The 72089-nt window shown below is 39.6% G+C and overlaps 5 protein-coding genes across 5 annotated transcripts in view; all 5 read left to right on the plus strand.

Moving 5' to 3' along the window:
• Window positions 1-1716: 1716 nt before the first annotated feature.
• Window positions 1717-38579, plus strand: LOC119719656 (SCO-spondin-like). The gene is made up of 29 exons (XM_038189155.1): window positions 1717-1775; window positions 3570-3713; window positions 5233-5363; window positions 6413-6487; window positions 7217-7297; window positions 7457-7625; window positions 8106-8245; window positions 9373-9852; window positions 10171-10296; window positions 10873-10981; window positions 11297-11563; window positions 13062-13281; window positions 14025-14415; window positions 15476-15606; window positions 16751-16860; window positions 17402-17448; window positions 18017-18244; window positions 19607-19672; window positions 20361-20621; window positions 21396-21697; window positions 22711-22867; window positions 23637-23877; window positions 25158-25210; window positions 28301-28464; window positions 30486-30665; window positions 31128-31263; window positions 31811-31846; window positions 36686-36706; window positions 38332-38579. Exons 1-29 carry the CDS (start codon window positions 1717-1719, stop codon window positions 38577-38579), a joined length of 4773 nt encoding a protein of 1590 aa, XP_038045083.1.
• Window positions 38580-51726: 13147 nt separating this feature from the next.
• On the plus strand, window positions 51727-54725 carry LOC119719657 (mucin-5AC-like). Its single transcript, XM_038189156.1, has 9 exons — window positions 51727-51754; window positions 51859-52047; window positions 52287-52481; window positions 52613-52783; window positions 53023-53217; window positions 53347-53535; window positions 53775-53969; window positions 54099-54287; window positions 54526-54725. Exons 1-9 carry the CDS (start codon window positions 51727-51729, stop codon window positions 54723-54725), a joined length of 1551 nt encoding a protein of 516 aa, XP_038045084.1.
• Window positions 54726-57181: 2456 nt separating this feature from the next.
• LOC119719658 (flocculation protein FLO11-like) lies at window positions 57182-60032 on the plus strand. The gene is made up of 8 exons (XM_038189157.1): window positions 57182-57275; window positions 57515-57709; window positions 57840-58028; window positions 58268-58462; window positions 58592-58780; window positions 59025-59219; window positions 59348-59536; window positions 59779-60032. The coding sequence occupies exons 1-8, from the start codon at window positions 57182-57184 to the stop codon at window positions 60030-60032; spliced, it is 1500 nt and encodes a 499-aa protein (XP_038045085.1).
• A 919-nt stretch (window positions 60033-60951) lies between these two features.
• On the plus strand, window positions 60952-70623 carry LOC119719660 (mucin-2-like). The gene is made up of 26 exons (XM_038189158.1): window positions 60952-61045; window positions 61283-61477; window positions 61607-61795; window positions 62041-62235; window positions 62365-62553; window positions 62799-62993; window positions 63123-63311; window positions 63556-63750; window positions 63880-64068; window positions 64313-64507; window positions 64637-64825; window positions 65071-65265; window positions 65395-65583; window positions 65828-66022; window positions 66152-66340; window positions 66585-66779; window positions 66909-67097; window positions 67343-67537; window positions 67667-67855; window positions 68100-68294; window positions 68424-68612; window positions 68858-69052; window positions 69182-69370; window positions 69616-69810; window positions 69940-70128; window positions 70373-70623. Exons 1-26 carry the CDS (start codon window positions 60952-60954, stop codon window positions 70621-70623), a joined length of 4953 nt encoding a protein of 1650 aa, XP_038045086.1.
• A 593-nt stretch (window positions 70624-71216) lies between these two features.
• Window positions 71217-72089, plus strand: part of LOC119719661 (mucin-5AC-like) — a 12125-nt gene continuing 11252 nt past the window's right edge. The window contains exons 1-3 of the mRNA XM_038189159.1: window positions 71217-71319; window positions 71449-71637; window positions 71876-72070. Coding sequence (XP_038045087.1) covers window positions 71250-71319; window positions 71449-71637; window positions 71876-72070 — 454 coding nt within the window. The 5' untranslated portion in view covers window positions 71217-71249. The remainder of the gene's footprint in view (window positions 71320-71448; window positions 71638-71875; window positions 72071-72089) is intronic.

Here is a 72089-nt window from a genome sequence, read left to right on the forward strand (position 1 = left end):
TATTCCAGCCCAATCGTTGGTTACGCCCCATTGCATCGCGTTCATAATGTCCAACAGGTCGTTCCGTCGGCGTCGATATAATGGCTACGATTTTACCGATCGTCTTTTATTAAATCCTATCATGAAATCAATGGCGGAGCTGTGGGAGTTAGTGGGTTGTCTTAACGCCCCCCCCCTGGCGATTTATTCCTAAATAACTGAACGCCCTCTACGAGACTTTTATGATACGTACGCAGGTATATATTACCAAGAATTTCCAGGATTTGCCGAGCAGTTCGATTGCTCAGTCGATATATGATCGTGATTTTGTACCCGAGGGATCCCCGCGATGTGGGTCCGTAACAGCATTTTACCCGATTTTTTCCCTTTCTTATCTGAGGCTTTGGAAGATTTTTTTGTAAAGGGAAATAAAGTCTTAATTTCATCACGTTCGAATTCATTTCTTTTTTTCTTCTAATTTTATATAATTATAGTTTTTCCCCATATTTTTAAGAGAAGTAAAGTCCAAAACATCACAGCGTACACCATATTATGCGGATGTCGTTGGGGAAAAACTTCGCCTCCGCCGTCGTGGGCCGAAAAATAACACCAACGTACACTGTCAATCATAGTGACAGACACGGCAAATTGGTTCTAATAATTAGAACCGAAGGTTTTTGTCACCTAATGGCGACTTAAGGGCGGATCTAAGGGGGTGGTCGGCTGTAGGCCTAACCACCACCGATTCCGACGGACATAATCGAAACAAAATCCCACTTCTTTCAGTTGTAGAATAACGAAGACACTCAATATTGGAATGTCAATTATACTCTCCGGCCTTTTATCGTGTTATGCTTTGACTTTAACAATTCTTGGACATCAACACTCAGCCATCCCCTTCAGAAAATCCTTGATCCGCCACTGTGACGTCCAGGTTTTATAGGGGTGGGGCTGTGGGTGGGCGGGGCTAGTTAGGAAGGGATGCTTTCAAATGGTGGTGGATAGAAAGCTAGAAGTTTCCAGTGTACCACCCCTTGAAACATTACCAAAGAACTTGAGTAAATAGAAACTTGAAGTGTTCTCATTAATTCAGGAGAAATTCACTGTACAGTCTCTCATACATTTTGTAGTTTTCATCAAGCACACAGTATGATTTCATAAGTTTCATATACATGTACTGAATACGCCCAGAAATTGATTTTGTCAGGGTGGGATATTTTGCATGTTGTTAATTAAATGTTCATGTCTTTATAATGCCGTTTTGCTTGCCAAAAATCGATCTTCTCTTTCGTATTACTATGTTTGTCGTTTTCTTACCAAATTTAATTAAACACCTGTCCCAAGTCAGAAGACCACCTGGCAAGCTTTAAATTTCAGGTCTCTGACAGCCCTCGAATTCCAGGTCTCGATTTTCATCAACTGCTAACTCAGCGACTTTAGGCCGGGCCAATCAGCTCGCTTCCTTAGATTTTGAAATTGTTTCGTCCAATTGGACCGCTTTATTTGAATACACAATGGGTTGGATCACCAATCAAAGCAGTCCCGTCAATTAATGTATGCATCTTTTCTGTATAAAGCCCGCTGGGGCTTGTTCGCACGCTTTACTGAAGGGTCTACCTGCTGTTGAAGCAGAGAGTTTCAGGTAGTGCCGACAGTTTTTGAATACCACAGTCTAGAGAATTGGAGACGGAATTCACGAGGAGAATTGAGGCTACAAGAAGAGGAGGCATTTTCGCGATGGCGCGCATCGCTAGCTGCTCTTCAGCGTTGATTCTTCTCATTACGTGGATCACAAGGTAAATGTCGGACTTTTAACACAATTTTGTTTCTTTTGGCGATAGAAACTCTGTTACATGTGCTTAACCTAAACCCAGAGGGTTCATTTGAGTTGTATGCAGAATCGTGTTGAATTGAGCGTGGTTAGTATTAAATGTTAAGCCCCAAATCGCCCGAGTTGTGCCGGTTTAAGCGACCGACATTTCTTTATTGCAGTTTAATAAGCGGACTTTATTTTATATAATAATTATTTAGGCCTCTGTGTATTTCTTCCTGGTGCTCTTTCTTAATAAATAATTTCTTATAAATTGTGTACCTTTAAGTGCACTTTTCAATTTAAATTTGTTTTCTTAACTTAGTAGGGCCTAATACGTACGTCCACCGACCAACGCTTTGAAGCATGTTCACCACCATGCCACAATGTGTCAATTTGAAGGGATTGTGCAAAGATCCTATACATAAATTATGTACTTTTTAGAAACAGGAGAATTTAGCTTTACACCGAGTAGCACCATGTTAGGTAAGAAGGCCAAAAATAACCATGTATATGTTTTGTATTAATTTCAACTGAAACTTTAAAAAAAAATCAGTCAGCATTGACATTAAATAACCAACCAAAGAAACAACAAAATAAAAATAAAAAGAAATTTTGCTGGTGTACGGCCCACAACAGGAATGGTACAAATGCATGTGCGAGATTAATGGGCTTATAATATTTTTTTACAAAAAAATGGCCCTAGAAAAAAGCTGACACCCCTTGCAAAAAGTCCTACATGGTATATTCTACAATTTCATGGGACATAAAGCGAAACATAGGGCTATATGTGGTAAAACATTTTTTTAAATCTCAAAGAATTGGAGATCAAATTAATCCCTTCCTGCTGCGGCAAGCCTGGGTCCAAGCCTGCAATTTAATACTTTTGCGTGATCCAAACATGGGTTGTTGTCTCTCAATCGTTGATCCATGTTTTCAACTCTCAGAAAACTGTTTAATTTCGATAGGGCTCAAGCCGGCGGTGGGGCTACTCAGGCCGGCGGTTAGACTGCCCAGGCTAGCGATGGGGCTGGCACCGCCGGCATTATAGGGCTGCGGTGAGCAGTGTTTGTGTAGCGCGCACTCTTTTGTAAGAAATTGTTGCATGACGATAGAATACGGAGTGTCCGTCATACTGCAAATTCCTTAAATTATATTACGTTCATTCTTCGGCGGTTCCTGTCAATTTTCTAGAGTTTCGTGTCAAATACCATGGCAAAATATAACAGGAAATTTCACTGCAATACAATGTGTTTATATTGAGTTCCAGTTTTCACAATAACTGTGTTAACATCTCGAACGGCCAGACGTCGGAGGGCGGTTCGGTGAGCAGTGTTTGTGTAGCGCGCCCTCTTTTGTAAGAAATTGTTGCATGACGATAAAATACGGAGTGTCCTTCATACTGCAATTCCTTATATATTACATTCATTCTTCGGCGGTTCCTGTCAATTTTCTAGAGTTTCGTGTCAAATACCATGGGAAACATGTAAAATCTGTCGGAGGGACATATTTACCGAGTCGCGACCCGGGGGACAAATAGAGGAGGCGGGGCGGGGGGGGGGGGGAGAACAGAATTACAGTCCACACCGGCCCATGAGAAAACTAGGCCTGCCCGCCACGAGTCAGTCAACCTACCGGTGGCTTAGAGAGAAAGAGTAAAATAAAAGGCTGCCTAAAATTCCCGTTACAATACCTGTCATGCGTAGGGATAGCAGTGGGGCTGTGATAGACATCAGTCAGTGTGTCACTTATCAATTCCCGTCACTTATTTCTCATCCAGATGCAACGCAGTGCCACATTATTATGGGGCTACCTGCCACTACGTGGAGAAGATCAATTACGACACACAGATAGACGAACCGTACCTGACTAACACTTTTGACGATGGAAGCATCATAGAGCATCAGGAGCCGTTCATCAGGAGGTGAGCAGCACATTAATTATTTCAAGTGGATTCATGATAAACGACAGGGTCCTAACACCGTGGAAAAAGTCTGAGTGGACTTAACACTGATAATTTTGAGGGCCATGTGTACTTTTAGAAAATAATACTAATAAATAATAATAGTGGGCATAATAATAATCGTGTATGTCACTTTGTGCTGAGTAGGTTCATGAGATTTTCATCAGTAGTGGTCTTCTCCTGGAAGCATGCAATGAAAATAAACATGGGCCCTATCCTGCATCCCAATTAGCCTTTATGCAGGGGACATACAGCGTGTCCCAGTCAACCTTGTGCATGAAGAAATCGCTGATTTTCTCAACAGTTGGTCAGACTAGCTAATCAAATTTTATAGCATTTTCAAGCCTATGGTCTTGTTTATAATTGTGAAAAAAAAATCATATATATTTGCAGGAGGGTTTGTTGTGATGAGAAAGAAGAATCCAACTTTTGTGGAAAACGTAAGTAATTCATATTAAAGGGCAGTAATTGAACAACGTGCTTGGTTCCCTCTTAAATAACAAAAATGGAAAGAAGACATTAATGGAAAGGTCCAGCCCCAAAGGCAATAGGCCTACATTACAATCCCATGAATAGTAGCAAAAATAGATGGCTACCATTGTACACTTGCTGATCATTATCAACTGTGTCTTCAGTGTATCTAAAGGGTGCAGACCTGTAAATAGGCCCGAAATTGCCTACGCCGTCCAAATCACGATTTTCATGCCCTAAAATTCTCCAGTATTGGAGGATTGTGAGGGCCGTGAACTTGAGGATTCTTTAAAAAAAGGTGGAAGCCGTGCAGAGGACTGCGAGCTCGTATTTCTGTGAAATGTGGATGACATCGGGCCCTAAAATTGCTCTTTTTTGCAATGGAGCGAAGACGTCCATTTTCAAAATGGCGATGGACTTCAGGACCGTTTTTCTAGATTATCATCTTGGATGGAATTTTCTTCCAAAAGGCGTTGGCTAATCCCCCAAAAATTGAACGGAAAATAAAAGATGATGACATAAGCATTTGATTTGTGTCTCGAACAACTTGGAGCGTTATGAGTATTTTAATTGATTTTGGGAAGTGCGCGTTTATTTTCACTGAGGTCTATGACAGTCATTTTACCAGTATGCAACCTTACATAAGGTCACTTCAATGAGGTCACTTAAATAGCTCAACCTTGCAAAAAATATTTAATATCTGTACATAAATGGTGGCTCTTTTGCTTGAAGTCGTCAATCTCAACTTAGCCTCAGGCCGGGAAGCGTCTCTGATTTTTATTAGGTTTTAATTATTTGGTGTAAGCGTTGGTTTCCGTCAAAGATGACCAGCAAAGACTACACGCATCTTTACGTATTGCCTCGCATTATGGTAGGTTAAGTGATCTTTGATTTAATTAATTAAGTTTGAAGTCCAAAGCCCAAATCCAAAGCTAAGTCTGCTTGCTGGTCATGGTGCTTTATACCTCCAGCGAACATTGGTGGCATTTAAGTTGTTTATCCGGCTTAGATGTTCTAGTGTACTAAACGCTTACCACCTGTTTTTTGTAGCTCACTGCATCCCAAAGTGCCTTGAGGATACAGGTGAATGCAGCCTTGCCGACAAAGCTTGCATAATGACAACAGACGCATCATTGGGGGGTAAGTATTTATGCAACACATGATCCAGGCACAGGACTAGTCTTTTAAAAAGCTTTAACTCACATTGTTTTTCCTTTAAACAGTATGGAAAGGTGTCGGTTAATGAAACAGAAAGATTTAAACTGTCTCATGTTGTCGGTACAGCATTAACCAATATGGTAGCTTCTCAGTAAATCCTTTCCACAAAAAAAAAAAAAATTGGGCCTTGCGCGTAACTTTGTACAAACCTGTGAAAGTATGAACCCAAGTTCTTTCCACTGACTATCCCTATTGCCGAGTATAATATGTCTGTATCTTTAATAAATAGTTGTCATGCTCATTCAAAAGCATATTCCTGGAAAGGTGGCAATCTCCTTGCTACCGAGATGTCGGATTTAACGTTTGGTATATACCGTGAGTTAAATCTAGGTTAGGTAAACTTTAGGTTTACTCCGATCTTAACGAGAACCAAGCTAACGATCATTTAATAATAAAAAGTACATGACACTTTGAGACCACTTTCGAAAACCCCAGTGGGACACATTGGATGTACCGCAAGGTTCATGCAATGCAATTAATTGATTAGAGAAGTATCAAATATCACACTGTTCACATGGAATCTGCGATATAAGCGATATTAAAAAATGGATCTTAGGCCAAAAAAAAAAGTCTCCGGTTTCTGGTATGCGCGCGCGTCGCCGTAGCCATGCGCGCCGGCAAAATGAAAAAGGTTTTTTTTCAATACAAGATGATGTCTCAAAACCGCCAAACTCACTGGTTTGACTGGAATCCTGCTGCTGCACAATTTTAACGTGTTTTTAGATGGGGTTATGATCGAGAATAAGCTTTATGTGGCCTCTCTGGACTCCCATATATTTGCACTAAGTTTAGTCGGGCACCATTTGCAGTCATCAGCCGACATTTGAAGCCAAAAAAAAAAAAACCCAGGTAAAAAAAAAAAAAAAAAGCCGCGTCGCCGCATCACTTTTGGGGCAAGCTCCATACCAGAAACCGGAGACTTTTTTTTTGACTTTTTTTTTTGCCTTAACTGTTTTTTTCTTCATATTTAGATGATGAAAACCAAAAGACAGCACAAGCACCACAAGAGCTGCGGTATCGGGAGCCTGTTAAAGAAAAACCCGACGGTAGGTGAAACGATAATCAGGTTTTTGTGATAAGCATTTCAATTCCGTGGTAACTTTTTGATGTTTAAGATAAAAACTGTGAAAACACTTCGAGATAGAGTCTTATGGGATGGTAACAGGTTTCAGCCCGAATGCAAATTCCGGAATGAAATGCCTATGTTGAATTTGACGACAGTAATAACACGCTTGAGGGCGTCCTCACCAGTTAGGAACTTCCGGTAAGTGACTGCTGGGTAATTGTCTTGACAGATAGAACCCAGAGAAGCCCACACAAACAAAGGGATATTTGTATAATATTTTCTGGAATACTTATAAGCAATTATTTAATTGAAAATTCCGATGGCCAGTCAGAAGGGACATCCCTGAAGAATCTTTGACAAATGAAGCATTGACAGTAAAATAGATTAAAACTTTGAAGAACAAAATGAGCGCAAAATGAAGCACTCATATATTTATATCACAGTCTTGGTTCCTTTGCCAAAATTCTACAGTAGTCCTGAGTTTGTTTTCATTTGTTTTAAAGCCATCCAGGATCATGTAAATACATGTACTTGAAAAAGTATCTGCCGATTTTTATGACAGAAAGCTTCCTCGAGGTAAAGATGGGACTGATAATACCATGCAAGATTATTTCACATTTGAAAAGGTTTACCAGAAGCAAACAATCATTGGAGATACTTTTAGAAAAGGCTATTTTTCTTCTAGAAAACTACTTTTCTTCTTATTTAGATGTTGAAAACCAAAAGAAACCATTACAGCAGCTTAAAGAAACGCCCTCTCTGGAGCCTGTTGTTGAAGGACGACCCGACGGTAGGTGAAAACGATAATACCATCAAGGTGGTTGTGATAATTCCGTGGAAAAAAATCGAGAAAATATTCCTACTTAATTTCCGAAGTGAAAATGCCCATATTCTACAGATGAATGTGACTTCTTTCTGTTAACAAGTCAGCTGTATTTCTGCCTTCCAGGCCATTGCCATGTTTTCTGCGGCACGTCAGTGAGGACCTTCGACGGCCTGACTTACAGCTTCCCACTACGGTGTCGACATTTCTTGGCGAGCCTACCCTTGTACAACGTGGATTTCGTTACCGACTTCCCCTGCGGAAACAAGACGTGCAAGAGTACCGTGTCTATATCGTGAGTACACCTGTTGATATTGTAACGGACAGTTTATTCAGCACTTTTGTTGTCATTGCTTTCTTGTGCTAGCTAGGGCTTCGGCGGAGGGGCTCCGGCGGCGCGCGCCCGACCTGGTTTTGGGTCTGGAGGGCGTGCCCTCCGGAAATAGGCTCTATAAAATAGGTGAACATTAAAGGAGCGGCTCCACGAAAGGATTATAATCGTAATCGTAAGGTAATCCGCCAATCGTCACAATTAATCTTCCATATGAAGGACAAGTTATTAGTATTGTCGGATCTGGTGTCCCTGGTGAGAACCCCAATCCCGCCAAAAATAACAATACTAGTCCAGCGGACACTTTAAATCCTGCATGCTGGCCTTTTGCCGCCTATAACTGAGTAATGTGAATGTAAAGGTAATAAGTAGAAAGGTAAATTTGTGATTATATTTGCAATACGGCAAAATCACCATTCACATACATTTTGTCGCTACATGAAGATACTCGACAGCGACTGTGGATTTGCTACCAGATGGCATCGTACATGTGAACAAAAGAAGGGTCAACCTGCCATTTGTGACAGCAAATGGTATCACTATCTTCAAGGAAGGAGTGTACGTGGTCTGCCGTGCGATTGACGGTAAGGGGAATATAGACGATTTTAAAGAACAGAATAATATAAAGTAGCAACAACGCTATGTTAATGTCCAACTTCACGACTGACATCAAAATGGTGGCGTACGTAGGCGTACTATCAAATCACAGAATACCTCGTGCATTATTCGGGCGATTCAAAATGCAGTGCGCCACCAAGAGTTTGCCATTAAGAGTCAATTTTTCCAAGTTTAGGTCGACAAAACATGGCCCGTTAAAAAAATGTCAGTGGACAATTTTTGCTTTTTTGTTTAATAAAGATTTGGGCATAGCGTTCTACTGCCTTACAAAAAACACCATATTGATAAAAATCAAAGAAAGGGGCAAACAGATACTCGAAACATAAGCTTACGAAAATACTGACCGGAAAAACGAACAATTTCAAATGTCCCGCACTGCAAATTTGTCGACCATCTCCCACAATGCACTGGGAAAAACTCTCCAAGGCCAACTCTTGGTGGCGCACTACATAGTGAATCGCCCGAATTGCTATCAAATGAAGCGAGCAGGAGGGAGGGGTTGTTTGTTAATTATTCCTGGTTTGCAAACCATTTCCATTTTGACCTTCTGCCTAGACAGAGAGTGCCATCAAAGCTTAGATTCTTTGGTAGAACTTTATGGACCCTTTCGTTTTGAGTTAAAAGTGAGGCTGCAATGGCAAGCTTTGAATTTTTGAAAATTTGGAAAGCTTCAGATAAGGCACTGGTGTTTATTTTGACACAATATAGAGATCTGGTGCGATGATCTCTATTCCTGGCATAACACTACTGAGCCAAGTAAATAAACTGTTGTAATGTACGTGCAAGCTTAAGCATCAGCAAGCATGCCCTTGCCGAGAGAAATGGTTCTACGTCCATTCTACAGTGCTATGGAAATGACTCCTTGATAACACATTTACACCTATACACCAGTCGGGTGCATACCTATTATCCCCAATACCTTTGTTCCCCAATACATAAGTTACCTAACCCTAACCCTATAACCCCAACCCTCACCCTAACCCTGGCCCTAACCCTAAGAATTTCGGGGAACATAGGTATTGGGGAACGTAGGTATTGGGGAACATCGGGTAGACCCCCTCATAACCATTGTTTCTTGTCCATAATTATGCAGGTACTAAAGTGTCATTTGATGGTATCAGCGGTGTCGTCGTCGCTGTCAACAAACTTCATGAGTCAGCATGGGAAGCAACCGATGCCTACAGCCTGTGTGGTACCTACGACAACGATCCCACAAATGACCTCCGTGGCCACTCTGTCAAAGAATTTGCTGACGAAATCCTGGTTCCAGAAGACGGAGTTGTTTGCACAAAGCCAGGAGCAAGCCTCCTTAATCCGTTTGATAACCTCAACGCAGTTAACAAGGGTAGAGTCCTGAGGGCCTGTGACGAGTTTGCCACCGACCAGCTATTCCAGCATTGCCGGTCCCTGCACAACGTGCAGCCATTCTACAATTCCTGCTGGTTCACTCTGTCACTCGCTCTGCTGGAGGGCTCAAGCTTTGATCAAAGCCTGTGTGATGTCTTTGTCGAATACTCATCGTCATGCTCGCGGTATGGCGTACCTGTGGAGTGGAGGTCAACTAACTTCTGTCGTAAGCGTATTTCATTACTTTAAATTGCAAAATCAACTAAGTTGATCTTGAAATTTGATGTGAGTCCAAATATCCGTTCATAGGCTATTTGATCTTAAAGTTTCCTTAGGAAATGCATTTGAAAGGAAGGATTCGGTAGAAATAGTTCACATGATCGAGGTACTGTGCCAAGACTTTGGTAACAGCATGCTGCAGTAGCCACATCACATAACAGGTCTGGACAGCGCAAATATTAATGTACTTTTAAATCTATAAGTACTCACCTCCCTTGGATTTATTTATTAATTGTACCCGTTTGTTCTCTTTCTATCATCCCAGCTGTTGCTTGTGATCATGGCATGGTAAACACGGAGTGTGGATCCGCTTGCCCTCAGACCTGCGAGACACTTTTCTTTCATTCTAAGTGTGGGAATGAGTGCATTCCAGGCTGTCAGTGTCCACCAGGTAACTTCCCAAATAGGCCACATTGTAAGCAAATGAGGGTGCTGTGTAGTCTGAGTATCACCCGTTGTCCACGGAGCCCAGTCTCCTGTCTAACGTCTAATACAACTATGAAGCATGCAGATTCATGCGATCCCGCACCTCAGCCAATCGGAGTCGACTTTACTAAATCAGGACTAAATGTTTGATTGGTCAATTCGAATGCAGTGTTTTTATTATACAACAATAGCCGGGCGCGTATCGCATAATACAGAGCGCGTGACCATATCCTTTGATGCTGTGTCTATGGTATTTTTTTTTATCCATGTCTATGACGCGACAACGGGTGAATGACCGAAGCCCTGATAAAGAAAGCGCCCGCTGATTGGTCAAAATCTAGAGGTCATGATGCGGTTGTCTTGCATACTTAATCAGCGAATCAGTTCAAACATTCCGCCATGGTCTTTTACATAGACTAGGTGCTCCGTGTTGTGTGGAGATTAATATAAATTGCGAGATGATTTGTAGTTTGACAAGGTAAAAGATTCTCTTTCTGTTGTCACACTTGCCCCATTTTGTTTTTGCTTCGACATAAACCAGACACCTACTTTGATGGCGACGCCTGCGTTGCTAAGGAAAGTTGCCCATGTCCTCAAGCTGGTGAGAGTTATCCTTCCGGTGCCTTTATGAGGGACGGATGCCGAGATTGGTTAGTACTTTGAGATTTGTAATTTCTGCTGCAATGTGTTGTGCCTATGCAAATACATGTACTTTCGAAAAGAATAGTCGCTTCCTCGTACTGTTTTTCACAATCAAATCGTTTGAGCATGTCATTAACCAAATGACTATAGAAAATGAACACAACTGGGGAAAACATTCTTTGTTTCCACTGTCCAGGCGATAAACTATACTTTCTTGTTTGTTTGTAATGTAGTTCCTTTGCAACGCATTGAAGCTTGTTAAACATAAGTTTTCGATCTTTTGCCATTTTGGATCGTGATTCTTTCAACTCCCTCTCTTGAAGTGTTTGTTTCGAGGGGAAGCTCCAGAAATGCACGACACACGCCTGTCCTGCCACCTGCACCATCTTGGGAGGCCGCCATTTTAGCACGTTTGACGGCAAAAGCTACGAGTACCACAGCAACTGCAAGCACGTGCTCATCCAAAACGCGCCCGTCGACAGCCCGGCCTTTGGCATCTTCATGGCTAAGACGAAGTGTAGCGACGAGGAGTGGCAATGCAATGACGTTCCGGAAATCATCATCACAACTCCGGATGGTACTCAATATGAGTGAGTTCATTCCGAATCTTGCCATCGATAGCGATGAACATTTGAAGCTCATCATATCCATTTACTGATATAATTTGTTTTGGACTGATGCTCAAACTTAAGTTGGTTCGAGCAGTTAACTTTTGGAAGTTGAAACGTCTTTTAGCAGTGAAGCAGTCGAGTTCACGTTTGTAAGAAGATTATATTCTCGCACAAAAGTCCACAAAAGTCCATCACGAGTCCTCCTATCTCAAGTCAGTCACAAACTATTCAAATGAACTGTTACAAAGGCATACCTTGTTGTCATCCCCTATTACTTGTGACTGGACTTGCGATTCACTTTTGACTGGACTTGTGATATATACGCACAACAAAAAATAGGTAATGTTACATCAAAGGTGAGAATATTATGAGAATATTTTCTGAAACTTCAAAAATAAGAGCAAATGCGGTACATGTGCCATTTTTCTACAATGCAACAGGGTGAACATATTTTGTAAAAATGAAGACCACACACCAGTGTTGTAGTCGAGTACTTTTTCCGAGTACCGAGTACTGCCGTGTACTTAGGTTGCCGAGTACGAGTACTTGTACCTACGAGTACAAGTACTTGTATTTTCGAATACGGCCATACGGCAAATGGTTCATTGTGCCTAATTGGCCCAGGCCCAGCCAAACCGATATACAGACTCACTCACTGCTAGCTGTTTATAAAGGAAAGCAGGAAACTGTGATTTCTCCACAAGCCAATCAACCATTTCAAACTGAAAGTATCGATAAAGTAAGGCCGAGGTAAGTCAAGCTACACCATTTTCCCCCGAGTACTGCTATTAGAGTACGAGTACTTTGATAATCGAGTACAATTTCGACATGTCGAGTACGAGTACTTTGCTGCCCGAGTACGAGTGCCATCATTGCGAGTACGAGTACTTTGACATTGGAGTACGAGTACGAGAACAAGTACTCCAAAAAAGTACTCGAGTAGTACCCGAGTACGAGTACCGAGAACGAGTACTACAACGCTGCCACATGCATTGTCAAATGTAGGCTTATTTGGCTTGTGCCATTGAGGATGTCCAACCTGCATAAGGCCCCCCCCCCCCAAAAAAAATCGGTCTCTGGTCAGACCAAAGTTCCGGAATTGACGCGGGGACGCGGCTTTTTTTTTTTTTTTTTTTTTTCTTCAAGCTTGGATTGTACAGACAAGGTGGGGTACTATTTAGCTTTTTGGTGTCCTCATGTACATTGGTGTCCTCCATAATTTGCCTTGGCGCTCTCGATCATTTGCCTTGGTGCAATTTCCCATTCCTTGGTGCTCTTTGATAAAAAAAAAATGAGGAGGTGCGGCAATAGAGGGCGCTGTTGGAACTACCGCGGAACATTTTTGATGTCCCAAATGAAGGTATAACCATAACCCTGTTTTCCAGGGTTCAATACGCAAAATGACAAGTTCAACGCACATGATCTGTGCACTTTTTGAAGTAAATGTTGAAAACCTACATCTGTTCATGCCTGACAGACTTTTGGAAGCTGATACGGTGACAGTAACTGCCCATAACGCTGCAGCAGCCCAAGAGCTGAAGTTGCCATATTCTCGGACAGCCGACAACAGTACAATCACCATCACCCGTCTGTCGTCTGTTTTTACACGGGCGTCCATGCCAGTGCTTGGTATAGAACTGATGTTGGGAAGTGACAACCGCATCTATCTCTCAGTAACTGAGAATTTGTTTGGCAAGGTAAAATATCGTTGAAAAACGTGATTTAATAACCCGGAATTTTAGAGTTAATTACTAAACAGTCGCTCTTAACTTTTAGTTTTAGAAAGCAAAGAGACAGGCTGAAAGGACAAAGATTGTAAGAACTTTGAGTGGAAACAAATCTACGTATCCAATGAGAAAAACCTTGCTCAATGTGACTGGTAACCAGACCAAATTAGTGTTCTTTAAGAGCGTGCCCAAGAAGATTGGGATCTTCATCGTTACATACACTAACCGACTGAATGAGAATTATGTCCGAGGTGTTTAAAATATGAGAGAACATCCATTGAATCAGAGGCACAAGACCCAAAAATGTTGCACAGTTTTTCTCTGTTTCTGACAGTGTATATTACACAGTGAGTTGGGTAGTAGTCCTACACTTCACTTGAGATATTGAACAATATTTTGTTGCTTTACTGAGAAAAAACACCGACAAACAGCCAATGATCCAGTATAATAAGCATCTGAGTACTTGGGTTCTGTAACTCTATATTAATGATATATTTTGGAAGTATTTGAAAACAAAACGAGAAGGCTTAAGAAGGTTTAAAACCGGCTCAGGGGCCTGATCAGCGTCCTGGCCCCTGAGTACTACTAAAATAGTACATTCATGAAATAAAACACAATTAGTGGCTGAGCATGGCTTCTGTTTGAGTCAACCACTGTACTTTGTTCACATTGTAAAGTAGTCGAAATAACGATAGGAGCTTCTCTTCCCAAAGGTGGAAGGCCTTTGCGGAACCTACAACAGAATAACTGCCGACGATTTCCAATTACCCAACGGAGTTGTTGCGAGGGTATCGCACCTCTTTGCTCCCAGATGGAAGTCAAACTCCCAATGCAAAAACACCCGATTCGAGGAGATTTTGGACTACTGTGAAAAGAAAAACAGCCGCAGAGACGAAGCTGAAAACACCTGCAGTCAATTGACAACAGAGCCGTTCAAAGACTGTGGCCTTAAGGTCGACCCCAAGGCCTACCTGGAGATGTGCAGGGACGTCCGTTGCAAGGCCCCTTACTATAAAGGGACTGAGTGCCTGGCCTTTGCTGCTTACGCTCTGGAGTGTGCTAAAATGGGTGTTGTTATTGACTGGACAAGCCAGGATCTCTGCCGTAAGTTGCTATGACTGAGATCACAGAAAATTCAAGTATAGGTTCACTGCAAAAGCTGTTGTAAACAAACGCTATTTGGTATATAGGACCGCACATGGGTTGTTTCAGTACACGCGTGTTGTGAAAAGAAAATTTGTATAGTTTTATATTATTTTATATATTTTATATGTACACTATAATGGCACTGGAGTAAGAGGCATTCGGGTCATAGTTTTTTTCAGGTATCTTTTCTTTACTCCAGGCATGTGCCACTAATTTGTTTTATTGAATGTTGTTGGTATTGTCTGCATTTTATTGTATTGTTATACCGAATAAATAATAATAATAATAATAATAAAAGTATCTAAATAGGACCGTGTTGATACAGAGTGTTCCCCAAAAAACACGCAACATTCAGAAAACAAATAAATACAACTGTTTAATGTTTTTCTTCAATGAAATTATATATTACATTAAAGCCTGACTATTTCTCAATCCACTCCTTTTTACCCCATTCCATCTGGGTCTCTAGATCCAGAAATACACTCAGTTAAGTAAAAGGGTGTACATTTTACTTGGGCCACTCTCACCTGGACATGCTGAATCTGGGCTAAGCATTGAATAGGCATTGAGTAGGCACTGAAGTGACATCACAGGTGAGAGTGGCCCAGGTACAATTTACACCCTTTCACTTAATATTGCTTAAACGTTATATACGTCTCGTATAGATACACAGGTTCTCTATAGACACACACTTTCTATCCAGTTCCTATATCAATACAATGTCGTAACATCCCAGTTTTGGGGATACTGATAGTCGATATTTTGCGTTTCATTGCCTCAATAGTTTTTATCACAGCCTATAATAATAAAAAAGGTAACAAGGACACAAATAGTTGGAAGCGGGACCTTTAAAAAAATAGACATCCCTAATTAACTTTCGAACGTAACCCTTTTTCTTTCTTAGCTGTTACATGTGAAAAAAGGTAACAAGGGCACAATTGAACCTAATTGGAAGCGTGGCCTTTAAAAAATAGGCTACCCTGATTAACTTTCGAACGTAACCCTTTTTCTTTCACAGCTGTTACGTGTAAGGGTGGAAAGGTGTACAAGGAGTGTGGCTCCGTGTGCAAGGTGTCTTGTCGAGATCTGGGGAATAGAGATGACTGCCAAGAACAGTGTGTCCAGGGATGCCAATGCCCCAATGATATGGTATGAAACCCATCTATGATTAGCAAATTTGTATACAGCAGTATACGTTCTGAGGCTCAAAGACATGAACTTCTTTTCATGTAAGAAAAACGTGATTAGTTGATCTTGCATATTCCTCAAAGTATCACATTTTTTTTCGGACCAGCTGTTTTATCTGTCATGGTTTTTTGGTAATTCCAGTTCAGTTACAAAAAATGCAAAAAAGATGTGCGCCTCCTATACAGCTGTAATAAATGAAAAACTCGAACTAAATTTCTTGGGTAGACTACTTTATCGGGACGCATCCTTGGCCCCATGATTTTGAATGGATGTGTTTGATAGTTTAGATGCAGTGGAATTTCAGAGGTGAGTTTTAACTTTGCAGCGTGATAATACAACAGATGCAGCTGCATAGACGCAGTTTTATGCGGAAAAATGGGCGTACAAGCACGTACGTGCGCATTGTTTGCGTAAAGCAAAATGGGACACTCATTAACTGATTAACAATCTACTTACCAGTTTTGAACACAAATAGAGATGTACGAATAGCCGTACAAAGGCCGTACGAAACGTTTATCTTTTCAATAAGGTTGTGCCCAGAAGGCTACAGCATGCACAGAGTAACAGCTGCCATAGTAATTTAATATGTAGCTCTATATATGACCCCTTTGCTTCTCCATGAAGTCGGCCATGCAAACTGTCTAAACTGGTAGTTCCTTTAATTTAATTTTCCAGGTCAGACTTTGTAATCTTAACACCAATTTCATGCTGCTTATTTGAAAAGTTTGAATGCATCTCAACGACAGTTTGACACATATTGCCTATGACGTCAATCATGCTTTGTCGTTCTGCCAACACTTAAAAAATTGGCAAACAAATAGCTAATATGTCAGTTGCATAACCCTTTTTTTAATCAAAGCATTTTTTGTTGCAGATGTAAATTTGACTTCAAGAGATATTCACAAAGAAATGGTTAAACTAAATATGTAGATTCACAGTACGAGTATTTTCTGTCACAAATTCACTTTTTGCATTCATTTTGTGCGTGACGTGCGAACCAGTCTGCAGGAGTAATGCACATTTTGCTATTGTTGTAGTTTGGTTGACATCTGATATTTGCGTAGTTATCTAAAGATCCTTTCATTTTTGTATGCTCTCACCAAAGGTATTCAGCGAACGATTAGACAAGTGTGTTCCTGTACCAGAATGCCCATGTCATTTCAATGGACGTGTTCATGCGCCTGGGACATCATGGAATAATATTTGCAACAAATGGTGTGTACATTTCAAACAGAAAAGTCTTGTCAAGTTCCATTTTTTCCACTTTAGCCAATTTCTCAGGTTTAAACCACAAAGGGAACATAAGTAGGTGCAGATCTTAATTTTAAAAAGTTGAACAAAGAAATTGAGCGGAGTGGGGCTTGAACCTCAATATCTTTGTTCAACTTAAAAAAAGTCGAATACATGTAAATCAGAAAAGAAAGAAAGAAATGGCTCATATGATTATGCCATCTGCGTGTCTTATGGACTAAATGATGCAACCCTGTATTTTGAAAAACCGTCCTCAGACATTCAGTGAGCAAAGTATCTCGGTCTAATTCCTTACATCTTTAAGTTTAATACAAAAAAAAATAAGAATGAAAGCATTAAATGACAAAAAGAGAACCCGAAAGATCTTCGGAGATACCAGAAAGGAACAATAGTGACATGGAAACTGTGCAGCTAGGGGAAGGGAATCAGCTTTTATCGTGGAAACTATTTGAATGCTATTTTCCAGGTTGATATGTAAATTGGCTCTGTACACTTTTTTTTTCAGCTCCTGCAAAAATGGTGTTGTTCAGTGTACCGATAAAATCTGCACTGGTAAGTAAATCTGTGGTAAATCGGCGACCAAAAATCTTCATCCAGCAAATTATTCATTCAAGCAAATAAGATTCATGACTTAGTGGAAATGACCAAATAGTGAACACTTCGTGAATATTTTAGATTTCATTGCTATGATTTAACAGGATTAATAGATTACAGAACGTGAAATAATTACATATATTAGTTATAGTATCATTATGAAGGATGTCTATTACAAGGCTCTAAGAGGGCCACTCTATAAATTTCGTCGTATTATCGTACCGCTTGAATAGAAGCTGACATTTTTGCTGTTGACAAGAGTGCGCGTATACCCTGCTAGTGCTGCGCGCTGCGTCCAGCGAAAATGCCCGGATGACTGCAATATCAATATTATTGCAGTCATTCAGGTACTCTATTGACATAATATAGCAGTCATCCGGGTACTTTTTACGAAAGCATACAATACGCTGATTAATTTTTACCAGTGGAAGCCTGATACAAATAATGAGGTGCCATAGTTCTTGAATATCAAACTATCTCAGCAATCAGAAAGTGACTTACATTTATTCCAACATAATAATTGTAGCCGCAGGTGAGGAATGCACGGGAAGCCAGGAGAACATTGAGTGCGTTGAGTGCCAGCGTGAATGCCAAAGCCTGCACCTGACCTGCAGTGAGACCGATTGCACCCCAGGCTGTGGCTGCCCAACTGGTACCGTCCGCACCGCCGACGACCAGTGTATGCCAGAGAGTGACTGCCCCTGCTACTTTGATGGGCGAAGCTACGAGGATCTTGAACCTTTCCGTGTCGACTGTAGGAGCTGGTAACAACATTTACATTTTACACTTCCAAGTTATTTGCCAAGTTGTTTACTCTAAAGTACAAAATCGTCTAGATTTTGTTGGGGTCCATACGGTTGAAGACCTGTTATAAGTTGTTCCGTACGTCCAGGTTCAATCTGCTGAAAACAGTTGGAAACCAAAAGTGTATAATTTACACAGCACTGTATGAATTCAACTGCCTTCCAGAAAATATTGTTTTGTATATATTGCTGTGATGCTTGATAGGCATTTACCTTCATATTGTTAAATATAAATATCATGTGTGAAGGCTCCCCTGAATGCTAGTAAACTTAGCTTTTAATGTTTAATGTATTATTTTGGTGGGGGAAAGCACAATTATATAAAAGTACAGGCCTATAATTTCAAATGTTAATTGTTTCTTATGAAATCATAACCATAGGTGTTGTCGCTGTTACCTTGACACGATGATGTTGCAATGATGATAACCTATTTGTAACAGACATGCCTGAGTTGACCAGTCCTTGGTTTGTTTCAACGTCACGTTTTACGACAAGCCCAGCTGTGAACTATAAACATTTCAAAATAGCCAGAACTTTAAAATGCTGCATGCCATCTTTTAACAAAAGCAACCATCAATAAACTTGCAGAAGTGATCACCATGCAGTTGCCGATGTCGTCACCAGTTTTGTTGAAAAGCAATCGTAGATAAAAAAAGAAAAGAAACAGAAGAAGCTCAAAACCACCTTGGCTAGATCCAAAACAAAGTGACAGTTAAGACAATAATAATAACGGGTACTTTTATAGCGGTGTTAAGATCAAGGCACTTCACATTATTCTTACCACTTGACAATACTTTATTACAGTGTTTAATCTATTCTGGAGAATGTAGACTCAACTACGGAATCTCCCGTGCCTAATTCACCTGTAATTTTCTTTTTCTTAGTGTATGTCTCTTCGGTCGAATAATATGCAGCGCCGAAGTATGCCCAGGTTAGTAATGAATACTTCAATGGTCAAAATGTAAAAGGCACCCGAAATAAGCTGTTGCTGTTATATGACTCCCCTTTCGTTTGTAATCTATAGTTCGCCGCGAAGCAATGGTTGGTGGTACAGTCCAGATGCATTACTGTCGTATTCCAACTAGCAATACTGTTGTCGAAATGCTGGAATTCTATATCTAACTTATAAGCACCTTATTTTTTAGGATATGTGCATTGTTTCAATAGGCTCTCTTACCCATGAAAAAACGCCAAACTCTTATTATTTTCTATTGGCCAACGGGGAGTATTCGCTTTTGGTATTAGCTGATCAATAAGACAGGGCCGTATTCTGTCAAATTTTAAATTTTTCTTGTTATCTTTTTTTCACTCAGCAACATGTCGAGGATACGGAGAACCCCATTACATGACATATGATGATCGGCATTACGAGTTTCAGGGTAAGCGTCAATTATACTAGCTTCTGATTAGGGTATCTTGACGGTGGATAATTGACAAAAGTCAAAAACATACGAGGCAGTTGGAGTGGAAACTATACATTTCGCCTTTTTTACGCTTTTTTAAAAACTTTTTCTTGCCGTTTGTAATATTTGTCCAAAAGAGCAATTTGACCCAGTGTCAAAGTGAAATATTATCTACTTTCTTAAATTTCGCAGTTAGACATTTGACAAAATCATGCATTCCAAGGTTTTGTCGTTTTTACAAAGGGCAACATATTTTGTCTCCTCTTCCAAACGCGCGTTTAATGTTCTCACACAGTGACAAAAAAACCAAATCACGTTGTTAGCAGGGATCATGTAGAATAAATAGATCGGCAGCGCGTGCACATGCACCATTCGCTGTACGCCATTTTTGTCGTTTATCACGGAGGAGCATAAAGGTCATGTGCTGGAGGCCACTGCAAAACTAGAGGGTGCGTTCGAGCGTGTTACTCTTGCCACTCCCAAAGTGCCCTGTCACGCACTAAACGAACGAATAAAAGGAACAGCCATTAATAGGAACCGCCATGGATTTCACTCACGTAATATCATGAGTAAAACTGAATGATTTATCAAAACGTAAAGAAAATGATGTGCTTCCTTCTGCACGTGGGATCCTTTCACATAATGGTTTTGTATGGTTTCCTAGGTGATTGTAACTACGTCTTTACAACGGACGAATGTGGCATTGCTGGTAGAAAAAGTATCTTCAGTGTAGTCGTGGAGAATGTTCCCTGTGGTGCAGGCCAGGTGGCCTGCACCAAGTCCGTCCTGTTCACCCTGCTTGATTTGCAAATATCCATGGTGAGGGGCTCAGATATTGTCATCACCCCTGCACCACCTGCACCAACAGAAGCCAAGTACAGCATATTGCACTCCGGCATCTTTTTCATCATCAATACCAAGCACGGTGAGTGCTATCTAATACCTACTTCTACGTGGTTTCAACCAACTTTTCCTCAAAGACCAATTCATTATGGGCACACTCATAATTTGGGATTGGTGGCCAGGGCTAACACATTATTTTAGTTTTGACTGGCCACAACGTATTAAGAAAACAGGGAGGGGGTTGGACCTAATTTGACCACTGGGTCCAAGTTCATGGCTCTGCGTACCGTTAGCGAAAAATCCCTCCTTACTGTACCAAAACAATCCGTGCTTACGGTATGCATATTTAACGGGCTAGCGAGGAATTCTGACTTCTGCACATGCGTACATCTTGTTACAAGGATTCTGTGCCTACTATAGGTTAGCGCAGATGTTCTTTCCTGCTAGCGCTGAAGGCATATAATGGTGCTCGTAAGCGCGTGTGGTAAGCAGAGCCATGAAATTGGGCGCCGGGAAATAGAAGATTGGGGGGGGGGGGGGGAGGCCATTGCTTCTTTCATGGCGCGAAAACTAAACCGTATAAAGTGTCATCTCAAATCACTTGATACATTTCAATCACGTGATAAGTTTCACGCAGGTGTTCCATGGTAAGTCACTATCAGTTGGAAAACAAAAAAAACACTCGGGTGCGTTTTAGACCCCGTTCTATTGGTAGTAACAGACGGACACACTGCAATATACCTCATCTAATGAAGGAATGATTCTCAGAAGGAACAATACAATAACCTCACGTAGTGACAGTTTAACGGTATGTCCAGTTTAATGGTATTAGGTGTTGCTATCATTCCTCCTGCAGGGATCACAGTGGTATGGGATTTTGGCATGTCAGTCTACGTCACATTGGACGGCACCTTCAAAGGCCAAGTCTGCGGCCTGTGCGGCGATTTTGACAAAAATGCTCAGAACGACTTCCGTACCCGGACTGGCGAGTTGGAGGCCACGGCTAACGCCTTTGGCCACAGCTGGAAGACTATCGAGAGCTGCCCTCTACCCCCGGCTCCAGTCCACCCTTGTGATTTGAACCCCGAGCGACGTGAATGGGCGGAGAGTGCTTGCAGCATCATCACCGAATCTGGCTTTGCGTCCTGCCATGATTATGTATGTCACATGCAGTCACCATACCGTAAAGTTATTTTCAGAGCCCCTCAGTATTTTTTGAAAACACAACTTACAGGCTTTAGAACTGTATAAGGAACATACAGCATGGAAAATGTTTTGTTAATAATTTTCAGCTATGGAAGATAGGGGCCTACAAGCTGGTGTGATCTTACTGAAATCGACGGAGGGAAGTAAATCTTGTATTTATTTTTGTTGTTTGAGAATGTATGAATATAATACAAACTCCCCTTGTCTAAATCTTTGTTTGAATCCTCTTTAGTACAAATGCAATACGGAGACAAATATTAATGTGTTGTAGTTAGTGCGAACTATTTTTGTCTGTTTCGGCAACCGGCCAAAACAGCCTTTGTTTCGTTAAAGTTTAAAACGTCGGGTGCCTGGAAGAAGGTCGTACGGGCGAAAAATTTGTCAAAAGGTCAAATTTGGATTTTTCGGGTAACCGATAGAGCTTGGAAATAGCTTTCATTGGATGTACATTTTGTCTCAAGAGGCTACGTCATTCTGACGTAGTTAACAGTAAACAAAGGTCTTCAGGTTTTTCCATTATTTATGTAATTCTAATGTAACAAAAACATATTCCAGGCGCGCTACGTCCCACTCAAGTGGGTACGCAAAGCCAATTTTGTTCCCGGCAAAAGGTCGTAAGGATTTAACATGCCGCTTAAGCTTACGTTTAAGGCTTGGGAAGTTCCCGGTAAAAGGTCGTTACCATAACAATTGAAATAACTTCACAATTAAGTAATATTGTAACATAAAAATGCACAACATTATTTTAATTAGTAACGAATTTCATCAGCCAAAATTTCAACCTCATGTGATTTATAATTTAGAACTGGGAGCACAAAACCTTCCAACTCGATTATCTCCAAAAGTGCCTTCCGCGTGCCTGGGCTGCGTACGTACGACCTTTTCCTTGTCACACGATAAAGTTGCCCAAACAGCCCTGTGTTTTTCCACAAACATAAGTCTAGTTCTCTTTGTTACTACTAAAGGCTGACCCTAAACCCTTCTACGACAACTGTGTCTTCGATAGCTGTGGCTGTAACCGTGGGGGTGATTGCGAATGTATGTGTACTGCCGTCAGTAATTACGCAGCTGTTTGCGCCATCTTGAATGCACCAGTGCCATGGCGATCCGATGGCAACTGTGGTAAGTTTTGTTCGGGCCATAATCCGCGACCAAGCCCCTAGTCAATAAGTCAAAACGATTTTAAAATACACAAATTTCCAAAGATTTTGTTCAACGATTCGACTTTTTTTTTAAACGTCACGGCTATCGTTACGGCAGCCGTAACGCGATTTTCAACTGTCATCCTGACGGTATTGCAAAATCACCATTGCGAATCTATTTCACATTTATCACGAACATTTGACACCCAAAATGCTGATTCACGTGCCAATTTTAAAGCACTGACGTCATTTGAGAGCGATCTATTTATGAATGTTGGATAAAGTGCACTTGACATTGAACTTTCTGAAATTCATTATCCTAGTTTGCTTGATCAGTAGTTGAAATCCAGTGATGAAACTGCAACCGTTTGATGCAGGTTGTACATTGAAACGGAACATGGAACTCTATTAAATACCGGGTACTAATACAATTTCTCACATATTTTGTAGGAAATCGAACTTGGTGAGACCATTCAGAGGTGGAAGTCACAATATAAGCAACATACTGATTTTGAAATTCACAATCCATCCATTTTTAATATCCGATGAAATATCACAAGGTTTGACAAGATCAGTGATTTTGTGTTATTTTGGTGGAATTGTAATGTGCACTTTTGAATAAATGCATGCATGACTTCTTTAGAAAACAAAGGGGCTAAGACAGCGGATGTGTATTTAGCGTGTATGTCCGCATTGAATACAATATTGACAGTCTTTTCTTCTTTGCAATACATGTACACACAAAAAAGGATTGCAGTGTGACAATGGCATGGAGTACCAAGCCTGCGGGAAGGTATGTCCTGATAAATGCTACGAAACCCCCCAGGAGGAAGATAATGGTTGTGAAATGCATTGCGTGGAGGGCTGCCACTGCCCCGAAGGCACCAAGCTGTGGAAGGGCGAGTGTGTGGATGACATCCAGTGCCCATGCATGTACAACAACCAAGAGGTAGAGCCAGGATTCGTTATCATCGAGGACTGTAGGAGATGGTAAGTTTTCACTTGGTCGGTCTTCCAAAGGCCCTGTGCCCGCTTGTCTATTCCACACAATCTTGTAAACTTTTCAAGTTTACGGTCGACAAAACCTGGCCCATTTGAATGAGTGTCAGTAGACAACTTGGGCTAACTTGTTATAGATTGCGGCATAGCGTTCTGCCGCCTTACCAAAAATCAACATATTGATAAAAAGAAAAGAAAAGGGCAAACATTTACTCGAATCGTACGCTTACGAAACTACTGAACGGATAAACGAACAATTTCAAATGTCCCGCGCTCCGAATTTGTCGACCATCTCCCACAATGCACTGGGAAAAATGAACTCTCCATGGCAAGCTCTTGGTGGCGCACTGCACTGTAAATCGCCCGAATTGGCTCGTGACAGACTTCAATACACACTCCATTGGCAAATTCTTTGTACTGGGACTTACAAAAGGCAATAATGCTAGTTTGTATTTGAATGTGTATGTAAAGAGAATGAGATGTCTTTTCAGGACGAATATGTCCGTTTGTTCAGTTGTTCGCGACAACTGATTTTGACAAAATAATGACGGCTGATTATATCCGACCCATTGTGCCCTACAGCCAATTATGTCCAGTGCCTGATTATGTCGAGCGCACGATTGTGAGCACCAGAACATTAAAGTAACTTTGCCATTTCATTTAAATATCGGCCATTTAACAAAATTGCCATTTCATTTAAATGTTGGTCGTCGGATTAATGGACATTATCTGCCGTCGGACATAATGAGTCGTGCATCATCGACCATCGGACACAACGGGTCGGACATAATCGGCTGTCATCGGTCAAAATCCTCTGTCGGACAAAATGGAGAAAAAACGGGCGTAAACGGCCTGGGTAGACGTCATCCAACGTTAACATCAGAATTGAGAGTTGACGTGTGTTCGGGAACTGTTGCAAATTCGCGGTGCATATATATTATATAGGCCTACCAGCCATGACGTCACGAATTCATATTCATATTTACGTCGAACACCGGTCTTGAAGTAAACGATGGCTGAGCTGAGATGTATCCTTCTTTATCCTCTAAACCTCTAAAATCCGCCAAAGAAATCTCAGTCTAATTTTTAAAAACAAATGATGGAATGATAGCCGTAAAGAAAAATAGCTGTGAAGATAAGCGGTGAATCAATGGCAATCTCAAGTTATAGTCACAAAGGTTGAGCGCAGCTTCAACTGCTGTGATTGGGAAATAAAAAAAATAATGAATATTACTGATACCTGTTCGCTTTATTTGTGTGGTATTTCTCAGCGAATGCATTGGGGGCAACATAACATGCAGCGGCTCTTCATGCACAACTCCACGTGAGTCTCCTAGCTATTTTGATATTTTTGACGTATATGAAAGTTAATTGCCACTTATTTTGAAATAGGTAGCTTGTTGGCGTTAGAGTTCTTAATCGAGAGGCGAATTGGAGTACGCACAGGACATTCACAGTTATTTGTCATTTATCTCGAATATAAGTCAACTCTTTGTATTCACATTTAATCAGTGCCGTAGCCAGGAATTGTTCAGTGGGGGGGGGGGGGGGGGGGGGGGGGGGGGGGGGGGGGGGGCGCTGGAACATTTCATGGAGGGCGTCATGTAGATCAATGATAATTTTTTTAGAAACTCAAAATCTCAGTGGGGGGGGGGGGGGCGACTGGGGGGGGGGACAAGGTTTCATGGGGGGCGGTCGCCCCCCACGCCCCATCGTGGCTACGCCACTGCATTTAATTGCCTGACAGTCACACCTAGAACAGGTTAAAAAAACCCGTCAAAGTACAGTACAGGGTGGTTCACAAAAAAAGGACACCCACTTTTGACAGCACTTTTCACCTACCTAATGAACGTATTTTAAATATTTTTTTCACATAGTAGTAAAGTATAGGCCTTTAATCATGCATGGTGAAAAAAGCTCAGTAAAAGTCGCAAAAATAGTGATATTATGCTAATTTGAAAATAAGTCACCAAAATCAGTCTTGTCCACGGGTTATTCTATGTAAATTGGACGTTTTTGTAAGTTCATGAAAATTAAAAAACCTTCCCACTAAAATTTGTTTTGCACTGGTAACTTTTATTGAAGCTGTCCAATTATTCATGTTAGTGTTAAGATCGTCTTCTCAATGAGCTGTCGGCTTAAGTTCATTGTTGCATAACTTTACATAACAATCAAATGTCATGCCCTTCCAAATGTTAAGATGGGCTTCATTGTTAGCGCGTTTTTTTCAAATGATAATGTTCAAGCATTCTTTGGTGCATTTCGTGTTGAGAGAACATGTATATCTCCGTGGACAGACAGGTTTCGCACATGAAATGTTCAAATTAGCATAGCTCAACGACAAAATGTGTAAATGCGACGATTTTTTTCGCCACATTTGCTTAAAGGCCAGGACTTTAATAGCTGCTAATTGACAGTTAATTTTTTTTTAAAACAGGTGAAAATTGCTGTCAAATGTGGGTGTCCTTTTTTTGTAACCACCCTGTACAGATCTGTGTTTGTACTGATACAATAACTCAACCCTCATCAGGACAGTGCAAACAACGACTACAAGGGAGGGAGTAGTTACTAGATTTAAGCTTTTATAGACAGTTGCTGAATTAAAAAGGTATTCTTTATGAGACCAAGTTATCAACAATTTTAAATCTTTGTGTGTGTTTATTTTTTCCAATAACTCGACCCACATCAACGCAAACAGCAATTACAACTACCGAAGCGGTAACCAAGGTCACCACTACAACGGCTGAGCCGACAAGTACCACTAAAGGTATGCTGGTTCATAAAATATTGGTTGTCAATGTTTATAAAACAACAACACAAACACATTTTTAACCCCTTTTTTTCCTCGACGCCCAACACATTCATGCTACACTGTGGAAATCAATGTAAAACATTAAAACAATTCCATAAAGTAAAACATTTGTATGTACATTTTTATCTTGAATTGAAAGAAAGATATACGTTCATGTTATTTCATTGGTCTAGAACGGCCATTATGTAGCGTATAAATTACCTCATAACTGCGTTGCATACCGGTATATACAATACCACTGCCTAGGCCTTACGCGTTGAGCGCGTGTGTGTATAGGGCCGACCCGCGCGCCTCACGACTGATAATTGCAACCGCTTAGTTTACACATCCGGCAGGAATGCCTGAAGTTATCAAAGGCCACAACGCAGTGATTTACTATATATCTAACTGTGATCTGTTTCACGGTGCCCTGTGGAAACATGTGCACAATACGGAACAAAAGATTGTATACGTCTCCACAGGGCAATTTCTACAGGTGAATCGTCTCCACAAGGTTATCATAAAATAGATTTATGGATTTTACTCAAAAACTAGGAAAATCCAAGGTGTGTTGATCCGTTGCAAATTGAAGTATTTTATGTAAGGGATATTAAGTCCGAATTTCAGCCCAGGAAATTAATTCTGGTTAATAAAGGAGCATTTTGAAAGTATAATTTCAAACTCGAAAACTTTAGTACACGAGAACAAAGAAATGATTCCACAAGGATACAAATTGCAGTATGTGTGATGTCAGATATGTTATTTTGTAACCCCCTCGGGTGCAAAGCGCCCCGTGCATCACCACAGGTGCTATGTGCTCCTCGGGTGTTTACCCCTTAAGGACGGGGTGTAATGGGGACATTCCTCCATACATAAGGCAAGTGACCCGAATGACTGCACAGCCTTTGTGTGATAGCGGGACTGCACAAAAGCAGCAGCTGGAGAACTACCCATTGGCCGCTTGTCACGGCATACCACAGCTGGCAACTGCATTCCAGTGAGGATTAGCAGCCGCGGCTATAGCCGCTCCCCGTCTCTGAGGGGTTCAAAACGCATATCCCACAATACATCAGTCAACATTCCTTGTTCAATGGCACATGCGAATCCAACTTACCTAATGGATATGAACATAACTTCTTTCCGGTATTTCTTACATGAAATGGGATATTTATTTGACTGAAAAGATACTCTATTTTGAAAATGTGTGCCATGTCGTATTCTTTAACAGAGCTTACTGCAACAGCTGCCCCGCCTACACCTGGACCCACAACGGCTTTACCATGTATGTACTATTGTAACCTTCAATTGCATCCATTACATGAAAACAGGACCAAAAGGACCCCTTTGACATAAGAGCGGCTGCATTTACATAGCCCACGTAGTCATATGATTTTGAAGAAAAATATGAAATGACCACTGAAGTTTTCTTTTTATGTTCGTGTTATAATTGCCAACTTCTTGTTTTTCATACTTTCTATTTTTTTTTCTATTTGCTTAACATTCAAAAGTAATGGCAGCGTAGATTAGGTTGATTCTGTGAATTGCAACCCTAAACTTTACAGAGATCAAAATACATCGGAAACTTCATTGTCGTTGCAATTTTTTTTATTTTTTTTATTGAAGTTTGCCAGTATCCATTCCTGACGGATCCAGACGGGCAGACTGCACGAAATATTTCATTCTTGAAGGAGCTTAAACCAGAGCTGGTTTGGGTCAACAATGACACATCACTAGGGTTACTCAATGGAAAACCGTATAACTTTACTGCAGACATTGGTGTAGTTCAAGTGAGTATATCTTTACTGCTGGAGAAGGTTTTACATCCATTTATCAGTCAAACAATATTGTCAACAGATATTCTTTTGTACAGCTCAAACTCGTCGTCTCTGTTGATTTGGTATGACTGACTAAGTGGTTGTGGGGGGGGGGGGGGGGGCTCGCTGGGGATGTATGGGTGACCAGATGGACTTTTGTTTTCTCTGTTTCTGTACGTCCCAAGCAGACGTCCCTGTTGATACTATGAGCGTTCAACTTATTACAGGTTTGAGTGTCTCGACAAGTTGACCTACATGGGAGCTTGCCCTTTTCCCTTACCATATTTATAAAATGGCACCCTCGGCATTGCCTTGGGGGTGTCGTTTACCCCCTAGGGTGAGCAAAACACCATAGACCATGTGACAGCAGGCAACAATAATGTATATTATATAACCGACATACAGATCCTTGTCATTTGATTGGTGGAACTGACATCACCTGACATTCGTTATTACTCCCATTCACGCCGTGGCTCAAAAAGTCCCATTCACCCATGGGGAATGGGAAAAACTATAGACCGCTTGCAGACGCGTTCGATAATTGACGCGCTAAGGAGAGCGACGCCATGTTATGGGACAAAATGTGCGTGAATTGATATGCCTGTCCCACAACATGGCGTCGCGCGCCTTCGCGCGTCGATTATCGAACGCGTCTGCAAGCGGTCTATTGAACAGTTAGGATCGATGCTTGTTCCATGACGCGGTATTTGTGTACAAATGCATGCTGGTGTACGCGTTCAGCGTTGCGCGTAGCGCGCATTGTTCCAAAGAGCCAGCGCTACAGAGTTGGGTTCAAACATTTTCGTGAAGTGGTGTTTTGGAAGAGAGAAACACATTTTCCACCAATTTTGTATTGAAATAAAAGATCAAGTATATCAAATGACAAGGATTTACATGTCAGTTATATAAAACAAATATTGAGTGGCTTTAAATAGTGAAATGGTAAGAATATTATCGCTCGGTAAAATCTGGCCTTTTCCAGTTCACGAGGCAAAGGAAAAGTCCAGATTTTACCTTGCGATAATATTCCTCCTAATTCACTCTGAGCCACTCAATATTTGTATACCACATACCACTCGGCCTGGGGCCTCATGGCATATGGGACACAGACGCACTACAATTATTGTTGCCTGCTGAGTCCATGGTGTTTTGCACAGCCAAGGGGACAAATGGCACCCGAGGCGAAACCCATGGACCCCGTCACATCACAGCAGGCAACAATTTGTTGTTATGTTATACCACGGTTACCGTAATATTAAACGTCAGAAACCATGGGCCTCTTTCTGTTGCGGTACAGAATTGGCGAACTTTTCGCACAGAGTTGTTTGGTATTTTTTTCGTGCTGATGCTGTCCTGTTCAAAAATCGAATTTCTGATCTCGTCTTTGGAACGAAAGAGAAACCTCTTTTTTTAATTGGAGGCGACCTGTTGTCATCTACAGACATTATTACGGTGAAATTACGGTGAATTACAGTGAAATTACGGCGAAATTTGAGCCGTTTAAAAAGCAGACGAACAGTGACAAACGATGTAAACAACAATGGCGGTCATAGCAGAAATATTGCTTCACTGTCCCCCATGGCATATCTCGTAAAACATACATTGATTTACGTAGTGACAGCGTAGCTACAACCTCGTACCCGAGGTCACACAAATATAATATAACGCGGTTGAGACGACATTTTCAACAGCGGGAAAGACAAAGGTAATGTACCCCGTGGATAACATCACTCATGCACCACGCGCGCGCGGCGTACAACGCTGTTCATGCGTGTTTGTGGCATGACACGTGGTCGATGATGGACCAATAAAAATGCACAATCTATTACTGTGATATAACAATATTCCGTGTTCCACTCCCTCTTGCGGGATAACTTATAACATAAATATAAAAAGAAGAAGAAAAAAAGATGATATAGGTCCTCTTCGCTGCAATGTCTGTCCACAGGATCTTAGGAAACCAACATTGCTGCTGTATATGTTAACTCCCACAGGTGCAGTTTAATGAGCTTCGTAGAGTGACAGCTATAACTGTTTATGGAGATGAACAACCAGAGGACACCGAGTCAGCGGGTAGCAATGTAGATGAACAACCAGAGAACTCAGCGATAGTAGTGTACAGAAATACTGTCTCTAATGAAGACATAATTGTGACGCCCTCGAGTGGAGCTGAGGTACGGTGTCACATTAAATTTGGACTCCTGTGCAATCTGATCACTTTTACAATGTACAAACTCTCATTAATATGAATGTCTGTATTGTATAAGTTCTCATTTTTCTGTGCACCGAGACATACACAAAGGTTTTTCAAAATTCCAAAGTACAACACTCCATTCATGTTGAGTGTTTCATTATGGTCAGCGACATGGTGCTTTGTTCTTTACTATGAGATGCTTGATGTTCTTAATTCATATTGAGTTTTTGTAAGACAGTCCTCCCCGGTTAGAATTATCGCCATTCATTCATTCATTTAAGGAGACAGCACAGTATCAAAACATTCATTTCGTGGAATGGCGCCTGGCATTATTAAATGAACAGGAAAGAAAGCAACAACATTTATGATTTTAAATACAATGTAAACAAGCGAATGAGATATGAAAAAGAAACCATAAGTTGGTTACTTTGTTTTCTAAAAGAGGTTTACAGTGGATTGGGAGGCACCAACAGTTCAAAAGTTCAAAGACAGTGTGGTTGCGGATGAAATACGTTTGATTATCTATGACTACGGACGTGGCATTCCCTACCGCGTTGAAGTTTATGGATGCCCGCTCAGTAAGTAACCTATTTTGACCTACGTAGGCCTATGTACAAATATAAACGCAAATTACAACTGGGAACATACAAATATAAAAAGGAAATTTACACGTCATCTACTAAAAGGTAGACGTCATAAAGAGATATCCCAGAGGCATTATTTGTATTGCTAAGGCAGTATAACCTACATTTATTTAGTTCGCTTTGTGATAAAATGTTACTCATGTTTCGAATTGGCTAGGGATTGTTCTCAATTCGACACTCGTTCTAAATCATATGAAATTCACAGGGGCCACTTCATGACGTTGCTGAGCGCAGACTGGTTTACGCAAGATCAAAATGAGCAAAAAACAGTTCACCAGCAAAAATCTCCAGTGATGTGCAACGTAACAACGGTGTATTTATTGTCTGTATTTTGCTTTCAAAACAAAATACAAACAATAAATACTCCTTTGTTACGATGGACATCATTGGAGATTATTTGTGTGTTGCTCCCAAAGCAAAGTAATATTTAAATTAATGCAAATCATTCATTTTAAAATAATCTTGTTTTTTTCCCCTACAGTCCCTTCAACAACAGTAGCCGTGACAACAACTGCAGGTAAGAACACAACTTAAGATTCAGTTAGCAAGAAAATAACGCAGGACGTTTTGTGTTTATTATGAGGAACAAAATGTCCCTCATTATGATAGGCCTACGTATCAAAATTATTGTGTGTTTATGTGTATAATACATAACATGTATATTTCAAATGTATATAATACATATATCAAAGGTAAATGTATCTTTATTTGCCATGCAGATTTGTAATAAGTAGAAACAAACAAATTGCAGCTGAAAAAGTATTACTTTTTAACACCAACAGGAAACAACACATTACAGATTGAAAAATCAGGAATGAACATTTAGGAACATTGATAATTAAAGAGCGGTAATTAACTAAAAGCTAAGGCAGATTCTTAACGTGGTGAAGGTTTACCAAAGATCAAAATGAGCAAAAACAGGGCACCAGCCAAAATTCTAGTGATGTGTAATGTAGGAAAGGACAATTTACTGTTTTAATTTTGCTCTCAAAACAAACTAATATTTAATTTGAAGCAAATCATTAAAACTGGAAATAATCTTGGTATTTTTTCTCCCACTGTCCCTCCAACAGCAGCAACAACGACAAAAAAAGGAGGTAGGAACTGAAATTAAGATTCATTTAATATAAAATAATGGAGGACGTTTCGTATATATTATGTGGTACAAAATGTCCCTCATTATGGTACTATTAACAGTAGTGTATTTGTATGTATTTGATTACGTTAAAAGTATATATCAAATGCAGAATTGTTGTAATGAGAAACAAACAAATGGAATGCAGCTGGAAAGGTATTACTTTTAATACCAAAATGAAACAACACAAAGATCAGGAAAAATAATTGTATAGGAACATTGATAATTAAAGAGTGGTAATTCACTAAAAATCCAGGCGAATTGTTAACCAAGAACTGATTATCCAAAACCCCAAATAGCTCGGGTTATTCTAATAACGGGTTATTTTATGTAAATTGGACGTTTTTGTAAGTTCATGAAAATTAAAAAACCTTCCCACCAAAATTTGTTTTGCACTGGTAACTTTTATTGAAGCTGTCCAATTATTCATGTTAGTGTTAAGATCGTCTTCTCAATGAGCTGTCGGCTTAAGTTCATTGTTGCATAACATTACATAACAATCAAATGTCATGCCCTTCTAAATGTTAAGATGGGCTTCATTGTTAGCGCGTTTTTTCAAATGATAATGTTCAAGCATTCTTTGGTGCATCTTGTGTTGAGAGAACATGTATATCGATCTCCGTGGACAGACAGGTTTCGCACATGAAATGTTCAAATTAGCATAGCTCAACGACAAAATGTGCAAATGCAACGACTTTTTCGCCACATTTGCTTAAAGGCCAGGACTTTAAAAGCTGCTAATTGACAGTTAAAAACAATTTTTTAAAAAAGGTGAAAATTGCTGTCAAATGTGGGTGTTTTTTTTTTGTAACCACCCTGTACAGATCTGTGTTTGTACTGATAAAATAACTCAACCCTCATCAGGACAGTGCAAACAACGACTACAAGGGAGGGAGTAGTTACTAGATTTAAGCTTTTAAAGACAGTTGCTGAAATAAAAAGGTATTCTTTATAAGACCAAGTTATCAACAATTTTAAATCTTTGTGTGTGTTTATTTTTTTCAATAACTCGACCCACATCAACGCAAACAGCAATTACAACTACCGAAGCGGTAACCAAGGTCACCACTACAACGGCTGAGCCGACAAGTACCACTAAAGGTATGCTGGTTCATAAAATATTGGTTGTCAATGTTTATAAAACAACAACACAAACACATTTTTAACCCCTTTTTTTCCTCGACGCCCAACACATTCATGCTACACTGTGGAAATCAATGTAAAACATTAAAACAATTCCATAAAGTAAAACATTTGTATGTACATTTTTATCTTGAATTGAAAGAAAGATATACGTTCATGTTATTTCATTGGTCTAGAACGGCCATTATGTAGCGTATAAATTACCTCATAACTGCGTTGCATACCGGTATATACAATACCACTGCCTAGGCCTTACGCGTTGAGCACGTGTGTGTATAGGGCCGACCCGCGCGCCTCACGACTGATAATTGCAACCGCTTAGTGTACACATCCGGCAGGAATGCCTGAAGTTATCAAAGGCCACACCGCAGTGATTTACTATATATCTAACTGTGATCTGTTTCACGGTGCCCTGTGGAGACATGTGCACAATACGGACCAAAAGATTGTATACGTCTCCACAGGGCAATTTCTACAGGTGAATCGTCTCCAAAAGGTTATCATAAAATAGATTTATGGATTTTACTCAAAAACTAGGAATTTCCAAGGTGTGTTGATCCGTTGCAAATTGAAGTATTTTATGTAAGGGAACAAAATGTCCCTCATTATGATACGTATCAAAATTATTGTGTGTTTATGTGTATAATACATAACATGTATATATCAAATGTATATAATACATATCAAAGGTAAATGTATCTTTATTTGCCATGCAGATTTGTAATAAGTTGAAACAAAAAAAATTGCAGCTGAAAAGGTATTACTTTTTAACACCAGAAGGAAACAACACATTACAGATTGAAAAATCAGGAATGATTATTTAGGAACATTGATAATGTGGTGAAGGTGTACCAAAGATCAAAATGAGCAAAAACAGGGCACCAGCCAAAATCTCTAGTGATGTGTAATGTAGGAAAGGACAATTTACTGTTTTAATTTTGCTCTCAAAACAAACTAATTTTTAATTTGAAGCAAATCAGCTGGTTTTATTGACTGTTTAAGGCCTGAGGGATACCAGGGGTTAATAATCTGGGGTGAATGGTGGACGTTGAGGGCCGGGTAGCTCAAATTACATTGTGTCATGGAATTATTCCCAGCAGCCGTCTAAAATCACAGTGCCAAAAATTAGCACGCGAAGGGTTAAAACTTGAAATAATCTTGGTATGTTTTCTCCCACTGTCCCTCCAACAGCAGCAACAACGACAAAAAAAGGAGGTAGGAACTGAAATTAAGATTCATTTGATATAAAATAATGGAGGACGTTTTGTATATATTATGTGGTACAAAATGTCCCTCATTATGGTACGATTAACATTAGTGTATTTGTATGTATATGATTACGTTAAAAGTATATATCAAATGTAAATGATTTACATAAATGTATCTACATTTGCAATGCAGAATTGTTGTAATTAGAAACAAACAAATGGAATGCAGCTGGAAAGGTATTACTTTTAATACCAAAAAGGAAACAACACAAAGATCAGGAATAATAATTGTATATGAACATTGATAATTAAAGAGTGGTAATTCACTAAAAATCCAGGCGAATTGTTAACCAAGAACTGATTATCCAAAACCCCACATAGCTCTAATTCATTATAAATGGAGGGCTAATTATATGGGGATGCTTCCGACGGAAGCCGTTGAAATAAATGCAAACGTCGTAAGTTCCACCAGCAACCTCATGTGTGTTTGCATATTCTAGCAAACGTGGAAGTATTTGAGAGTATAAGACTTGAAATCAAGTCGGTATTAAATTGTCCGGGTATACTCCGCCTGCGCCGCCTTGTACATGTACAAAACCTTTTGTACCAAGGTTGACGCCCCGTGGACGCAACTCGTTTCCATGGGTGCAATCTTGATGCGCCATGTTGGCTCCGTATAATTTAATAGTGCCAAATAGTGGCACATTTAAACTAGGACTGCAGTCGATGTATCTAACGCGCGACGCAGTACGTGCTTAAAATTTTGAAAGTTTGTTTTTGTAGAATATTGGAGGTCTCTTTTGACAAAACATGAGTGCCTATCCATATATCACTACGTCAAATATGATGTCACAACATACGAAAATACTTTTCATGGCACAAAGATTTTAGTTTTTGAGACTTGGGTCATGAAAAACGTGGCATTTACAATTTGGTAAATCTTATTGATATCCACAGGTAGGCTATGGTTTCACAAAGATCATTACCTCTCAAAAGGTCACCAGAGGTTAAATATGAAATGGCCTATACATGCATATGCAAATTCTTTTCATTTAGACATGAAACGTAAAAAAGATAGGGTTTAAAGAATACATTTTACAAAAAGCTATAAACAGGTTTACAAAACTCATTGACCTCTCAAAGGTCACCAGAGGTGAGATATGAATTGTTCCCATATCTGATCATTATTTTCATAGTATAAATACCTAAGACGTAGACTTTGGTCATAGGAAAGTGAAGTTTTGAAGAACAAAAGTTATGAATAGATTGTGTAAATTTCATTGACCTTTCAAACGTCACCAGAGGTCAACAAATATGCTTTTATCACAAATTGCACACTCCTTTGACATTTTGGGGCTTTGCCGCACCACTAAGCCACTTAATTGCGAATATCCTATACCCTTTGCGAGTTACGTTTGAATAACATCTAGATACTGACTTGCTCATAATGCTTGGGACGTGTTTTACTTCAAATTTTCCAGACCAAAGACACTGTTTCTGTATCGCATGATTCGGGCCAATCTCTTGCATAGGTACGTAAGAAACACTCAGCATCAATATGCCTACATTGCTCGCAGTGGTTGAGAATGGCACAAAGACACCAGATCATTCCAGAGCTAGGGTTGCTGGCGTAAGGCTCGCCCCGAATCACGTTAAATAGCAACTGCCGCTTTGGTCTGGATAATTCCAATTACAATCTGCCAAGCATGCGAACAAGACAGGGTACCAGATATTACTCGAATTTAATCGCAAAAATTGGGAAATATAGTACTTTGGTGTTCAGGCGTGTTTTATTTAGCTACAGATCTGCTACTGGATAATGTACTGAATTTGATTTTTTTCATCATATTATCTTTGGGCTTTTCTGTAGAGCCACCATCTGCCCCACAAGGTAAGTGACTCGGTGTTATCATATTTTGTTTCACAATATTTGCTAAGGGGCTTCGCCTTGGGGCTTCGCGATGCTTCTCAGGTGGGTCGCTATAGCTTGATAGGCAAAGACAGCCACTCTACATTTGTTTCCCTTCTTTCGTTTTCCTTTGTGCCAATTGAAATCTGAAACTCCATGGCGTGCGTTTCTCTTATTCATTCATTGGGTAGATTGAGTTTCTATATTGAGTATATATTCTAGATTGAGTATATTGTCCTATTGTGTTTTCTTCCCAATAAGGATCCACGTTTATTTACACGAACACACACACACACACACACCCACCCACACACACACACACACCCACACACACATGTTTGCTTTTGGTGTCAATCGAGGATTTTCTGGTGCTCCTTTTCCCTTTTTCTTTGTTTGTACTCTTACTTTCTTGCAACAGCTCTCATTGGTTTGTACACGTTTTCTGATCGAGGTGATCCTCGTTCTGGCTGCTGTTCTCAATTCCTCGATGCTGTTGACAGTAGTAACGATCCAAAATGGCTTCTATTATACCCTAAAGTTGAGCGCATTCACCATGTCTGCTGATATTATCAAGTAGTCTTGCCAAACCCGAGCTTCCAATTCACCAAGTTGCTTACTGGCACGGTTGCCCTATTGAAACTTTAAATAATTTTTTTGAACAATGATAACATTGTGATATTTAGCCCAGAAAACAAGAACGGGGAAAATTGAGGTGTCGGTAAATTGGGTAAACAAGTAGGTGAAGGGTTGCCTAACATGGGAGACTTTGAAAATGTTCAAGGATATTCCCAAAATTATGAGTAAGAAAAGGTTTCGCGACGTAGACATAACTATTGTAAACAACAATTATCGCTTATATTGGGGGATTCCTTGAACTTGTTTAAGTCCCCTACGTTAGGCAACCCTTCGCCTAGTCTTTAGCCCAATTTACGGACACCTCATCTTCCCCCTTTTCTTTCAGGCTAAAAATCAAGATGATATTGTTCACATGATTTCCCATTTATAGGATAACTGTGCCAGTAAGTAACTTTGTTCATTTGAAGCTCATCAATACTGAAGTTTTGCAAGTAAATGTAAATGCGCGCAACTGTAGGGTATAACGGTAGCCATTTGGGATCTTAATTATGTCATAATAATCATCAAATCCCTGATATATGCTTCTAAAAATGTTATTTAAGTAAGGATATGTAAGTTTTTTTTCAAAAAACAAAAACAAAATTATACCCACATATGGGAATAAACATAGTACATGGCAGGTGCTAATGATTTATGCAAATGAGGCACCCTTCCAAAAATAATTTAAGGTGTTACACCTTCTAAATATCTTTTTTGGGGCAATAATAATCTCTCTGCCAAGTTTGGTGCTGCGGACCAGTCGGTCACGATTCCGACCACATGCCGACTGATTGCGTAGCACAAAGAGATGACACTTGGTTTACGTGTGCGCCGTCCTAAGGAGGCAGGTGGGGTCAATAGTGGCTGGCGTCCCCACCTGGCTTCTCTGTCTAAGATCTATCTCGTTATGTCTTAGATCTATTGTAAGCCCTAATTACACAAGAGGAATTTTACTCTTAAATCCTTCTCCGCCCTTGTCTTTATATTGGCAGCTTGTCCTCTTGGCCTTGAGCTAGTTGCTGAATGCAAGGATTGTCGAGATCGAGTATGTCATGATGGCAACTGCTACGAAGTTGTAATAGCGAAACCACTGGAGAAATGCTGCGAGTGCTCTCATGGAGCAGTGTTTAATGGGTCCGAATGTGTTCATCCGAAGCATTGTCAGTGTGTCGACGCAAGCGGTAAACTCAGACAGGTAGGAGAGTTGACTATTGTGACCAGTTCCTACCAAATGAGTTAACACAAATGGAGTACCTTTTTATTCACTTTAACATTTTCATGTACTTCTTAAAGGGCACAGTAAGCAAAGCTAATAGCACGTTTACCTCGGAGAAAAAAATCGCTGAATCATTGACGTTACAACAGATATCTCCACGCGCACGCAACCATTAGCAGTGGCGTATGGTATGAAGGCGGCTAACAGTTCATTTGAACTGTAAGGCCTAGGCTAAACGCCGTGCTACTGCCATGCCGAACTTAATTGAAATGAGTTCAGCACTAGCGCGGCAATAGCACGGCGTTGCACTTAACGCCGTTCTTCATTGGGGTTGCGACAGTCGAGTGCAAAATACTCAACAACATGTCGCAGCAAGATCATACCCACGGGGAACGAGGTTGTGGCCGACAGGACCCGGGAGCAGGACCTTGCGATGTTGAACTTAATTTGTCGAGTCGAATTGGTTCTAAACGCCGTGCCATTGCCACGCCAAACTTATAACAATCAAATTATTTGAGTTGGACACGGCAGAAGCATAGCGTAGGCCTTAACAGCGCCATGAATTTGGCCCTTGTTGTCGTCAGCCGTGCATTTGAATACACCTACGAGTGGTCTCTCCTCATAACTCATCCTTTGTAACTGACAGAGAGGTATTTTTGCACGTGTTTCATGCTTCAGCCTACAATCATCACCTTATTTTTGTTTTCACTATGACAGCCTGATGAAGAATGGGATCAGCATGGCAGAGAGTGTTTCACATGTATATGTTCATCGAACGAGATCAAATGTTACCCAGACACCACTTCCCCAGGGTGCAAGCCGACATCCCCAGCACCATCAACAACAAGTAAGAGCATTGTTACATTCAATGTTGGAGCTTTTCTAAATATAAAAATGCCAAAGCCATGGAAGGATCAAAGCTAGTTCAGTTATTGTTCTGATGAAAACACAAACAAAAATCCCCAAAATTGCAATTATTACATCCCTGGTTTACTCTTGTTGACTTCAAAGATTTTAAGCACATACACAATTGTATCTACATGACTTAAAGTTGTTATCATGTTTGAACAGCTATAGTGACCAACACTCTTTCAACCACGGAAGGCAACGTAATCTCAACTGCTCTGCATACCAGTGTGTGTCAGTTGTTGGTTTACACTTGAAAATTATAAACAAGTAGTTTTGCAGGAGTCGGAAAAATACATGGCAAACAAACATGTGACGTTCACGGGTCAGAACAATTGAAATGATGAACACATTTAAATTCACCTTCATTTATTCATTTCGCTCAACCCCGTGGTAGTGTAGAACCTGTAGTGATGGATACAATATTCTTACTTCCCTGACAATAGTGACCGATTGGGCAATAGTAGGCCTATACTTGAATGCCAGGAGTTATAACCCATAACTATTTTGATTTACCATGCTGCAATGAACATCGACAAATGAAAGAAGCGTGCAGTTTGTTCTGGCTGTCGATAGAAAACAACTCCCCGTGTCCAGCTGCGTGCGGGGTGTGCATGCACGCGCGCGCGCAAGTCTTCACACGGGGAGTTCGTACTGAAAATGTTTTCAACGAAAGCGTGGATGTGCGGTTTATTTTCGGTAAGCACGCCGTCCACGGACATATTTGCCTTTTCTGAACCCAGCGTATGCACAATTCTGGACACAAGGAATATTTAAGCGAAATTTCAGCTTCTTTCATCAGGTAGAAATGTGAAAAAAAATGTTTAGATTTGTTTTCGCTATGCCAGCAAACGTTCATACCCTAGACTCCGTTGCGTGTACACAAAGGAGTCCAACCTGTGCTAGGTAACAATGTAATTTGAGTGACCAAAATCTCCACCCTGAGGTATGAAAAACGTGACCAAATCCCGACATCGGACCTGGGGTAGCGCGGGGGGGGGGGGGAACATTGGATGGGCGCATAAGTTTAACAATACAGAGTGTGTCCCTCCCCCCCCCCCCCAAGGGCCCCTCTCAGGGTTGTAGCAGAATTTGAAGGAAAAAACCCGTAATTTTTTTTCTTCCAAAATTTTAAGGCATATTTATTGTACTATTTTTCTGTAAAATTTCCATCGGATTCGGTTAACCTGTTTTCCAAATAAAGGCTATTTGGCTTAAATTGGCTTTTTGATTAAATTACTAAACTAAACAGGAGGAACGCTTTCATTGACATTTCTCATTGTTTACTGTGGCTATTTATTTTTATGTACATATAATATCTTCTTTAATTATAACAAAGGAGTGTCTCAAACACCTTGTATATAGAAGTTCAAAGTGATTCAGGCCATTCAGGTTAGGCTGCAGGCGGGCCTGAAAAAATAAACAGAAACACCTTGTGTACGCCTTCAAGTATTGTCAAACTTGGAATGGAGCAAAATCGATTGGTGTTTCATCAATAGCCTTTATTCCAAAACTACTTAACCGAATCCAACAAAAAAATTCTCACAAGAAAGGAAAAATGTTTGGGCTCATCAATTTTATAATTGAATTTGAATTTGTTTTCAAAAATTACGAGAATTCTGTACACCTTCCAAAGTGACTTTTTTTTTGGGAGGGGGGGGGGGGACGCGCTGAATATACAGGGTGAGTAAAAAGAACGAAACCCAAATGGCAGGACCAATCTTGGAATGAAGTGTTGGCTGTAACACTTTTAAAATATTCGATATGAAAGCCCAGTCAATGAGCTTTCTTTAAGTACAAGAATTATTAAAATAAGTTATGTAGTTTTTAAGTTACGGAAGTTTGAACACAAACACCGTTTTAAAGTTCTGTCCACGTATCACAAAAAGGGTAAGTGTTCTTTCTGCAAAACGAAAACAATTCACATGCCTCCCTTTGAGAAGGTAAGTGGTCTTAATTCAGATAAACAAAAACAATTCACATGCATTCCTAGGAGAATAAAACGAATTTGATCTCTGAATGCTGCCATTCGGCAACAGCTTAGACGAATTTGATCTGTATGACGAATATTCTAGAACCATTGACTAAAAAGGGAGACCAAACTTTGAAATTGAATGGTAAATGACTAAATTGGTTTTGTTAAAAGCATGTGAAATTTTTCTCGGACGAAATTGAATGTTAGAGTTGGTGAATCTGAATGCAAAATGTTTTAAAATAGCCGGGAAACCTATATTTCGTTTTAATTTGCTTTCGTTTTAATTGGGTAATCCCTTAAGGCAATTAGTTGCACCACATGAGGCCAGTCTAAATGGTATACTGTTTACTTTCTGCTGGATCTACCTTTTTGAAACCCCATACATGTTACATGTACAGGCACAGTCCGACAAATTCATGATTTCTGTTGTTTGTGCATCAATTTCAATGATATAAAACCATGGTTTCATTACTGGGTAAAAAGAGGATTCACGTTATGCGGAGAATGGTACCTTTGGAAGATTTTTTTTTAAGGTTTCACCGAGACGATGGTAACATGAAAAATGATCAAATGTGACCACTGTCCGCACTTGGATTTTCGACACGGGAAATGTTACCCAGACCGCGTGGTAGAAGAGCCCCCGATACGCACACACGCCATTAAAATCGTAGAAAATACCACACAAACATCGGTGGAGTAATTCCCAGAACGTGATCTTGATCTTTTTTGTGAATGTGTTTTCCGTTAAAATATATTTATAACTAGTTTTACCGCTCGGACTTGACACACGGCAGCGTACGTGTTTCCACAAAATGTTCGACCACATCACGTGTGGGATCGTGCGGTCTCTGTACGCATGATACTCGCGCTCGGGCCAGATGTACGCTTTCCCGAGCCGCTTGTACCGACTCGCACTGTCCGCACTGGACTTATCGTCTCGGGAATTGTGACCTGGCCAGTATTCCTTGGCGCCTGGTCAGTTTTCCTGGGCATCAGTTGTTGGCCAGTAGAAGTAACCGCTGGATTCAGGAAAAGTAACTGAGAGGAAAACGTCCTAGGCTGTCCGCACTGGACTTAAAATGGGAAAAGTACCCATAGTCTCGGTAAGTTTTACCACAAAAGGTCCAGTGCGGACAGAGCTTTACTTTAGATAAATCCTTAACCTCACCATACTTTGTAACTGTGGGTTTTTGGTCACGAGGAATTGATTGAGGTTATTGCCGGCATTAAAATTAAGCCTAGAAATAGGACTGGGAACATTAGGGAGATATTCAAATATCTCATGCCATATTTTCAACGGGGAGCGCCAATAAAATCCTAAAATTATTCACACTATAGCAAAGGCGGATCCAGAACACAATTTTTTTGTGGGGTGCCAACAAAAATGTTGGTCCTCCCAAAAAGTAGGTCCAAAAAATTACGGCGTGGGGTTCGGGGCCCGCTTAAGGGACCCGAACAATTTTTGGATTCTAGATGCTCTGTGGTGCGATCTGAGGCAATTTCTGACCACTTTAACCAATTGTTTTTGAGGAAAAGATGTTGGTGTACTCATTGCCTGCCTTTATTGCGATGTCACATAAAAAAAAAAAAAATTGGTTTCGTTTTTTTTTTTTGGGGGGGGGGAGGGCGATGGCCCCCTTTGCCCCCCCTCCTGGATCCGCTCTTGCACTATATTAACTAATGCACCCTTGTCACGGCTATTTCTTCTTTAGGGGGAGACCGTTCACATGTACATCACAATCCTTCTTTTTGCTAATTTTTTTTTTGCAATTTTTTTTTTACGGAATTTATTTTGGGGGGCTAGACAAAATTTTTGGGGGGCTACAGCCCCCCCAGCCCCCCCCGTAGAACCGCGCCTGATAACGTGTTTCCGCAAGGGTACTTCTTGTGATAATAACAATGGCTAATAATAAAAATACCCACATTGAGTCACTAGGAAGACATTCCATAGACTTGTGCACACCCCCCATTTTCCTTACCCTACCTCAACGCATTTTGGTATTTTTAGTAATTGGACCACGAGCAATCGATCTGGCCAATTTGCGACACTTAAATTTTGCCTCAAATTTGGAGCTGAGGCATAAGGGAGACATTGAAATAATTAAGAAAAAATGTTTTAGACCATGGTGTTAAGCCGTGTACGTGTATAATTGAAGTATGTTCTAAGCATGTTTGGATGTTTCAACTTGGTTAAAATTGAAACAAAATGTTATTACCATCTTCCCTTAAATAACTATTCTGTTTTTACTTTGTAGTTTGCCCGGACCACTGCCATGTAGAAGACGAAATAGAATGCGACGAGCTGTACTTTGTGGGAGGCAACAGACCATTTACTAATAACATCTTGTGCAGCACTCTATTACCAAACTTTGATCCAGATTGCAAATGTAAAGAGGGATATCTCCAAGATGGCCCCGGTCGAGACATTGACAACATGTACCTGTTCCATTATGGTACATTAATGTGCTTACGTGTGGACGACGCATGTAATTGCCTTGACGAGTCTAATACTTATCGGCCGGTGAGTTTCGGTAACACAATCTGACCATAATCTTTCTTATTCTGTTTGTATTCTTCCATCTTCATTTTAAACCGCCTGATCCCTGATGTGAAACGTCAATATTGCTGTTTTGCCATTCAAGTTCTTCCTGAATTTCAAATGTTCATCCGTATAATCCTAAAAGTACAACTACCCAAGATTAGGTAACTAGCTCAATCGTAATCCTACATTGGCACTTCAGCGAACCTGGATATAGGACCATGTACTGGACATGTAATAACTCGCATATTGGTGTGCGACCCGCCATATACGTTTTGACAATATCGGTGTGCACTTTTAGCAACGGGCCAATGCCATACTGCACCGACTACCTTAATTGGCCTATGACAGGATCGGTAATTTTGTTTTCTTCAAACGGTCAGATGCCACACGAAATTACTAAGCCATACAGGGCCAATATCAAAGTGCCAGATATGCAGGGTGTCCTGAAAATAATGGTGCATGTTAACCCCGCCATTTTCGCCAATTTACAACCGGAATTTACTGCAAATGTTTACACGATCTTCAAGGTTACAGATTTAGCTTGAGAATACCGTTTGTTTAATTAAGATTGCCTTTGTAATTTCCGAGATATGTGTGAATAACCGCAAAGCCAAAAAAACAAAACGTTCTGTGCCACTTTAAGGAAGCGAGTGCTTCAAAGATCAGATAATTCCAGTATGGCTCTTTTGATAAGATTATCCCTATGGGTGTAAGACAATCATTCCATTCACACGACAATATAGGGTTTTGTTCTTATGTTGAAACAATTTAATAGTACAGACAGGTTCACTTCCTTAAAACTTCAATGGAAGAGTTCAATTAAATATAAATAAATATTGCACACTCTGCTTAAAAATGTTAAAATCGCCAACAGTAAAGTCATTTGGTTTTAGACTAGGACTTAAACTGATTTTAACTGCTTCACAGAAAGTGGCACAAAATAGGTTTCTTGTCTTTGCCGTTATTCAAACATATCTTTGGATTTACAAAAGCAATGTCAATGCAACAAACGGTATTCTCAAGCTAAATCTATACATTACCTTGAAGATGGTGTAACCATCCGCAAGACGCCCTGTATATGATATATGAAACGGTCAAATATATATGTAGGTCTGGAATTCGCTTTAAGTAACGGGCTATTACTGAAAGCAGACAGCGGCAATGCATCGGGCCAATGCCCTGCTGCCATCAAACGCTTTGTCTTCCTGAGCCCATGTCAGAATCTGTACCTAGTTTTTATGAAACCAGAAATGGTGATGCATCGGCATAAAACCGGTATTATCGCTAAGGTCCTGCTAGTACAAGTCGGTACTGGGCCAATTACCCTGCCTAACTTGTTTGTTTATTTGTCTAATAATGTTATGTGGCTGTCTCTATGTTAGGGTACAAGAGCAACATGCTTCATCATATCATTTAAGACATTTGTGTACACCGTTAGTATGTCTTCAATCTTTTAATTAAAATAATCCATGATGATTATTCATATTATAAGGCAGGCGACAGCATGGAAATAAAAGGCTGCAATGTGATTATTTCACTGATTAGGGTTTTTTGCTGATTTAATTTCACTTTACAGGAGGGCTACTCCTATGTCAAGGAAGTGTGTAGAAATTGCACGTGTGGCTATGACGTAGATACATCGCGATACGGTTTTGAATGCGTGTACGACGGCACTCTTCCCGAATGTGAAGGTATGTGAATAGGTATTAATTGTATAAACTATGTAAGGTGCTTCGGCAAAACTATTCTTCACCATCCTGAGTTATTTACGATAATACCTTTGTGGAGGTAAACCTCTGCCATGTACCTGGACACAAAAACCCAGACCGCCCCCTCCTTGTCACCCCCAATGGAAATTTGGCAATCGGAGAAAGTCACGAAACTAAGATTAGCGGATTTAAAAGAAAGTGCTTCTTTTAATATTTGTAATATAATCTTTGCGAAAACCCCTTTTTTAGCGATTGGCTGTTTATTTTAACGTCGCGTGGAACGCGTATAGCGATACCCATTGACTGTCAATTACCATGAATTCGGTTTTGAGCAGTGCCCCATTGAAAGATGTTGTCCACCCCTTGCCCCATCCTTCCGTAAAAAGCGTAAAATTGATGACCAAGCTTTAGGCTATTGGTAGCCAGTTTAAGGGATATTCAATATCAAGCCTGTACAGTAGAACGAATATTAATTAGCACAGTAAAATAAATCATCCGTAAGAAGTAAGAAATACTGTTTTGTTTTAATTGATACAATTAAAAATATTGCCACTGTACATATTAGCCTCTCCACCTACAAAGGCTCCTTCAACAACTGCCCCACCTTCCACAACTGCTCCACCTCCAACAACTGCCCCACCTTCAACAACCAAGGAGGTGACAACAGTTGTTACCACTACTCCTGAATCAACCACAAAGGAAGTCACCACACGGGAGCCTCCAAATGGTTAGACTTTTATTGACAAGGGAACTTCTCCGAGCTTAATAATCCTCTCTAGTTGCAAATACCCGATTTTTAAAAAGTATGATAGATTTGAGACTTTATTAACGTATTTGATAACTAAAACAGAAGTTAACAAAACATACTAATTGGACCACGAGCAATCGATCTGGCCGATTTGCGACACTTAAATTTTGCCTCAAATTTGGAGCTGAGGCATTAGGGTGACATTGAAATAGTTAAGTAAAAAAACGTTTCAGACCATGGTATTAAGCCGTGTACGTGTATAATTGAAGTCTGTTTTTAAGCATGTTTGGGTGTTTCAACTTGGTTAAAATTGAAACAAAATGTTATTACCATCTTCCCTTAAATAACTATTCTGTTTTTACTTTGTAGTTTGCCCGGACCACTGCCATGTAGAAGACGAAATAGAATGCGACGAGCTGTACTTTGTGGGAGGCAACAGACCATTTACTAATAACATCTTGTGCAGCACTCTATTACCAAACTTTGATCCAGATTGCAAATGTAAAGAGGGATATCTCCAAGATGGCCCCGGTCGAGACATTGACAACATGTACCTGTTCCATTATGGTACATTAATGTGCTTACGTGTGGACGACGCATGTAATTGCCTTGACGAGTCTAATACTTATCGGCCGGTGAGTTTCGGTAACACAATCTGACCATAATCTTTCTTATTCTGTTTGTATTCTTCCATCTTCATTTTAAGCCGCCTAATCCCTGATGTGAAACGTCAATATTGCTGTTTTGCCATTCAAGTTCTTCCTGAATTTCAAATGTTCATCCGTATAATCCTAAAAGTACAACTACCCAATATTAGGTAACTAGCTCAATCGTAATCCTACATTGGCACTTCAGCGAACCTGGATATAGGACCATGTACTGGACATGTAATAACTCGCATATTGGTGTGCGACCCGCCATATACGTTTTGACAATATCGGTGTGCACTTTTAGCAACGGGCCAATGCCATACTGCACCGACTACCTTAATTGGCCTATGACAGGATCGGTAATTTTGTTTTCTTCAAACGGTCAGATGCCACACGAAATTACTAAGCCATACAGGGCCAATATCAAAGTGCCAGATATGCAGGGTGTCCTGAAAATAATGGTGCATGTTAACCCCGCCATTTTCGCCAATTTACAACCGGAATTTACTGCAAATGTTTACACGATCTTCAAGGTTACAGATTTAGCTTGAGAATACCGTTTGTTTAATTAAGATTGCCTTTGTAATTTCCGAGATATGTGTGAATAACCGCAAAGCCAAAAAAACAAAACGTTCTGTGCCACTTTAAGGAAGCGAGTGCTTCAAAGATCAGATAATTCCAGTATGGCTCTTTTGATAAGATTATCCCTATGGGTGTAAGACAATCATTCCATTCACACGACAATATAGGGTTTTGTTCTTATGTTGAAACAATTTAATAGTACAGACAGGTTCACTTCCTTAAAACTTCAATGGAAGAGTTCAATTAAATATAAATAAATATTGCACACTCTGCTTAAAAATGTTAAAATCGCCAACAGTAAAGTCATTTGGTTTTAGACTAGGACTTAACTGATTTTAACTGCTTCACAGAAAGTGGCACAAAATAGGTTTCTTGTCTTTGCCGTTATTCAAACATATCTTTGGATTTACAAAAGCAATGTCAATGCAACAAACGGTATTCTCAAGCTAAATCTATACATTACCTTGAAGATGGTGTAAACATCCGCAAGACGCCCTGTATATGATATATGAAACGGTCAAATATATATGTAGGTCTGGAATTCGCTTTAAGTAACGGGCTATTACTGAAAGCAGACAGCGGCAATGCATCGGGCCAATGCCCTGCTGCCATCAAACGCTTTGTCTTCCTGAGCCCATGTCAGAATCTGTACCTAGTTTTTATGAAACCAGAAATGGTGATGCATCGGCATAAAACCGGTATTATCGCTAAGGTCCTGCTAGTACAAGTCGGTACTGGGCCAATTACCCTGCCTAACTTGTTTGTTTATTTGTCTAATAATGTTATGTGGCTGTCTCTATGTTAGGGTACAAGAGCAACATGCTTCATCATATCATTTAAGACATTTGTGTACACCGTTAGTATGTCTTCAATCTTTTAATTAAAATAATCCTTGGTGATTATTCATATTATAGGGCAGGCGACAGCATGGAAATAAAAGGCTGCAATGTGATTATTTCACTGATTAGGGTTTTTTTGCTGATTTAATTTCACTTTACAGGAGGGCTACTCCTATGTCAAGGAAGTGTGTAGAAATTGCACGTGTGGCTATGACGTAGATAAATCGCGATACGGTTTTGAATGCGTGTACGACGGCACTCTTCCTGAATGTGAAGGTATGTGAATAGGTATAATTGTATAAACTATGTAAGGTGCTTCGGCAAAACTATTCTTCACCACTCTCAGTTATTTATATTAATACCTTATTGGAAGTAAACAGGGGCGGGTCTAGCTTGCAGGAAACGCCGGGCATATGAAATGGAGTGGAGGGGGTGGGAGGGGCAGGGGGAGGGAGTTGAGTCTAAGGCGTGCCAAAGACACGCTCTTGTACAGGGGTCTTAGGGCTTGGCTCCGGAATTTATTTTTGAAATCGACTATGATTTCTTCTGCATTCTACGGCTATTCAAGAATAAATGTAGGAATTTTACTATTCCATTTATTACTTTTGGCCCATTTATAATTTTATTAGTTTCATGACATTAGTTAATGGCTAAACTGTAGGGGGGGGGGGGGGAAGCAACTCCTCACTACCCCAATCCCTAGATCCGGTACCGATGAAGGGTGGAGTTACTGAAATTAACTGAGTTATCAATGTTTGAAAACGTAAGTAAGCAAAATAAACGATAATTGTGCTCTTTTTGAAGGGAAGACATGGTACCTAACTTTGGCAATGGCGAAAATATTTTTATACAAAGGGTTTTTCATTCTATTTTATTGTAAATGGTTAGGCCTTTTCACTATAAGAATCCTAAAGCAGTGATTTGTGTGATCCTAAACGGTTCATATCAACATTTCAATGACGATGACAACTATCATCTGTGAGTACATTGCAACCATTTTTCAGAGAAGCCTTCAACAACAGTTAGAACGACTGAACGGATAACGACTGAAGGTTCTACCACAGAGGGAGTAAGAACAACTGTTGTGACAACCACACCAGAGGCTACAACTACGGAAAAAACAACGGTGTTCACTACGAAAGGTTTGTGCTGAGGCGATGAGCTGAAAACTGTCATGATTTCTTTGTCTCTTTTGTTTTGGAATGGGGGCAGGGAGAAAATCCTTTCTTTCCCCATTTCCAGTTTTTCCTTTTTTCATTTCTAGTTTTTGGATGCTTGAATGATACCCAAAATGTTGCTGATGATACGGCACTCTAGATACTTCCAGAATAACTTTAACCCTAAAAAGGCCGGGTTATTTTGACCATTTCTCAGCCGGGGGGGGGGGGGGGGGGGCAATTCCGCCCCCTAAAATCTCGGCCATTGAGTGACGAAAATTTTGAAACTCGGTACATGCATAGAACAACTCATCATGAACACACCCAAGACATTGCATGTTTATAGGTCAAAGGGTTTTGGATTATTGCTAATTACATATACATATGTACGAATGGTAATTCTGCTCTGTGTACACGACGTATATGGGAACATTCAGTTTTTACGGCGCGAAGCGCCGGGGAATTTTTAAGTTAACGATTTTTAACCGAAATAATACTTTCAGCCTTTTGAATTGGATGGTAAATTGATTGCAACTATATGTCCCGGCTGTTGAAGTTCTACAAGTCACGGTCTGACTAATTGCGGAAATGGAGAAATTGAAAATATAAAGTTAGATACCTCAGTGACAATGTAGTGAAAAGAGAGAAATGTAACATGTTTTTTTTTTACAACTACTTTTGCAGCAACAACCGAGGCTGGTTTGACAACGGTGACAATTCGCGAAACCACGACAGTTCCTTCCACAACAACTGTACCATCGACAACTTCTAGAGAAAGCTCTACAGTAGTTACAGAAATCACTCCCGAGTCAACAACCACTGAGGAGACAACTACTGCACTAACTGTTGAAGCGACTACTACAGGTGCTTTCATTTTTGCAATAATAGCAAATTAGATGTGCATTCTTTGGAATTGTATTGTATTGTGATATCTTCCCCAAAATGTTGCCTCGTTCCATTTTTTTTCAGCAGCATTTGCCTGAAATTCAAATGTCATTTGTTTATCGAAATACATATCAGAAGCCCCATCAACCACTGAGAGAACAACAACCCGTGTGTCAACAACAATGGCTTTCTCTACCACAACCCTGCCAACAACCACCGAGGAGGTGTCTACCACAGTAGTGACAACCACACCCGAGTCAACCACGGAAGAGAGAACCACAGTGCTGTCGACAACAGGTGATTTAATTTACACTTCAATTTGCAGTTAAAAGTGGTCTACATATATCGACCTGTTAAAGTAGGTCACCAACGTTTCTTACTGCATTGTTGTTTTATGTACAATTTTACGTACACAGAGGCAGAAACTACCAGAGCTTCAACAACTCGTATAGTAACCACAACCAAAGGATTGACAACTGAAAAACTGACCACCACTGCTGTGACCTCTACTACACCGCTGAGAATGACCACAGAGGAGTCAACTACTGTGTTGAAAACTACAGTGGAACGCACGACAGGTAATATAGGATGTAACTAATGAATTGGCTTCGCAAAAAGTCGCAAAAACTAGAGATTTGCATTTGTTGAGTAACAAACGCAGGGTGATCGGTCAGACAGCTATTTCATTAGACATTTCCCAGTTTAAAATGTGGTATTATTTTTTTGATATCATGAAGCTTTTGAAACCTGTATAGACTACATCTGTGTTCATTATGCACATTTTAGCTGATGAAGTGATGAAGTGATTGCTGGCAATAATTCTCCCGGGTTTTCTTCACAAAATTCGAACAACATCAAAAAGGTCAGGGGGTGGTACCCACACACCCAATAAGTGTGGCAGAAACGCAGTTGGTGAATACGTGTGGACAATTATATTTTCATTGGTCTGTACTTTTGAAATTGCAGAGGCACCCACAACAATTGAGACAACCACAGTCCGTGTATCCACCACTGAGGCTCCATCCACCACAGCTCCTCCATCCACCACAGAGGAAATCACCACAACTGTTGTGAGCACAACACCTGAGTCAACTACAACACAGACCACAACGGTGAAGTCAACCACAGGTAAATTTTTAGTTCATCATGTAGTGACACTACAACGGCAGCATGGAAACATGAATGTTTCCTTCAAATATCAGCCGGGTGACAGGCAAACATACGTTTTTCGAGCAGATGAAATGTCCGTCTAAAATATATTTGTTTACAATTAAAACAACATTACGCTCTGTTAAATGTACTTCAAACAGAAGCCTCGACAACAGAAGCTAGAACCACTGTTGTGAGTGCTACCGTTACGTCTACTGTTCCATCGACCACTGAGGCACCATCAACTACTGAGGAGGTGACAACCACTGCTGTGTACACAACTACCCAAGAGTCAACTACTGTGGAAGAGACTACTACAGTACGGAGTACCACTGAAGAGAGTACAACAGGTAAACAAAGAATACAAATCGATTTTAGTCGGTGAAAAAGTATTATTGATATCATAATCTATTATAGCATTGAAAAATTTACAACCAAACTTGAAGAATTGAGAGACCGTTCTAGGGATATTCAATATCAAGCCTGCACGGTAAACATGAATTTATTGAACACAGTAAAATACAGCATAAGAAAGAAACATTTTTTTTCAATTAATATACAATTAAAATATTGCAACTGTACCTATTAGCTCCTCCAAGTACAACTGAGAAGGCAACTACTCGTGTGACAACTACAAAGGCTCCTTCAACAACTGCCCCACCTTCCACAACTGCTCCACCTCCAACAACTGCCCCACCTTCAACAACCAAGGAGGTGACAACAGTTGTTACCACTACTCCTGAATCAACCACAAGGGCGGTCACCACAGTGGAGGCTACAACAGGTAAGGCTTTTATCAATAAGGTGCCTGATTCGGGATCAGTAAATCATTTCAGTTGGTAATACTGGATTTGAAAACAAATAAAATTTGATTAATATCAGACGTCATTAACGTATTTTTTTAAACTAAAACAGAAGCCTCCACTACAGAAGCTGTGACAACTGTTGTTAGCAGAACAGCTACTTCTGTAGTTCCATCAACTACTGAGGAGATGATAACTAGTCCTGTGTACACAACTACCGCAGAGTCAACTACTGTGGAAGAGACTACTACAGTACGGAGTACCACTGAAGAGAGTACCACAGGTAAACAAAGACTACAAATCGATTTTAGTCGGTGAAAATATATTATTTATATCGTAATCTATTATAGCATTGAAAAATTTACAACCAAACTTGAAGTATTGAAAGACCGTTCTAGGGATATTCAATATCAAGCCTGCACAGTTAACATGAATTTATTGAACACAACTAAAAACAGCATCAGAAAAGAAACATTTTTTTCAATTGATATTCAATTAAAATATTGCAACTGTACCTATTAGCTCCTCCAAGTACAACTGAGAAGGCAACTACTCGTGTGACAACTACAAAGGCTCCTTCAACAACTGCCCCACCTTCCACAACTGCTCCACCTCCAACAACTGCCCCACCTTCAACAACCAAGGAGGTGACAACAGTTGTTACCACTACTCCTGAATCAACCACAAGGGCGGTCACCACAGTGGAGGCTACAACAGGTAAGGCTTTTATCAATAAGGTGCCTAATTCGGGATCAGTAAATCATATCAGTTGGTAATACTGGATTTGAAAACAAATAAAATTTGATTAATATCAGACGTCATTAACGTATTTTGTAACTAAAACAGAAGCCTCCACTACAGAAGCTGTGACAACTGTTGTAACCAGAACAGCTACTTCTATAGTTCCATCAACTACTTTTGCACCATCAACTACTGAGGAGATGACAACCAGTGTTGTGTACACAACTACCCCAGAGTCAACTACTGTGGAAGAGACTACTACAGTACGGAGTACCACTGAAGAGAGTACAACAGGTAAACAAAGACTACAAATCGATTTTAGTCGGTGAAAATATATTATTTATATCGTAATCTATTATAGCATTGAAAAATGTACGACCAAACTTGAAATTATTGAAAGACCGTTCTAGGGATATTCAATATCAAGCATACACGGTAAACATGAATTTATTGAACACAGTTAAAAACAGTATCAGAAAAGAACCATTTTTTCAATTGATATACAATTAAAATATTGCAACTGTACCTATTAGCTCCTCCAAGTACAACTGAGAAGGCAACTACTCGTGTGACAACTACAAAGGCTCCTTCAACAATTGCCCCACCTTCCACAACTGCTCCACCTCCAACAACTGCCCCACCTTCAACAACCAAGGAGGTGACAACAGTTGTTACAACTACTCCTGAATCAACCACAAGGGCGGTCACCACAGTGGAGGCTACAACAGGTTAGGCTTTTATCAAAAGGGTACCTAATTCTGGATCAGTAAATCATATCAGTTGGTAATACTGGATTTGAAAACAAATAAACTTTGATTAATATCAGACGTCATTAACGTATTTTGTAACTAAAACAGAAGCCTCCACTACAGAAGCAGTGACAACTGTTGTTACCAGAACAGCTACTTCTATAGTTCCATCAACTACTTTTGCACCATCAACTACTGAGGAGATGACAACTAGTGTTGTGTACACAACTACCCCAGAGTCAACTACTGTGGAAGAGACTACTACAGTACGGAGTACCACTGAAGAGAGTACAACAGGTAAACAAAGACTACAAATCGATTTTAGTCGGTGAAAATGTATTATTGATATCATAATCTATTATAGCATTGAAAAATTTACAACCAAACTTGAAGTATTGAAAGACCGTTCTAGGGATATTCAATATCAAGCCTGCACGGTAAACATGAATTTATTGAACACAGGAAAATACAGCATCAGAAAAGAACCATTTTTTCAATTGATATACAATTAAAATATTGCAACTGTACCTTATAGCTCCTCCAAGTACAACTGAGAAGGCAACTACTCGTGTGACAACTGCAAAGGCTCCTTCAACAACTGCCCCACCTTCCACAACTGCTCCACCTCCAACAACTTATCCACCTTCAACAACCAAGGAGGTGACAACAGTTGTTACCACTACTCCTAAATCAACCACAAAGGCGGTCACCACAGTGGAGTCTACAACAGGTTAGGCTTTTATCAATAAGGTGCCTAATTCGGGATCAGTAAATCATTTCAGTTGGTAGTACTGGATTTGAAAACAAATAAAATTTGATTAATATTAGACGTCATTAACGTATTTTGTAACTAAAACAGAAGCCTCCACTACAGAAGCTGTGACAACTGTTGTAACCAGAAGAGCTACTTCTATAGTTCCATCAACTACTTTTGCACCATCAACTACTGAGGAGATGACAACTAGTGTTGTGTACACAACTACTCCAGAGTCAACTACTGTGGAAGAGACTACTACAGTACGGAGTACCACTAAAGAGAGTACAACAGGTAAACAAAGAATACAAATCGATTTTAGTCGGTGAAAATGTATTATTGATATCATAATCTATTATAGCATTGAAAAATTTACAACCAAACTTGAAGAATTGAGAGACCGTTCTAGGGATATTCAATATCAAGCCTGCACGGTAAACATGAATTTATTGAACACAGTAAAATACAGCATAAGAAAGAAACATTTTTTTTCAATTAATATACAATTAAAATATTGCAACTGTACCTATTAGCTCCTCCAAGTACAACTGAGAAGGCAACTACTCGTGTGACAACTACAAAGGCTCCTTCAACAACTGCCCCACCTTCCACAACTGCTCCGCCTTCAACAACTGCCCCACCTTCAACAACCAAGGAGGTGACAACAGTTGTTACCACTACTCCTGAATCAACCATAAGGGCGGTCACCACAGTGGAGTCTACAACAGGTAAGGCTTTTATCAATAAGGTGCCTGATTCGGGATCAGTAAATCATTTCAGTTGGTAATACTGGATTTGAAAACAAATAAAATTTGATTCATATCAGACGTCATTAACGTATTTTGTAACTAAAACAGAAGCCTCCACTACAGAAGCTGTGACAACTGTTGTTAGCAGAACAGCTACTTCTGTAGTTCCATCAACTACTGAGGAGATGATAACTAGTCCTGTGTACATAACTACCGCAGAGTCAACTACTGTGGAAGAGACTACTACAGTACGGAGTACCACTGAAGAGAGTACAACAGGTAAACAAAGACTACAAATCGATTTTAGTCGGTGAAAATATATTATTTATATCGTAATCTTTTATAGCATTGAAAAATTTACAACCAAACTTGAAGTATTGAAAGACCGTTCTAGGGATATTCAATATCAAGCCTGCACGGTAAACATGAATTTATTGAACACAACTAAAAACAGCATCAGAAAAGAAACCTTTTTTCAATTGATATACAATTAAAATATTGTAACTGTACCTATTAGCTCCTCCAAGTACAACTGAGAAAGCAACTACTCGTGTGACAACTACAAAGGTTCCTTCAACAACTGCTCCACCTTCCACAACTGCTCCACCTCCAACAACTGCCCCACCTTCAACAACCAAGGAGGTGACAACAGTTGTTACAACTACTCCTGAATCAACCACAAGGGCGGTCACCACAGTGGAGGCTACAACAGGTTAGGCTTTTGTCAATAAGGTGCCTAATTCGGGATCAGTAAATCATTTCAGTTGGTAGTACTGGATTTGAAAACAAATAAAATTTGATTAATATTAGACGTCATTAACGTATTTTGTAACTAAAACAGAAGCCTCCACTACAGAAGCTGTGACAACTGTTGTTAGCAGAACAGCTACTTCTATAGTTCCATCAACTACTTTTGCACCATCAACTACTGAGGAGATGACAACTAGTGTTGTGTACACAACTACCGCAGAATCAACTACTGTGGAAGAGACTACTACAGTACGGAGTACCACTGAAGAGAGTACAACAGGTAAACAAAGACTACAAATTGATTTTAGTCGGTGAAAATATATTATTTATATCGTAATCTATTATAGCATTGAAAAATGTACGACCAAACTTGAAATTATTGAAAGACCGTTCTAGGGATATTCAATATCAAGCATACACGGTAAACATGAATTTATTGAACACAGTTAAAAACAGCATCAGAAAAGAACCATTTTTTCAATTGATATACAATAAAAATATTGCAACTGTACCTATTAGCTCCTCCAAGTACAACTGAGAAGGCAACTACTCGTGTGACAACTACAAAGGCTCCTTCAACAACTGCCCCACATTCCACAACTGCTCCACCTTCAACAACTGCCCCACCTTCAACAACCAAGGAGGTGACAACAGTTGTTACAACTACTCCTGAATCAACCACAAGGGCGGTCACCACAGTGGAAGCTACAACAGGTTAGGCTTATATCAAAAGGGTACCTAATTCGGGATCAGTAAATCATTTCAGTTTGTCATACTGGATTTGAAAACAAATAAAATTTGATTAATATTAGACGTCATTAACGTATTTTGTAACTAAAACAGAAGCCTCCACTACAGAAGCTGTGACAACTGTTGTTAGCAGAACAGCTACTTCTATAGTTCCATCAACTACTTTTGCACCATCAACTACTGAGGAGATGACAACTAGGTTTGTGTACACAACTACCGCAGAGTCAACTACTGTGGAAGAGACTACTACAGTACGGAGTACCACTGAAGAGAGTACAACAGGTAAACAAAGACTACAAATCGATTTTAGTCGGTGAAAATATATTATTTATATCGTAATCTATTATAGCATTGAAAAATGTACGACCAAACTTGAAATTATTGAAAGACCGTTCTAGGGATATTCAATATCAAGCATACACGGTAAACATGAATTTATTGAACACAGTTAAAAACAGCATCAGAAAAGAACCATTTTTTCAATTGATATACAATTAAAATATTGCAACTGTACCTATTAGCTCCTCCAAGTACAACTGAGAAGGCAACTACTCGTGTGACAACTACAAAGGCTCCTTCAACAACTGCCCCACCTTCCACAACTGCTCCACCTTCAACAACTGCCCCACCTTCAACAACCAAGGAGGTGACAACAGTTGTTACAACTACTCCTGAATCAACCACAAGGGCGGTCACCACAGTGGAAGCTACAACAGGTTAGGCTTATATCAAAAGGGTACCTAATTCGGGATCAGTAAATCATTTCAGTTGGTAATACTGGATTTGAAAACAAATAAAGTTTGATTAATAATCAGACGTCATTAACGTATTTTGTAACTAAAACAGAAGCCTCCACTACAGAAGCTGTGACAACTGTTGTTAGCAGAACAGCTACTTCTATAGTTCCATCAACTACTTTTGCACCATCAACTACTGAGGAGATGACAACTAGTGTTGTGTACACAACTACCGCAGAGTCAACTACTGTGGAAGAGACTACTACAGTACGGAGTACCACTGAAGAGAGTACAACAGGTAAACAAAGACTACAAATCGATTTTAGTCGGTGAAAATATATTATTTATATCGTAATCTATTATAGCATTGAAAAATGTACGACCAAACTTGAAATTATTGAAAGACCGTTCTAGGGATATTCAATATCAAGCATACACGGTAAACATGAATTTATTGAACACAGTTAAAAACAGCATCAGAAAAGAACCATTTTTTCAATTGATATACAATTAAAATATTGCAACTGTACCTATTAGCTCCTCCAAGTACAACTGAGAAGGCAACTACTCGTGTGACAACTACAAAGGCTCCTTCAACAACTGCCCCACCTTCCACAACTGCTCCACCTTCAACAACTGCCCCACCTTCAACAACCAAGGAGGTGACAACAGTTGTTACAACTACTTCTGAATCAACCACAAGGGCGGTCACCACAGTGGAAGCTACAACAGGTTAGGCTTATATCAAAAGGGTACCTAATTCGGGATCAGTAAATCATTTCAGTTGGTAATACTGGATTTGAAAACAAATAAAGTTTGATTAATATCAGACGTCATTAACGTATTTTGTAACTAAAACAGAAGCCTCCACTACAGAAGCTGTGACAACTGTTGTTAGCAGAACAGCTACTTCTATAGTTCCATCAACTACTTTTGCACCATCAACTACTGAGGAGATGACAACTAGTGTTGTGTACACAACTACCGCAGAGTCAACTACTGTGGAAGAGACTACTACAGTACGGAGTACCACTGAAGAGAGTACAACAGGTAAACAAAGACTACAAATCGATTTTAGTCGGTGAAAATATATTATTTATATCGTAATCTATTATAGCATTGAAAAATGTACGATCACACTTGAAATCATTGAAAGACCGTTCTAGGGATATTCAATATCAAGCATACACGGTAAACATGAATTAATTTTATTGAACACAGTAAAAAACAGCATCAGAAAAGAACCATTTTTTCAATTGATATACAATTAAAATATTGCAACTGTACCTATTAGCTCCTCCAAGTACAACTGAGAAGGCAACTACTCGTGTGACAACTACAAAGGCTCCTTCAACAACTGCCCCACCTTCCACAACTGCTCCACCTCCAACAACTGCCCCACCTTCAACAACCAAGGAGGTGACAACAGTTGTTACCACTACTCCTGAATCAACCACAAGGGCGGTCACCACAGTGGAGGCTACAACAGGTAAGGCTTTTGTCAATAAGGTGCCTAATTCGGGATCAGTAAATCATTTCAGTTGGTAGTACTGGATTTAAAACAAATAAAATTTGATTAATATCAGACGTCATTAACGTATTTTGTAACTAAAACAGAAGCCTCCACTACAGAAGCAGTGACAACTGTTGTTACCAGAACAGCTACTTCTATAGTTCCATCAACTACTTTTGCACCATCAACTACTGAGGAGATGACAACTAGTGTTGTATACACAACTATCCCAGAGTCAACTACTGTGGAAGAGACTACTACAGTACGGAGTACTACTGAAGAGAGTACAACAGGTAAACAAAGACTACAAATCGATTTTAGTCGGTGAAATATATTATTTATATCGTAATCTATTATAGCATTGAAAATTTTTCAACCACACTTGAAGTATTGAAAGACCGTTCTAGGGATATTCAATATCAAGCCTGCACGGTAAACATGAATTAATTTTATTGAACACAATTAAAAACAGCATCAGAAAATAAATATTTTTTCAATTGATATACAATTAAAATATTGCAACTGTACCTATTAGCTCCTCCAAGTACAACTGAGAAGGCAACTACTCGTGTGACAACTACAAAGGCTCCTTCAACAACTGCCCCACCTTCCACAACTGCTCCACCTCCAACAACTGCCCCACCTTCAACAACCAAGGAGGTGACAACAGTTGTTACCACTACTCCTGAATCAACCACAAGGGCGGTCACCACAGTGGAGGCTACAACAGGTAAGGCTTTTGTCAATAAGGTGCCTAATTTGGGATCAGTAAATCATTTCAGTTGGTAGTACTGGATTTGAAAACAAATAAAATTTGATTAATATCAGACGTCATTAACGTATTTTGTAACTGAAACAGAAGCCTCCACTACAGAAGCTGTGACAACTGTTGTTAGCAGAACAGCTACTTCTATAGTTTCATCAACTACTATTGCACCATCAACTACTGAGGAGATGACAACTAGTGTTGTGTACACAACTACTCCAGAGTCAACTACTGTGGAAGAGACTACTACAGTACGGAGTACCACTGAAGAGAGTACAACAGGTAAACAAAGAATACAAATCGATTTTAGTCGGTGAAAATATATTATTGATATCGTAATCTATTATAGCATTGAAAAATTTACAACCAAACTTGAAGAATTGAGAGACCGTTCTAGGGATATTCAATATCAAGCCTGCACGGTAAACATGAATTTATTGAACACAGTAAAATACAGCATAAGAAAGAAACATTTTTTTTTTCAATTAATATACAATTAAAATATTGCAACTGTACCTATTAGCTCCTCCAAGTACAACTGAGAAGGCAACTACTCGTGTGACAACTACAAAGGCTCCTTCAACAACTGCCCCACCTTCCACAACTGCTCCACCTCCAACAACTGCCCCACCTTCAACAACCAAGGAGGTGACAACAGTTGTAACCACTACTCCTGAATCAACCACAAGGGCGGTCACCACAGTGGAGGCTACAACAGGTAAGGCTTTTATCAATAAGGTGCCTAATTCGGGATCAGTAAATCATATCAGTTGGTAATACTGGATTTGAAAACAAATAAAATTTGATTAATATCAGACGTCATTAACGTATTTTGTAACAAAAACAGAAGCCTCCACTACAGAAGCAGTGACAACTGTTGTTACCAGAACAGCTACTTCTATAGTTCCATCAACTACTTTTGCACCATCCACTACTGAGGAGATGACAACTAGTGTTGTATACACAACTACCCCAGAGTCAACTACTGTGGAAGAGACTACTACAGTACGGAGTACCACTGAAGAGAGTACAACAGGTAAACAAAGACTACAAATCGATTTTAGTCGGTGAAATATATTATTTATATCGTAATCTATTATAGCATTGAAAATTTTTCAACCAAACTTGAAGTATTGAAAGACCGTTCTAGGGATATTCAATATCAAGCCTGCACGGTTAACATGAATTTATTGAACACAACTAAAAACAGCATCAGAAAAGAAACATTTTTTCAATTGATATACAATTAAAATATTGCAACTGTACCTATTAGCTCCTCCAAGTACAACTGAGAAGGCAACTACTCGTGTGACAACTACAAAGGCTCCTTCAACAACTGCCCCACCTTCCACAACTGCTCCACCTCCAACAACTGCCCCACCTTCAACAACCAAGGAGGTGACAACAGTTGTTACAACTACTCCCGAATCAACCACAAGGGCGGTCACCACAGTGGAAGCTACAACAGGTTAGGCTTTTATCATAAGGGTACCTAATTCGGGATCAGTAAATCATTTCAGTTGGTAATACTGGATTTGAAAACAAATATAATTTGATTAATATCAAACGTCATTAACGTATTTTGTAACTAAAACAGAAGCCTCCACTACAGAAGCAGTGACAACTGTTGTTACCAGAACAGCTACTTCTATAGTTCCATCAACTACTTTTGCACCATCAACTACTGAGGAGATGACAACTAGTGTTGTATACACAACTACCCCAGAGTCAACTACTGTGGAAGAGACTACTACAGTACGGAGTACCACTGAAGAGAGTACAACAGGTAAACAAAGACTACAAATCGATTTTAGTCGGTGAAAATATATTATTTATATCGTAATCTATTATAGCATAAAAAAATGTACGACCAAACTTGAAATCATTGAAAGACCGTTCTAGGGATATTCAATATCAAGCATACACGGTAAACATGAATTAATTTTATTGAACACAGTAAAAAACAGCACCAGAAAAGAACCATTTTTTTCAATTGATATACAATTAAATTATTGCAACTGTACCTATTAGCTCCTCCAAGTACAACTGAGAAGGCAACTACTCGTGTGACAACTACAAAGGCTCCTTCAACAACTGCCCCACCTTCCACAACTGCTCCACCTCCAACAACTGCCCCACCTTCAACAACCAAGGAGGTGACAACAGTTGTTACCACTACTCCTGAATCAACCACAAGGGCGGTCACCACAGTGGAGGCTACAACAGGTAAGGCTTTTATCAATAAGGTGCCTAATTCGGGATCAGTAAATCATTTCAGTTGGTAATACTGGATTTGAAAACAAATAAAATTTGATTAATATCAGACGTCATTAACGTATTTTGTAACTAAAACAGAAGCCTCCACTACAGAAGCAGTGACAACTGTTGTTAATAGAACAGCTACTTCTATAGTTCCATCAACTACTTTTGCACCATCAACTACTGAGGAGATGACAACTAGTGTTGTGTACACAACTACCCCAGAGTCAACTACTGTGGAAGAGACTACTACAGTACGGAGTACCACTGAAGAGAGTACAACAGGTAAACAAAGACTACAAATCGATTTTAGTCGGTGAAAATATATTATTTATATCGTAATCTATTATAGCATAAAAAAATGTACGACCAAACTGGAAATCATTGAAAGACCGTTCTAGGGATATTCAATATCAAGCATACACGGTAAACATGAATTAATTTTATTGAACACAGTAAAAAACAGCACCAGAAAAGAACCATTTTTTTCAATTGATATACAATTAAATTATTGCAACTGTACCTATTAGCTCCTCCAAGTACAACTGAGAAGGCAACTACTCGTGTGACAACTACAAAGGCTCCTTCAACAACTGCCCCACCTTCCACAACTGCTCCACCTCTAACAACTGCCCCACCTTCAACAACCAAGGAGGTGACAACAGTTGTTACCACTACTCCTGAATCAACCACAAGGGCGGTCACCACAGTGGAAGCTACAACAGGTTAGGCTTTTATCAAAAGGGTACCTAATTCGGGATCAGTAAATCATTTCAGTTGGTAATACTGGATTTGAAAACAAATATATTTTGATTAATATCAGACGTCATTAACGTATTTTGTAACTAAAACAGAAGCCTCCACTACAGAAGCAGTGACAACTGTTGTTAATAGAACAGCTACTTCTATAGTTCCATCAACTACTTTTGCACCATCAACTACTGAGGAGATGACAACTAGTGTTGTGTACACAACTACCCCAGAGTCAACTACTGTGGAAGAGACTACTACAGTACGGAGTACCACTGAAGAGAGTACAACAGGTAAACAAAGACTACAAATCGATTTTAGTCGGTGAAAATATATTATTTATATCGTAATCTATTATAGCATTGAAAAATGTACGACCAAACTTGAAATCATTGAAAGACCGTTCTAGGGATATTCAATATCAAGCATACACGGTAAACATGAATTAATTTTATTGAACACAGTAAAAAACAGCACCAGAAAAGAATCATTTTTTCAATTGATATACAATTAAATTATTGCAACTGTACCTATTAGCTCCTCCAAGTACAACTGAGAAGGCAACTACTCGTGTGACAACTACAAAGGCTCCTTCAACAACTGCCCCACCTTCCACAACTGCTCCACCTCCAACAACTGCCCCACCTTCAACAACCAAGGAGGTGACAACAGTTGTTACCACTACTCCTGAATCAACCACAAGGGCGGTCACCACAGTGGAAGCTACAACAGGTTAGGCTTTTATCAAAAGGGTACCTAATTCGGGATCAGTAAATCATTTCAGTTGGTAATACTGGATTTGAAAACAAATATATTTTGATTAATATCAGACGTCATTAACGTATTTTGTAACTAAAACAGAAGCCTCCACTACAGAAGCAGTGACAACTGTTGTTAATAGAACAGCTACTTCTATAGTTCCATCAACTACTTTTGCACCATCAACTACTGAGGAGATGACAACTAGTGTTGTGTACACAACTACCCCAGAGTCAACTACTGTGGAAGAGACTACTACAGTACGGAGTACCACTGAAGAGAGTACAACAGGTAAACAAAGACTACAAATCGATTTTAGTCGGTGAAAATATATTATTTATATCGTAATCTATTATAGCATTGAAAAATGTACGACCAAACTTGAAATCATTGAAAAACCGTTCTAGGGATATTCAATATCAAGCATACACGGTAAACATGAATTAATTTTATTGAACACAGTAAAAAACAGCACCAGAAAAGAATCATTTTTTCAATTGATATACAATTAAATTATTGCAACTGTACCTATTAGCTCCTCCAAGTACAACTGAGAAGGCAACTACTCGTGTGACAACTACAAAGGCTCCTTCAACAACTGCCCCACCTTCCACAACTGCTCCACCTCCAACAACTGCCCCACCTTCAACAACCAAGGAGGTGACAACAGTTGTTACCACTACTCCTGAATCAACCACAAGGGCGGTCACCACAGTGGAAGCTACAACAGGTTAGGCTTTTATCAAAAGGGTACCTAATTCGGGATCAGTAAATCATTTCAGTTGGTAATACTGGATTTGAAAACAAATATATTTTGATTAATATCAGACGTCATTAACGTATTTTGTAACTAAAACAGAAGCCTCCACTACAGAAGCAGTGACAACTGTTGTTAATAGAACAGCTACTTCTATAGTTCCATCAACTACTTTTGCACCATCAACTACTGAGGAGATGACAACTAGTGTTGTGTACACAACTACCCCAGAGTCAACTACTGTGGAAGAGACTACTACAGTACGGAGTACCACTGAAGAGAGTACAACAGGTAAACAAAGACTACAAATCGATTTTAGTCGGTGAAAATATATTATTTATATCGTAATCTATTATAGCATAAAAAAATGTACGACCAAACTTGAAATCATTGAAAGACCGTTCTAGGGATATTCAATATCAAGCATACACGGTAAACATGAATTAATTTTATTGAACACAGTAAAAAACAGCACCAGAAAAGAACCATTTTTTTCAATTGATATACAATTAAATTATTGCAACTGTACCTATTAGCTCCTCCAAGTACAACTGAGAAGGCAACTACTCGTGTGACAACTACAAAGGCTCCTTCAACAACTGCCCCACCTTCCACAACTGCTCCACCTCCAACAACTGCCCCACCTTCAACAACCAAGGAGGTGACAACAGTTGTTACCACTACTCCTGAATCAACCACAAGGGCGGTCACCACAGTGGAGGCTACAACAGGTAAGGCTTTTATCAATAAGGTGCCTAATTCGGGATCAGTAAATCATTTCAGTTGGTAATACTGGATTTGAAAACAAATAAAATTTGATTAATATCAGACGTCATTAACGTATTTTGTAACTAAAACAGAAGCCTCCACTACAGAAGCAGTGACAACTGTTGTTAATAGAACAGCTACTTCTATAGTTCCATCAACTACTTTTGCACCATCAACTACTGAGGAGATGACAACTAGTGTTGTGTACACAACTACCCCAGAGTCAACTACTGTGGAAGAGACTACTACAGTACGGAGTACCACTGAAGAGAGTACAACAGGTAAACAAAGACTACAAATCGATTTTAGTCGGTGAAAATATATTATTTATATCGTAATCTATTATAGCATTGAAAAATGTACGACCAAACTTGAAATCATTGAAAGACCGTTCTAGGGATATTCAATATCAAGCATACACGGTAAACATGAATTAATTTTATTGAACACAGTAAAAAACAGCACCAGAAAAGAATCATTTTTTCAATTGATATACAATTAAATTATTGCAACTGTACCTATTAGCTCCTCCAAGTACAACTGAGAAGGCAACTACTCGTGTGACAACTACAAAGGCTCCTTCAACAACTGCCCCACCTTCCACAACTGCTCCACCTCCAACAACTGCCCCACCTTCAACAACCAAGGAGGTGACAACAGTTGTTACCACTACTCCTGAATCAACCACAAGGGCGGTCACCACAGTGGAAGCTACAACAGGTTAGGCTTTTATCAAAAGGGTACCTAATTCGGGATCAGTAAATCATTTCAGTTGGTAATACTGGATTTGAAAACAAATATATTTTGATTAATATCAGACGTCATTAACGTATTTTGTAACTAAAACAGAAGCCTCCACTACAGAAGCAGTGACAACTGTTGTTAATAGAACAGCTACTTCTATAGTTCCATCAACTACTTTTGCACCATCAACTACTGAGGAGATGACAACTAGTGTTGTGTACACAACTACCCCAGAGTCAACTACTGTGGAAGAGACTACTACAGTACGGAGTACCACTGAAGAGAGTACAACAGGTAAACAAAGACTACAAATCGATTTTAGTCGGTGAAAATATATTATTTATATCGTAATCTATTATAGCATTGAAAAATGTACGACCAAACTTGAAATCATTGAAAGACCGTTCTAGGGATATTCAATATCAAGCATACACGGTAAACATGAATTAATTTTATTGAACACAGTAAAAAACAGCACCAGAAAAGAACCATTTTTTCAATTGATATACAATTAAATTATTGCAACTGTACCTATTAGCTCCTCCAAGTACAACTGAGAAGGCAACTACTCGTGTGACAACTACAAAGGCTCCTTCAACAACTGCCCCACCTTCCACAACTGCTCCACCTCCAACAACTGCCCCACCTTCAACAACCAAGGAGGTGACAACAGTTGTTACCACTACTCCTGAATCAACCACAAGGGCGGTCACCACAGTGGAAGCTACAACAGGTTAGGCTTTTATCAAAAGGGTACCTAATTCGGGATCAGTAAATCATTTCAGTTGGTAATACTGGATTTGAAAACAAATATATTTTGATTAATATCAGACGTCATTAACGTATTTTGTAACTAAAACAGAAGCCTCCACTACAGAAGCAGTGACAACTGTTGTTAATAGAACAGCTACTTCTATAGTTCCATCAACTACTTTTGCACCATCAACTACTGAGGAGATGACAACTAGTGTTGTGTACACAACTACCCCAGAGTCAACTACTGTGGAAGAGACTACTACAGTACGGAGTACCACTGAAGAGAGTACAACAGGTAAACAAAGACTACAAATCGATTTTAGTCGGTGGAAATATATTATTTATATCGTAATCTATTATAGCATAAAAAAATGTACGACCAAACTTGAAATCATTGAAAGACCGTTCTAGGGATATTCAATATCAAGCATACACGGTAAACATGAATTAATTTTATTGAACACAGTAAAAAACAGCACCAGAAAAGAACCATTTTTTTCAATTGATATACAATTAAATTATTGCAACTGTACCTATTAGCTCCTCCAAGTACAACTGAGAAGGCAACTACTCGTGTGACAACTACAAAGGCTCCTTCAACAACTGCCCCACCTTCCACAACTGCTCCACCTCCAACAACTGCCCCACCTTCAACAACCAAGGAGGTGACAACAGTTGTTACCACTACTCCTGAATCAACCACAAGGGCGGTCACCACAGTGGAGGCTACAACAGGTAAGGCTTTTATCAATAAGGTGCCTAATTCGGGATCAGTAAATCATTTCAGTTGGTAATACTGGATTTGAAAACAAATAAAATTTGATTAATATCAGACGTCATTAACGTATTTTGTAACTAAAACAGAAGCCTCCACTACAGAAGCAGTGACAACTGTTGTTAATAGAACAGCTACTTCTATAGTTCCATCAACTACTTTTGCACCATCAACTACTGAGGAGATGACAACTAGTGTTGTGTACACAACTACCCCAGAGTCAACTACTGTGGAAGAGACTACTACAGTACGGAGTACCACTGAAGAGAGTACAACAGGTAAACAAAGAATACAAATCGATTTTAGTCGGTGAAAATATATTATTTATATCGTAATCTATTATAGCATTGAAAAATGTACGACCAAACTTGAAATCATTGAAAGACCGTTCTAGGGATATTCAATATCAAGCATACACGGTAAACATGAATTAATTTTATTGAACACAGTAAAAAACAGCACCAGAAAAGAATCATTTTTTCAATTGATATACAATTAAATTATTGCAACTGTACCTATTAGCTCCTCCAAGTACAACTGAGAAGGCAACTACTCGTGTGACAACTACAAAGGCTCCTTCAACAACTGCCCCACCTTCCACAACTGCTCCACCTCCAACAACTGCCCCACCTTCAACAACCAAGGAGGTGACAACAGTTGTTACCACTACTCCTGAATCAACCACAAGGGCGGTCACCACAGTGGAAGCTACAACAGGTTAGGCTTTTATCAAAAGGGTACCTAATTCGGGATCAGTAAATCATTTCAGTTGGTAATACTGGATTTGAAAACAAATATATTTTGATTAATATCAGACGTCATTAACGTATTTTGTAACTAAAACAGAAGCCTCCACTACAGAAGCAGTGACAACTGTTGTTAATAGAACAGCTACTTCTATAGTTCCATCAACTACTTTTGCACCATCAACTACTGAGGAGATGACAACTAGTGTTGTGTACACAACTACCCCAGAGTCAACTACTGTGGAAGAGACTACTACAGTACGGAGTACCACTGAAGAGAGTACAACAGGTAAACAAAGACTACAAATCGATTTTAGTCGGTGAAAATATATTATTTATATCGTAATCTATTATAGCATAAAAAAATGTACGACCAAACTTGAAATCAATGAAAGACCGTTCTAGGGATATTCAATATCAAGCATACACGGTAAACATGAATTAATTTTATTGAACACAGTAAAAAACAGCACCAGAAAAGAACCATTTTTTTCAATTGATATACAATTAAATTATTGCAACTGTACCTATTAGCTCCTCCAAGTACAACTGAGAAGGCAACTACTCGTGTGACAACTACAAAGGCTCCTTCAACAACTGCCCCACCTTCCACAACTGCTCCACCTCCAACAACTGCCCCACCTTCAACAACCAAGGAGGTGACAACAGTTGTTACCACTACTCCTGAATCAACCACAAGGGCGGTCACCACAGTGGAAGCTACAACAGGTTAGGCTTTTATCAAAAGGGTACCTAATTCGGGATCAGTAAATCATTTCAGTTGGTAATACTGGATTTGAAAACAAATATATTTTGATTAATATCAGACGTCATTAACGTATTTTGTAACTAAAACAGAAGCCTCCACTACAGAAGCAGTGACAACTGTTGTTAATAGAACAGCTACTTCTATAGTTCCATCAACTACTTTTGCACCATCAACTACTGAGGAGATGACAACTAGTGTTGTGTACACAACTACCCCAGAGTCAACTACTGTGGAAGAGACTACTACAGTACGGAGTACCACTGAAGAGAGTACAACAGGTAAACAAAGAATACAAATCGATTTTAGTCGGTGAAAATATATTATTTATATCGTAATCTATTATAGCATAAAAAAATGTACGACCAAACTTGAAATCATTGAAAGACCGTTCTAGGGATATTCAATATCAAGCATACACGGTAAACATGAATTAATTTTATTGAACACAGTAAAAAACAGCACCAGAAAAGAACCATTTTTTTCAATTGATATACAATTAAATTATTGCAACTGTACCTATTAGCTCCTCCAAGTACAACTGAGAAGGCAACTACTCGTGTGACAACTACAAAGGCTCCTTCAACAACTGCCCCACCTTCCACAACTGCTCCACCTCCAACAACTGCCCCACCTTCAACAACCAAGGAGGTGACAACAGTTGTTACCACTACTCCTGAATCAACCACAAGGGCGGTCACCACAGTGGAAGCTACAACAGGTTAGGCTTTTATCAAAAGGGTACCTAATTCGGGATCAGTAAATCATTTCAGTTGGTAATACTGGATTTGAAAACAAATATATTTTGATTAATATCAGACGTCATTAACGTATTTTGTAACTAAAACAGAAGCCTCCACTACAGAAGCAGTGACAACTGTTGTTACCAGAACAGCTACTTCTATAGTTCCATCAACTACTTTTGCACCATCCACTACTGAGGAGATGACAACTAGTGTTGTGTACACAACTACCCCAGAGTCAACTACTGTGGAAGAGACTACTACAGTACGGAGTACCACTAAAGAGAGTACAACAGGTAAACAAAGACTACAAATCGATTTTAGTCGGTGAAAATATATTATTTATATCGTAATCTATTATAGCATTGAAAAATGTACGACCAAACTTGAAATCATTGAAAGACCGTTCTAGGGATTTTCAATATCAAGCATACACGGTAAACATGAATTAATTTTATTGAACACAGTAAAAAACAGCACCAGAAAAGAACCATTTTTTCAATTGATATACAATTAAATTATTGCAACTGTACCTATTAGCTCCTCCAAGTACAACTGAGAAGGCAACTACTCGTGTGACAATTACAAAGGCTCCTTCAACAACTGCCCCACCTTCCACAACTGCTCCACCTCCAACAACTGCCCCACCTTCAACAACCAAGGAGGTGACAACAGTTGTTACCACTACTCCTGAATCAACCACAAGGGCGGTCACCACAGTGGAGTCTACAACAGGTAAGGCTTTTATCAATAAGGTGCCTGATTCGGGATCAGTAAATCATTTCAGTTAGTAATACTGGATTTGAAAACAAATAAAATTTGATTAATATCAGACGTCATTAACGTATTTTGTAACTAAAACAGAAGCCTCCACTACAGAAGCTGTGACAACTGTTGTTACCAGAACAGCTACTTCTATAGTTCCATCAACTACGTTTGCACCATCAACTACTGAGGAGATGACAACTAGGGTTGTGTACACAACTACCGCAGAGTCAACTACTGTGGAAGAGACTACTACAGTACGGAGTACCACTGAAGAGAGTACAACAGGTAAACAAAGACTACAAATCGATTTTAGTCGGTGGAAATATATTATTTTTATCGTAATCTATTATAGCTTTGAAAATGTACGACCAAACCTGAAATCATTGAAAGACCGTTCTAGGGATATTCGATATCCAGCATACACCGTAAACATGAATTTATTGAACACTGTAAAAAACAGCATGAAAAGAGAAACATTTTTTTCAATTGATATACAATTAAAATATTGCAACTGTACCTATCAGCTCCTCCAAGTACAACTGAAAAGGCAACTACCCGTGTGACAACTACAAAGGCTCCTTCAACAACTGCCCCACCTTCAACAACTGCTCCACCTCCAACAACTGCCCCACCTTCAACAACCAAGGAGATGACAACAGTTGTTACCACTACTCCTGAATCAACCACAAGGGCGGTCACCACAGTGGAGGCTACAACAGGTTAGGCTTATATCAAAAGGGTACCTAATTCGGGATCAGTAAATCATATCAGTTGGTAATACTGGATTTGAAAACAAATAAAATTTGATTAATATCAGACGTCATTAACGTATTTTGTAACTAAAACAGAAGCCTCCACTACAGAAGCTGTGACAACTGTTGTTAGCAGAACAGCTACTTCTATAGTTCCATCAACTACTTTTGCACCATCAACTACTGAGGAGATGACAACTAGTGTTGTGTACACAACTACCGCAGAGTCAACTACTGTGGAAGAGACTACTACAGTACGGAGTACCACTGAAGAGAGTACAACAGGTAAACAAAGACTACAAATCGATTTTAGTCGGTGAAAATATATTATTTATATCGTAATCTATTATAGCATTGAAAAATTTACAACCAAACTTGAAGTATTGAAAGACCGTTCTAGGGATATTCAATATCAAGCCTGCACGGTAAACATGAATTTATTGAACACAGTTAAAAACAGCATCAGAAAAGAAATATATTTTCAATTGATATACAATTAAAATATTGCAACTGTACCTATTAGCTCCTCCAAGTACAACTGAGAAGGCAACTACTCGTGTGACAATTACAAAGGCTCCTTCAACAACTGCCCCACCTTCCACAACTGCTCCACCTCCAACAACTGCCCCACCTTCAACAACCAAGGAGGTGACAACAGTTGTTACCACTACTCCTGAATCAACCACAAGGGCGGTCACCACAGTGGAGTCTACAACAGGTAAGGCTTTTATCAATAA

The sequence above is a fragment of the Patiria miniata genome, unplaced genomic scaffold, assembly GCF_015706575.1.
Source record: "Patiria miniata isolate m_02_andy unplaced genomic scaffold, ASM1570657v1 HiC_scaffold_8, whole genome shotgun sequence".
In the NCBI taxonomy this organism is placed as follows: Eukaryota; Metazoa; Echinodermata; class Asteroidea; order Valvatida; family Asterinidae; genus Patiria; species Patiria miniata.

Coding starts and splice junctions, on each gene's coding strand:
- LOC119719656 (XM_038189155.1), top strand. CDS start 1,717: ATGGCGCGCATCGCTAGCTGCTCTTCAGCGTTGATTCTTCTCATTACG. Junction 3,714..5,232: donor CAGGAGCCGTTCATCAGGAG/GTGAGCAGCACA, acceptor TATCCGGCTTAG/ATGTTCTAGTGTACTAAACG. Junction 25,211..28,300: donor CTCTTCATGCACAACTCCAC/GTGAGTCTCCTA, acceptor TTTTTATTGAAG/TTTGCCAGTATCCATTCCTG.
- LOC119719657 (XM_038189156.1), top strand. CDS start 51,727: ATGAATGTTTCCTTCAAATATCAGCCGG. Junction 51,755..51,858: donor TTCCTTCAAATATCAGCCGG/GTGACAGGCAAA, acceptor TACTTCAAACAG/AAGCCTCGACAACAGAAGCT. Junction 54,288..54,525: donor CACTGAAGAGAGTACAACAG/GTAAACAAAGAC, acceptor TGTACCTTATAG/CTCCTCCAAGTACAACTGAG.
- LOC119719658 (XM_038189157.1), top strand. CDS start 57,182: ATGACAACTAGGTTTGTGTACACAACTACCGCAGAGTCAACTACTGTG. Junction 57,276..57,514: donor CACTGAAGAGAGTACAACAG/GTAAACAAAGAC, acceptor TGTACCTATTAG/CTCCTCCAAGTACAACTGAG. Junction 58,463..58,591: donor CACAGTGGAAGCTACAACAG/GTTAGGCTTATA, acceptor TAACTAAAACAG/AAGCCTCCACTACAGAAGCT.
- LOC119719660 (XM_038189158.1), top strand. CDS start 60,952: ATGACAACTAGTGTTGTATACACAACTACCCCAGAGTCAACTACTGTG. Junction 63,751..63,879: donor CACAGTGGAAGCTACAACAG/GTTAGGCTTTTA, acceptor TAACTAAAACAG/AAGCCTCCACTACAGAAGCA. Junction 67,538..67,666: donor CACAGTGGAGGCTACAACAG/GTAAGGCTTTTA, acceptor TAACTAAAACAG/AAGCCTCCACTACAGAAGCA.